The sequence below is a fragment of the Heteronotia binoei genome, unplaced genomic scaffold (genome assembly GCF_032191835.1).
Source record: "Heteronotia binoei isolate CCM8104 ecotype False Entrance Well unplaced genomic scaffold, APGP_CSIRO_Hbin_v1 ptg000294l, whole genome shotgun sequence".
In the NCBI taxonomy this organism is placed as follows: domain Eukaryota; kingdom Metazoa; phylum Chordata; class Lepidosauria; order Squamata; family Gekkonidae; genus Heteronotia; species Heteronotia binoei.
In genome coordinates this window covers 246602-303852 of record NW_026800011.1, presented here as the reverse complement: position 1 = coordinate 303852, position 57251 = coordinate 246602, and the positions used below count along the sequence as shown (strand labels likewise).

General features: G+C 42.1%; 1 protein-coding gene across 1 annotated transcript; it reads left to right on the top strand.

Annotated features, from left to right (window-relative positions):
* The first annotated feature begins 1240 nt into the window (after positions 1–1240).
* On the top strand, positions 1241–42178 carry LOC132590555 (cyclic nucleotide-gated channel cone photoreceptor subunit alpha-like). The gene is given in 9 exon segments (XM_060263487.1): positions 1241–1314; positions 22956–23073; positions 25425–25541; positions 27761–27925; positions 31050–31103; positions 33667–33777; positions 36276–36383; positions 39545–39651; positions 40005–42178. Coding segments are annotated over 8 exon segments (2256 nt in total). The 5' UTR covers positions 1241–1314; positions 22956–22978; the 3' UTR covers positions 41504–42178.
* The last annotated feature ends 15073 nt before the right edge of the window (positions 42179–57251 follow it).

The window sequence follows — 57251 nt, the reverse complement described above, 5'->3', positions numbered from 1 at the left end:
ACACATAAAAGGAAGTACTTCTTCACCCAAAGAGCAATTGACACATGGAATTCACTGCTACAAGAAGTGGTGGTAGCTACAAGTATAGACAGCTTCAAGTGATGACTGGATAAACATATGGAGCAGAGGTCCATCAGTGGCTGGCTATTAGCCACAAGGACAAGGTATAAATGAAACACTGTGTCTGGGGCAGTGATGCACTGATTCTTGGTGCCTGAGGGGCAACAGTGGGAGGGTTTCCGGAGTTCTGACCCCACAGGTGGACCTCCTGATGGCACCTAGGTTTTGACCACTGTGTGACACAGAGTGTTGGACTGGATGGGCCATGCTGACAAGTCAATTTTTTGAAAAACAGGAGGTTTACAGGAACCTGTATAAAGCTATTGCACATATATTGTTCAGATGTATGCATGTGATGTATGCATGTGATGCAAGCCCATGTTTGCAAACCTGACTACCATATAGGTTCCACCTCATCAAGAGTAAAAGCTGCATTTTTCCTTTTGAGTATACATCTGGGGAACAGACTAGTGATTTTTTCTGTGTCATGTGTGACTTGGCCATATAGCAAATGCTTAGTGGAGGGGGTAATTGTAGTCTGCCAAAATTCAGAAGCCAAGCTATCAAAAAGATTGTCAATGCCCCCTTCCGGGGTAGACCAGTTCTACCCTCTCCCCTAGCAATGTCCAGGAGGACGGAATTTTGCTTTTTGAACATGGAAGAAATTGCCACCCTCCAATAATATCGCCGCTCTGCGCTGTCTCTCTGGCCAGCGCCCTGGCCTCCTAAAGCAGATTAAGAGGTCGAGGAAGGAGGAAGGAAGGAGTTTAAAGACTCAGGGACAGAGGAGGCTGCGCGACCTCAGCGAGCGCTTGTCCCTCGCTTTGCCTCCCGCTTGGAGCTGTCCACGGCTGTTGGTGCTGAACAGGGGTGTCCTGCTGACCAAAACTCTTTCTTCAGCGAACAGAGACAGAGGGAAGCCTGACGGAGTTGCCGCTTTTCCCGGCACGACCGCTGGCGAGGCTGCGAGTTTTCCGAGAACCCAACTGAAGTGCTCCTGTCGAACGGGACCGCTGCGGAAAGAGGATCCGGAGCTGCAGTTGTGGGACCAGCGCGTCGCCAGGGAATTGGAAGCTCCGAAAAGCTGATCTTCGGGATGGAGCCAGCGGGAGGCGCTCTTTTGAGCCCAAATTGAGGGCTGCCCTTGGATTATACCACCCGCTTGCTCTCCGCTTTGGCGTCTGCTTCCCCGGCAAAGCTTCAGGAGGCCATGGTCACTCTGTCCCCAAGTCTGCGCACACTCAAGAAAAGCAGGTAGGAAACTTACTATCAACTCTCTTCTCTTGTTAAATGAGCCAGTGAGTTTCAGAGCATTAGGGTTTTGCTTTCTTGTGGACTTGCAAGTAATTACAAGTGCTGGGCAGTCATTTGAAGGTCCACTGGCTGAAAACATGAAGGGTATGTCGCCTTTCTCCTCTCAAAGGGAATCAGAAAGGAGTCTCTTGGGGTTCATATGTAATTTCTTTACATTAGCAGAGAAGGAAAGTAAAACAGCTCCAAAGCTCACTTTCAGTGCTTTGGGCTCAAGTTTAGGATACAGAGAGACATGAGAAATAAGAAAGTGCAAAATGGCTTTCTCTCCTTACTGAACAGACAAATTTCTTAGAATGAGGGCTGAAGGGCTTTCAGGTTAGAGGGCATGGTTTCCAGTCTAGTCTGAGCCTCAGTATCTTTCATTTTAGGCAGCAAGCAAGTTTTCCAAGCCATTCATTTGGTATGGTCAGAAACGTATCCAGAGCAAATCAATTGCTTGACATGTTGATCCCCGTAAAGACCTTAACAGGATAGTAAAACCCTAGCCCTGCTTCTCCTTTTAGCTGTTAGTCTTCCTCTGTAATCTTAATACAGCAGGCACTGGGGGCTGTCATATGGAGCTCAGAGCACCCACTGTCTTCTTCTCGGCATGAGGGAGGGCTGGTTCCATCAAAGCTTTTCTCTTCCTTCTGGTCTTAGCCTGGAGCAAGCCACTTGCAGCCTGCGACTAGGTCCAGCAAATATTTCAGGCTACTGATTGGGGCTCTTCTTGTTAATGGCACAGGTACCCTCTTGCCTAAAAAGTTCCATTGCACCTGCATCAATCTCTGATAAATGGGTTATGAATTCAGGGCCAGTTCTGATATTAATTTGATATTTTTTAAATCCTTCAAGGTACTCAGGGTGATGTACATACCCCCTTCTCGCATGAGAGTCAGTTTGGTGTGGTGATTAATCTAGGAGAACCGGGTTTGATTCCCCACTCCTTCACATGCACCTGCTGAGTGACCTTGGGTTAGTGACAGTTCTTGAAAGAGCTGCTCTCTCAAGAGCAGTTCTCAAAAGAGCTCTTTCAGCCCCACTTATCCCACAGGATGTCTATTGTGAGGAGAGAAAGGAAAAGGAAATTGTAAATTGCTGTGATACTCCGAGTGAAGGGCAGGGTGTAAATCCAATCTCCTCCTTTCCCTTCTCCTCTCCTTATGACAGCTCTCTGTGGTTGGTTGGGTTTACAGAGCTTGAGTGATTCAAGGTCACCCAGTGAGCTTCATTGCAGAAGAGAGTCAGAACCCAGGTCTCTCCATTGTACTCTGACTGTACTGTACTCTAACTGGCAGGGGCTCTTCAGAATCCCAGATAAAAGATCTTTCACATCTACCTAATCCTGTTAACTGAAGATGCTGGGGACTGAACCCAGGACTTTCTATATGCCAGGGAGATACTCCATGTCCCTTCTGTTTCGTTACACTCCAGTGCTCAAGGAGGAAATATGCAGATGAATGCACAGGACTATGCAAATAGGGGTTGACTCAGTTCTCAGTGACCCCTATTGATTTCTATGAGCCAGAGTAAACAAGCTACAGTCTGGGATGGAGTTGAAAGGAAGCAAGATATAGTCTCCCCACCTTTGGGCAGTGCGGTGGATCCAACATCCTCCAAGGAGCTTTCCTCCACCTTAAGTGGCTTTTCCTCTAGTGGAAGGCTCCTTAGGCTGGAGGAAGTCTTCAAACTTTGCTCAATTAAGCAGTAAGATATGAGGAGGAATCACCCCTCTGCTCCCAAGAGTCCCAACAAGGTGTGGCCCTTACTCTAACTCTGCTACGTATAAAAATGACAAACATTTTGCTTCTGTTGGTCTACCTGGTTTTTCATAAAGGTCCAGTGAGTCTGGTTTATCGACAGAACTCTGAAAATGGTCCTACCTTACATGTCTTCCTTCCCCACATGGTGTCTTTGATGAAGCAGAGATGAGGAGATGAGGGAACAACTCTGAACTCCATTATGAAGTTCTTTACTCAACTACTAATATGCAATCAGTCAGGGAAAACTCTTCCCATATCTCCCTGCCCCATAACTCTCATTAAAATTGCTGCTATTGTTGAGGAACACAACTTTTGCAGCCTTCTCCTTGCCCCTTTGCAGTCTTCAATGGAAGCAGCACATTCTCATGCTCCTTCTGCCCCCCTCACCTCCCCCTAATCTGTTTTGGAGAAGAAGTTGCTGCTGGAAGCTGATCACTGGAAGATAAACCTCTGCTTTGAACTGCCTGGGAAGACCTTTGTTCTTCCCTCCCCTCCAGTGCTTGATCTGAAGATGGAATGGTGGGAATATCAAGCTGCTTCTGCAATGGGCAGAGCAGCACCAGAGAAGAGAGGGTATGACTCACCAGTTCACTATGTGGCCTTGTGCAGCACTGAAGATGTCAACGGAGGTGATGGTAGGGAATTTGTCAACTACCTACTTATATCAGACACAGGTTAGATTTCAAAGAGTCATTTGTTTCCTTGAAATGAAAATGAGAAGTAACCCAAAGCAATCTATCTGTGTCTATCTTTCTCCCTCCTTTAGTCTCTCCCCATATGAACCCCATAGGAATATAAGATCAACAACACAACATCTTTTAGAAGTCCCCAGCCCCAGAGATGTCTGACTTGCTTCAACTAGGGGCAGGGCTTTTTTGGCCATGGTCCCTGCCTGGTGAAATGAGCTCTTCTTGGAGATCAGGGCCCCAGGGCACCTGCTGCAGTTTCACAGGGCCTATAAAACAGAGTTCTTCTGCCAGGCCTTCAGTTGAGGTGGCAGACGTCATCCTTTATTAGGCCTGCCCCCTTCTGGTGATCTTGAGATTTGATGGACCTCTGGACCAATGTGTCATAACTGTCAAGACAGAGTTTTTAAGTCTTGAGTTTTAGCTGTTTTATATTGCAATTTTAATCTTGTTTTTAATTGTTTAACTTCTGATGGAACCTGCTCTGAGCCTGCTTTGTGGGAAGTGTGGGATATAAGTCAAACAAAATAAATACATAAATAAATTGGAAATGTACAAAAATGCATCACTGAACTTGGAACAGAACATCCCCAAATGTCTCTGTGTGTCAAAAATTATGCAGTAGTGTTACCTGCTTGACCTGGGGCAATGCCAGTACAATGAATGTGTTTGCCTCAAGCAATATTGACTCTATCACACACTGCCTTTAACTCTGCAGTTCACCCTCAGCTTAAGCAACTAACTTACAATGACCTGAGCAGAGTTATATATTTCCAAGCCCCCTGACATCAGTGGATTTAGAACAGTATGACTCTGCTTAGGATGGCATTGTTGCTACTTCAGGAAGGCTTGCAAATACTTGGAAATCTGTGGACAACCAACATGAAATGTCTGTGTTTTGTTCCATCTGGGTTCTTGGTGAAGAATTCATGTGAACAGCTTGTAATAACTGCAGACTGAATCTTAGTTTTCTGCCACTTGCGCTGCTTAAGAAAGTCTGCAGTAGTGTGGCAAATGGGGGGGGGGGTCTGTACTTGTGTGAGACTGGCCCCATGACTGGCTTGCAAGCAGTACTTTTTGAGCCCAGACTGCAATAATCCAACAGGCTTACTATAAATGCAAGGCTGTGGAAAATGAATCTTACATAGCAGGTTCACATGCACAACCCACTCTGTCCATGTTGCCATAAGTCATCTGTGACTTGACGGCACTTTCCATTGCCAATGAGAGATAAGAACATAAGAGAAGCCATGTTGGATCAGGCCAATGGCTCATTCAGTCCAACACAGTGGCCAAAACCTGGATAAGGGACCCACAACACATACACCTGAAAGTCACACCTCACAACACATACACAACTGGAAGCCTACTGGCAACAACAAACACAGAGTGGTGTGAAGAAATGGCACTGGATACACAATCTGAAAGAATCAAGGTGACCCCCAGAGTAGGAAGGAAATCCTTGGAATAATTTCACCTCAAAGCAAATCTCATCGTTTTCAATGGTTCAAACAAGAAGAAGAAGATTCAGGTGGGTAGCTGTATTGATCTGAAGCAACAGAACCAAGTTGGAGTCCAATGGCTTGTAATAACTGCAACAACAACCAACAAAGTTTAATTCTGGGTACATGCTTTCATGTGCAGAATTAAGCTTTGTTGGCCCTCTGGCTGCCTTTGGTTAACCTACTGTGGAGATGGCAGAACTCCTAGAGAAAGAAAGGTTTGAAGGGCTCAGGAAAGAAAAAAGAAGGGATTTAGGAAGATGGGGGTCATAGTAGAACAATGGGAAGGATGAAAAGAGAAAGACAGTAGGACAGAAGAGGGGCGGGGGTCTGAGATGGGACAGGGAAACTATGATGGCAGATCTGGGAGCTGCAGAGATGGACTGAAGTTCACATTATTGAGCAGAATAATAATCCTGGATCAAGCCTGTAGGAGACTTTTCACTACTGACCCTTTTTTTACTCCCTGCTTTGGGATTCTCAGAGCAAGCTAGCTATTATTATAAGTATAACAAATTCTCAAAAGATCAGGGCCAAAGCATACCTGTTTTGCTTTTTTAATCAAGTTAATAAGGAATAGTATATTCAGAACTGGTCAAGGTTGCTTTCACAAGCTGAATGCAAACCTGTTTTTATGTTTAGACAACATTTGTGTCAACACTCACGACTTCCATCATCCCACTTCTACTGTTGGTGGATTTGGTCATAAATGTCTATTATTTAGCTCCATATAAAGCATAAGGATTGAAATTCCTACTCCTAGTGACATTGTACACATTGTGGTGTGTTAGCAAGCATATCTTAACAAATAGACATTTCAATTCTATGACCATTCCCATCCACAGCACCGAAGAACATTTTCATGCATTTCCCATTTCCCTTCATAAAACCAATGGGAAATCCCCACCCCTTGCAATACTAGGATTATCAGTATGAGCAGTCAGAGATGCTAACCTTGGCAATCTGGTAGAAAACATCATGCTGTCAGTGCTCTCTTATGTCTCTGCCTCCCCATTCTCCCACCAAGTGCCAGCTGTAAGTGGCTTACATCCTTCTCTTTCATTTAATCTCTGTGAAGAAAGTTAGGCTAATATATGTGACTGGTCCAAGGTCACCCACCCAGCAACCTTCCATGAGAGTAAGATTTGAACCTGGATCTCCCAGATCTTAGGCCACCACTACACTACGCTGAATCATGGCCTTCATAGCAGTCTTCTCTTGTTTTGCCTATAGCACGTGGTCCCTCTTGACCTTGAGTATCTTGTGGTTCTATAGTACACTCTCTCACCTGCCCTTTCAGGCCTTAATGCCCTATTTCCTCTGTATTTTCTTTCTGGTCTCACCCTCCAGCTTCTCCTTCTTGATCCGTGGTCAGCTCTGCACATTTCCTTCAGTCTTTTAGCCTTTTGATGCCCTATTTCCTGGGACAAGGCAGGGTTTATTCTATGCCCCAACTGCATGTAGTTCTCTGCTCCTGGATTTTCTGAAATGGAAAGAGAATGAGAAAGAGGGAAACAGAAAGAGATACAGAATGAGACAATCAGGAAGGAAGGAAGGAAGGAAGGAAGGAAGGAAGGAAGGAAGGAAGAAAGAAAGAAAGAAAGAAAGAAAGAAAGAAAGAAAGAAAGGAAGGAAGAAAGGAAGAAAGGAAGAAAGGAAGAAAGGAAGAAAGGAAGAAAGGAAGAAAGGAAGGAAGGAAGGAAGGAAGAAAGGAAGGAAGGAAGGAAGAAAGGAAGAAAGGAAGAAAGGAAGAAAGGAAGGAAGGAAGGAAGGAAGGAAGGAAGGAAGGAAGGAAGGAAGAAAGGAAGAAAGGAAGAAAGGAAGAAAGGAAGAAAGGAAGAAAGGAAGAAAGGAAGGAAGGAAGGAAGGAAGGAAGAAAGGAAGGAAGGAAGGAAGGAAGAAAGGAAGAAAGGAAGAAAGGAAGGAAGGAAGGAAGGAAGGAAGGAAGGAAGGAAGGAAGGAAGGAAGGAAGAAAGAAAGAAAGAAAGAAAGAAAGGAAGGAAGAAAGGAAGGAAGAAAGGAAGGAAGGAAGGAAGGAAGGAAGGAAGGAAGGAAGGAAGGAAGGAAGGAAGGAAGAAAGGAAGAAAGGAAGAAAGGAAGAAAGGAAGAAAGGAAGAAAAGTTTGAGGTGAATGAGAAAAAAGAAGGGAATAAGTGCATTCTGGTCCGAAGTTTTGGGGGCCTGTGGGGAAGACAAGTGCCTGTGGCCCCCTTCTGCCCACATCAGCCCCTTTGTGTTTTCTTCCTTTCCCCCCACCCACCTGTGTTGCAGCCATTTGACTGTGCATCCTTCTCCCTCTCACAAGTCCTCTCATTGTCTTTGCACACAGCCACTTGCATTACGTTTATGCCCAGTCTCCAACAGCACTGGTTAGTGTGTGCAGCTACTGTGGCTTCCAGGAGTGCTGCTGCTGTGCATCACCCACATGTACTTCCCCGTTAGGATCGTCTACATCTGACAGGAGAGCTGTGGGCAGGGATATGGGGTGGCCCATAATACTAGCTGTAACACCACATCACTTCTGGTTTTAAAAAAAGAACAGAAGTGACACAGATAACTCTAGAGATATCTTATGTCACTTCCATTTTTTTCAAACTGGAACTGACATGGCACTACAGCTGGTACTCCCAGCCCAGCAATGGGCAACGGGAGGGATCCCCCACCACACCAGGAAATCTCATGAAACCACCTGACACTGCCTTATACTCAGGGCTTTTTTAGTAGAAAAAACCCAGCAGGAACTCATTTGCAGATTAGGCCACACCCCCTGATGTCACTATAGTTTCACACAGGGCCTTTTTGTAGGAAAAGCCCAGCAGGAACTCATTTGTATATTAGGCCACACTCTCTACTGTCAAGCCAGCTGGAACTGTGTTCCTGTGCGTTCCTGCTCCAAAAAAGCCCTGCTTATACTGAATCAGACCCTTGGTCCATCAAAGCCAGTATTGTCTACTCAGACTGGCAGAGGCTCTCCAGGGTCTCAGGCAGAGGTCTTTCACATCATCTCCTGCCAGATCTTTGAACTGGAGACGGTGTGGATTGAACCTGGGGTCTTCTGCATTCCAAGTAGATGCTCTGCCACTGAGCCACAGACCCTCCCTAAATTGAACAATGCTGGGAACCTGGAAGCATGGCTGGTGGAGTGCTTGCAAGTGAATGGGCGGGGAAAGGCACAGGGACAGGTACTAGGGGAAGTGCCCTGGTGAAGTGTCAGTGACTGTGGGGCCATGCCAGAATCCCTGGGTTCCGACAGCTGCTCCACCTCAGGTAGAAATGCCAACTCTAGTTGGGAAATTCCTGGAAATTTGGGGGGGGGAGGAAGCCTGGTGAGGTTGGGGTTCGGGGAGGGGAGTGTCTTTAGAGGGATATAATGCCATACAGCTCACACTCCAAAGCTCTCATTGCCTCCAGGGGAATTGATCTCTATAGTCTGGGAATCAGTTGTAATTCTGGAAGATTTCCAGGCCCCACCTGGAAGTTGGCTACTGAAGCGTTGTGCCAAAAGAAATTGACTTTTTGCATTTGCATTGTTTAGAGCACTGGTTCCAGGTTGTATTTACTGGTAAGGTGCAGCTTCTGCCGCAATTAGGAGAACCACTTGTGCCCAGTGAATGAAACTGGCTATTGCCTTTGCATTTAGTATATGGAGCACTGGTTCCAGAAAAGTGATTAATTGTCAGATGAAGGATTGACTGAAACACAGCCCATTTTACCTAGGAAATGTGTCACTTTAATTCTGAAGCTTCTTCTATTCTGAAGGAAATTGTCTGCACCTGTTGGGTACTTCTCTACTGAAGAAAAATGGAATTTTTCATCTATTGTGGACTTTATATCCTTAAATGAACTGAGACTGAATTTGTAATATTATTTGATATACTGTTGTGAATAATATCAATATTGGAATTGTTAATGAATTTAGAAATATATTGTTACATGGTATACAATATATGGAAGTGCATTGAATTGTTGTATTTAGTATTTTTGACATGGTTATCTCCACGCTCCCACCTGGAAGTTGGCAACCTAACCTTAGGGTATACTGACACCAGTCCTGAGTAAGTGTACTCTCCCTCCCAAGGATTCAGGGGACAAGATTTCCTAATCTGTATTTGAATACTGAGACTCCCTTCCCCCACCACAAGTGAAACTAGGGTTGCCAACTCTAGGTGAGACAGTACCTGGAGATTTTGTAGCATGGGGAGGTGGGGGTGGAGCCTGTGGTAGGTCTTCAGCAGAGTATAATGCCATAGAGCCCACCTCCCCAAATAGTCATTTTTTCCCAGTTGAGCTGATTTCTGTCATCTTGAGATCAATTGAAATCAATAGTGGGATATCTCCAGGACTCGCCTGGAGGTTGGCATGCCTTTGAAACTGAGGGCTCACCACTGCATCATAATTCTTGTGATCAGAATTTGCCCTCCTTGACAAGAGGATTGTTGACCCTGTAAAAACTGTTGTAGGATTGGCTTCTGTTTGTGTTATGGTATGCTCAGGGTTCATGGAGGTTCTAACACAGAATGGCTGATCCCAAACTGTAATGCTGTATCCAGTGATAAGCTGACCATATAGGTTGGAATGAGGTCCAGAGCAGAAACTTAATAGAGTCAATATATCCAGCTGTCCTTCAATTTGTCTGGAAGCTTTGTACCTCTTGGCCTGCCTAGTTCAATATGAAAAGACTTATCTCCATTTGGGAGTCCTCCTGAATGCTGCCTCCTGCAGAGCTTGTCTTGAATGGACTGTTCTAGAAATCTAGTCATGGCATAGAAGCCTTATTCAAGGGATGGTTCTCTAGGATGGTTAGGACTGCCAAGTGCCTGTTAGAAATGGGAAATCCCCCGTTTCCTGTTTTCCACCACTGCCATTTGCAGCTGGCAGGAGAAAAATGTTTTAAAAAGTGTTGCCAGGTGATGGTGTGGTATCACTTCCTTGTTTTACCACACAGTTTTCAGTGATTCCCATAGAGCTGCAATTCTACTTCTGGATTTTTCCTGGAAGTGATATCATACTGTCACTGACCCCCCTCCACCCCATGTCTCTACAACCTGCTAAGAGTACCCTAAGAGTGGGTGAAAGACAAAATTGATCTGGCAAATAGGACCCAAGCCATGAGAATCCTGGAGATTGTTGTATCATCCAAAAGGGACCAGAAGCTCTGTACAGAAGCTACTGTTATGGATGAGAAAAGACAAAAGAAGATTTGGAAAAGGAATGGGGAAGCCTGCACAAAGAACTAGAGGGAGAACTGAGGACCTGTTCTGTGATTTACCAGGCTGCCTGCTGGGAGACAGTGAACTAACAAATGAGAGACACTTTTGACATGGGCAATTTGGTGTGAGGGGGTTCCATCACAATAATCTTCCTTTTGGTGTTTGTTTTGTAATATTATGGAATGGCTTATACATGTAAACACAGGTATTTATAATACCATGCCACTTAGCAAGGTAGAGTTGGTTGTGCATTTCTACAGTTTTTTCTTCCTCCATGGTCCCAATACCACTGTGACTTAGCAAAGTAGACCTTTCCAGCTGGAAAAAAGATCTTCAGGGTGCAAGTTTTTAAAGTTTGTTGAGCAGTATAGTTCATACCACTATTTTAAATACAGTTCAACATGAGTTAATGTCTTTGACTAGTCAAATAATCAGTGTTGTAATAGAGGATTATAGAAATTGATGGGAAGCAGATGCTCAGACTGGAAGACCCAAGTTCAAATCCATGCTCTACCAAGGAAGCACATTAGGAGACCTCAGGTTTGTCAATCTCTCTCATCCTAAACCACTGTACAAGGTGGGGGCTGTACCTGGATAAAAATGGAGGGAGAAAATGATGTTGTAGACTGCTTTGGATCTCCACTGGGAAGAAAAGGAGGTATAAGGATTGAAATAAATAAAGTGCTAAAGTCATAACTACGAGTAGCATCTTTTTGTGCACCTTTCTTTTCTTCTGGCTGGAGAAACGAGACAGTGGTTTTATTCTGTAGAATCTGTGTTAGAACATCAAGACACTAAGTCCTTTACAGTACTGAATAACTCACCCTGCTGTATCCAGAATAGGCACTGCTATGGGTCTTGCTACTACTCTGAGCAGAGGTCCTTGTGTGGAATTTGTGCCCAAAACGTTGTTCATTTACTTGCCTAATTCATACCTTGGCTTTCTACCTGACAAGCAATCAAAGCAACTTAGATCATTCTCCCCTCCTCTCTTTTATCCTTTGTAGAGAAGAGTTTTTACCACACTGCTTTGATTAATGTTCCTCAGCCCTTTGAACAGGGCTGGAGTCAGTATACCCTGAGGTGGGGCAGGTGCTGGTGCCCAAGGCTTCTGGCATGGCCCACTGTTGTTGGTTTCCCTCTCAGTTATTTGCTAGCACTCACCAGTCTCCCAGGCAATGTTCTCTCTAATCTTTCCCCCCTACTGAGCAGAGTGGTTCACATCCTCAGCAGAATATAACTGCTGTAATTTTAAAATGGGCAATGGGCAGTGCAAGACCCTGCATGGATCCAGATTGCTGCTGAGTGGGGCTTCCTGTGTTATTGAGCAGCCACCACACATACACACTGTTCCCAGGTATACTTACTGCCCAGTGCCACTGGGAAAAGGGCTCCAGGCAGCGGTGAGCTTGGGCAGTGGGAAGGTTCACAAGTGGGCAGAGGAAAGACACACAGGCACACGGGAGGCATATGGGTCTGGTGATAAGTAGAAGAGAGGAAGGGGGTAGGGTTGCCAGCCTCCAGATAGGGCCTGGAGGTCACCTGCTTTTACAAGTGATCTTCTGCTGGTAGAAATCAGTTTGCCTGGAGAAAATGGCTGCTTTGAAGGGTGGGCTCTATGGCATTATACCATGCTGAGGCCCCTCACCTCCCTGAAACCCACCCTCTCCCAGATCCACCCTCAAACAGGGCCTGAAACTAGGTGATTGCCTAGGGCACCAGCCTTCTGGGGGTGCCAAATTGGGTACCCCCATGTGACTTGGTGACATTATCAGTGCGCGAGAGGGGCTGCCAGAAGTTAGCTTTGCCTAGGGTGCCAGACAGTCTAGGGCTGGTCCTGCCCCCAAAGTCTCCAGGTATTTTCTAACACAGACCTGGCAACCCTAGGCAGGGGCCCTGAGAAGTCTCTTGCAGGGTCACCAGAAAAGCTACCTGTGCAAGTGCTCCTCCAGCCTTTGGTTGTTAGTGCTGGTATCACCAGCTGGCTGGTTCAGGTGGTGGAATCAGCAGGTTAATGCAACAGCTGCCATGCTGGGTATGGTTGGAGAATTTGGCTCTGCACTGAATGGCACTTCTGCACTGTTTGCCATGTTATAATAATAATGTTATTAACCTTTTGTTAGTTACTTTAAGAAAAGATTATACTGTAATCTGCACAAGGTCTTTTAAAGTGCTCCAGACCCCTTAGGCACAACTATAAAGAATTAAGTTACAAGTCAAACTTGTCATTTATATATTATAATGTACACCACCCTGACCCCTACTACTACTACTACTACCACTGCAGCAGCAACAACAACAACAACAACTACTACTACTACTTTCTTCCATTGTCTGTTTGTTCTGACACTGAGTCATTGTGTAGTTATTTGGAGCCTGGAACTCTTTTAGCCCTCTTTTAGCCACTCTGTCAAGAGCTGAACTGATCACATGCTTTCTTTCTGCCACATGAAGGGCTGGCTTGCCCACTAGACAAACTAGGTGGTTGCCTAGGGTGCTGGGAGGGTGAGGGTGCCGAATCACTGAGTCATGTAAAGGTGCCCAATTCGGCACCCCCAGAAGGCCAGCGCTCTAAGCAATTGGCAGTTTGCCTAGTGGAAGGGCCAGCCCTGCTCAGATCCTATGCTAACCACTATACCACGCTGGCCTTCCAAAAGACAAATGCCCCTCCTTATGTTTGGCACAGAAGACGAATGTGGCAGGGCAGGTTATCTCTTGGAGACTGAAGTTTGCACTTGCATTACGTGAGCCATGTCTGAAATGACCTGGAGAAAATGCTCAAGAGTTTTCATTGACCTACAATGAAAAGCTATAAAAAGTGTGGTTAAATAAATGTCCAATGGCAATCTCACAAAGTCTTAACATCCCAGGGCTCAAACTGAGCCTGGAGCCAACAGATGAGTTGTGAAGTCTGAGCTGCTACTGTTGACTTTCTGGAGAGAGAGCTTCATCACACATTTAAGTGTTTCAGGGACCTGAATTCATATGTCTTCAGCATGCTTCCACAATATTACTCTTCTATGATTACCCTTGAATAGGGCAAATACTTCACTTTGTGCCGTTATCAGTATCAGTTCTCAATGAGAAGATGATCTGTGCTTCATACCGAATAGCTGAATATCAATAGAACAGGAGTTCATGGATATTTTGGTTCTGGAAATCAGGTAACTCCAGACTAATAAATAATGTTGTTATGCAAAGAGATCAAGTCATGATGATCCATCCTTTTACAAGGCTAAAATCATTGACTTCAAGGCAAGGTAGCTAAAGTTCTGGCCAGCTTTGATTGATGTTATTCCTGACAGTTCCTAGCAATTCTAAGCAGGGTTGACCTCAATGGGCTTAGAAGGATATAATTCTGTTTATGACTCCATTGTAAGTATCCTGTTTGCAATCTGCTTTAATTTCTGCCACAGTTGGAAAGCATGCCAGGCATTTTTTTTTTCTGGCTAAGTGATCAATGCTGTTTCACTTCTGTCTTTTTCCAGTAATGCTTAATGCTTACAATCTATGCAATATGTTCAATGGAAGATTCTTCTAAGGTTGCTAAATAGTACATTTCCTACAAACCACAGAATCATTGGGACTGGGGTGGGATGAAGTGAGATAATTTTCGATACAAGAAGAATAGCATCAAGCATGACAAGGAGCAGAAACAGGGAACTGACCAAAAGTAGGAGAAACTTCTATCCAGTGGCTTAACCTCTCTCAGAACGGGCATGATTTATTACGGAGCAGACGTCTTCAGAGAAATATGTAACCTGTATGGCCACTCTATCATGGTAGATTTCTATTTAAGGTATTAATAAAAAGGCCATTTCTGCTAAACACAAGAGTCCTTTGAAAAATAAGCAACATACTGTCCAAAATAATCTCCCATGAATCTTTCATTTTAAACATCTTGTATCCTTTGTTCATCATAAACTTGTGTAATATTCTGTGGACAAACTGGGGTACCCAGACATACAGGCAGAACCTATCTATTTAGTCTGTCTAGTATTACATGAAACAGAGCTGGCACTGGGAAGGAAGGTTGTTTTGGCAATTGGTTTTCCACCACATATGATTTCCCCCTCTGCCTGCCCTATAGAACTCATCCTTTAAGTTCCGGGAACATGAAAAGAGACTGACAAACTGCAAAAGAGCCCAGCTGCATTCCTAGGGTTCCACTAGTTGCTTGTGTGTTTGTGTCAAGTGCTTCAAGTTGTTTCTGATTTATGGTAATCCTATAAATTAATGACCTCCAAAATGTCCTATCATTAACAGCCTTCCCCAAATCTTGCAGACTGAAGGCTGTGGCTTCCTTCATTTAGTCAATCAATCTCATATTGGGTCTTCCTCGTTTCTTGCTGTCTCCAGTTTTTCCTAACATTATTGTCTTTTCTAGTGACTCTTGTGTTCTCCTAACGCAATCAAAGTATAATAGCCTCATTTGACAGACAGGTTAGGTTCAGCTTCTCCATAAGAGTGCCCAATGGGAGCTGATGGGATGTTGGTGAGGGAGATGGTTGAAAACAGCAGTTAGTTGAGTTGGGGGTAAGTCTGGCTGAGTGAACCTGTGGAGAAGAGCAGCTTAAAACAGAGACTGATTCTGCAGTAGTTGTTGCTCAGCCCCTGGGCTTCTGCTTTCGTCAGATGAAGTGATCAATTTCCCATAAGTTGCTGCACAGCTGCAATTTCCCTCACATCTACTTGATCACTAAAAAACAAGATCAAGTAGATGTGAGGGAAACTGAAGAGAGCTGTGGGTCAAAATGTGCCTGCACAGCAACTGGTGGGGAAATGATTGCTTGATCCAACAAAAGCAGAAGCCCAGGGGTGGAGCAGCAGCGACTGCAGAATCGTCAGACAGTGAAAAGGAATAATTTGTAACGAAGGATCCCAAATGCTGGAATAAGGAAACAGTTCAAAAGTGAAAAGAAACATTATAACCAATGTTCCCTCTAGGCTGATTTAGTGTGAGCAAGCTCACAGTTTAATTAGCCTCCGGCTCACAGATTTTTCCTTATCTCAAGAAGGATGACCCCAGAGCAAACTAATTTATGCAGCAGCCAAATCACTCATTCACAGCTTCAATGCCAGTAGAATTCTTGCTCATAAGATACTAAAAGGTATTGATTATAACCTCTGCATGATCTACTCTAATATTATGTTTAAGCCAGAAATAAAAGTTAATTCATTGTTTGTTTACTCTGTGAGCTGGCTGTCTCTGGAAAAGAAGCATACAGATGTGTAAGCTAAGATCTTACTCTATATTTTAGGAAATGAATAAATAAATGGTGGCACCATGTGAATGAAGCAGTGTTTGAGTCCCCATCCTCAATAGCTCTGTGCAGTGTTTGAGTGAGGGGTGCTTATTTTAAGGGGAACTGGGCTGTGACTGAGAGAGAGGACCTGGGATGTGAAATGATCATGGCTCTCTGAATACTTTAGAAGAGGCAAGACAGGTAATGATGTGTGGCTGCCTGACCTACCTGTAACTCTATGACAGAGAGGTTGTGGGGGGTGGAAGGCACTTTGTGTAAGTGAGAAAGTTGTCACACCTCAATTTGGACATTTTAGCTTCTGGGGAGAGTTTAGACATGAATTGATCTAGAACCCTCTTGTCTTTTTGATGTTGGTCCATGGTATTCATAAAACTCTCCTCCAAAACCACATTTCAAATAAATAAACTTTCTTCCTGTCAGCTTTCTTCATTGCCCAGCTTTCACACACATATATCCAGCTTTCCTTATGCTATGTTCCGCACACCAATTGAATAGATAGGGAAACAAACTTATATTTGGGTAATACTTTTGCCAACTGGAAACCATTCTGTTTCTTCATATTCTGCCCTAAGAGTAGCCACTTGTCCAGAATACAGGTTGTACATCAAAACAATCAGATACTGTGGCGCACCCATTTCTTTTACAACCAATGATAGCTTTTCATGATCCACACAATCAAAAACTTTGCAGTAGTCTATGCAACACAAGTAGATTTTCTTCTGGAATTCTCTTGTATATGCCAATAATCAATGTAAATTTGCAATATGATCTCTAGTGCCTCTTCCTTGAACACCTAGCATTTTTCATTTCAAGTATGTTGTAAAATTTTGAGCATCACTTAGGTGACAGATCAAGATGAGTATCTGTGTTAGTCTGTCTGTAGCAGTAGAAAAGAACAAGAATCCAGTAACACCTTAAAGACTAACAAAATATGTGGCAGGTTAGGAGCTTTGTGGGTCACTGCTCACTTCTTCAGATAAGGTATCTGGTAGTCTTTATGGTGCTACTGGACTCTTGCTCTTTTCCACATTTACTCATGTTAGAAATTATTGCAATGGGTCTGATAATTGTTGCAGTCTTTCTTTTTTTGGAATTGGAATATAGATTGACTGTTTTCAGTCTGGGCCATTATTTTGTTTCCCATATCTGTTGGCATATTCTTGTTCAGATTTTGATGGATTCTGTTTCTGTGGCTTGAAATAGCTTTGCCATTTCTACTCCTTTGCTTTGCTATTTCTACTCCAGTCTACTCCTAGTGACTTGTTTCTCCCAATTGCTTTGAGTTCAAGTTTCACTTCACTTTCTAAAATTGCAGGTTCTTTTTCAAAAGAGTCTTCTTTGAAGGAATCTGTCATACTATCATCTCTTTTGTATAGTTCTTCAGTGTATTGTTCCCATCTTTATTTTGTCTTGTTCAGTTAATGTGCTTACTTGTTGATCTTTCAGCATGCCTAACCTTGCTCCTGGATAGCCCCAGCTAACCTGATGTCATTGGATTTTGGAAGCTAAGCAGGGTCGACCTGGCTAGTATTTGGATGGGTGACCTCCAAGGAATACCAGGAACGTGATGCAGAGGCAGGCAATGGCAAATCACTTCTGAATGTCTCTTGCCTTGAAAACCCTAAAGGGTTGCTACAAGTTAGCTGTGACTTTTAAAAATTTTTTAAGATTTATTTCAGTGTAGTTTAGTTCATAATTTCAAAACAGGACTAGAAAAACAATGAACAATAACATTAATTAAATAACAATGGGAATCACAACAAGGAATATGCAAGATTAAGCTAGAAACAACTGGGGAGGGGGAAAGCCAGGCAATTCAGGGAGGGGAAGAGAGACGAAGACAGGCAGGCCATGGGGAAGGTTCTAGTATGAAATGAACTGAGACTAAAGATGCATTATGACAGTTCCAAAGTTTGTGTGGGAATAACAGAGCCCCAACCTCACTAACTACGAAGCTCTCTTTATCGCGTGGGATTCATGCAGAATCCAGAGTCTCCTGTCCCCTAATTTTCAGCTCCTGCTCACACATCCAGGAGAGCGAACAGAACAATGATTGCCATTCCAGTTAGCTTTGACTTGATTTCATGGATTTCTTGGATCTTATGAGACACATGTCTTGTTCTTTCTTTTTTGTTGTTCTTTTCTTTTTCTTTACAGCAATTATTATAATAGGTCTCTTTGTCTCTGTGTGCCAGTCATGGCAACACTGCATTTTGGCTGGTTCTGTTTCTGTCTCCCTTTACCTTTTCAAAGCAGTTGCTTAATCCTGTCAAATCCCAACACTGGCCCTGATGTGAAATACTGCTGTCACATGTAAATAAACCTTCAACGTTTATGTTCTCCAAATATGAATCCAATGTCCCCAAAGTATATGTCTTCTCACACTTAGAGAGCAAATACTTAAATTGGGTGGCCTCTGAACACAATATTTCTTACTAGGTGACAATAGATATGTGCTTCTATGCATGCTCACTTTATAGAAAATGTACTGGGCAGGACTGGTAAGAGAGGGATCAGATAAGTTATCTGTTAGTCTTTAAGGTGGTACTGGACTCCTGCTCTTTTCTACATTTACTCATGTGAGAAATTAATACAATGGTCTGATAATTGCAGCAATCTTTAACATCTCTCTCCCCCCCCTCCCCCAGAACTGGAATATATATTGTTTTCAGTCAAACTACTAGGACAGCAGAGAAGGGAAATGGAAGAGAACAAGCAAAGATTAAAGGATTAAATTGTATAAATAGTGCCTGATATTCTATAAATAACATCACCCTATACTCTGTTTTGAAGTCTTGCTAGCTTGATCATCAGGCAAATCAAGATGAGTAAACATTTAAACACTTACACATTTATTCTTGAAAAAGCTAGTTGTCTTAAATGCCTCATGTCTATTTAAAATTGCTATATATTTTAATCTGCAATTTGGTGGTGGGACTGGACTACTTCATTGGGGTTTTAAAGGAGGATTCCCACTTCAGATTTATTAAACTTTTTAAAAATTCTCCACCCCCATGGAATTCAAAAGAAGTTAGAACCATATCTGCACACACACGCCAGCTGGCATATTTGAAAAGAGAGGTTGCATTTACTTCCCATCTAGTACTCCATTTTTTTAAAAGGTGTGAGGGCTGAAGTCTGTTCATATCACACCCTTTGTCCTATCAATCTGGGCTGATTGTTATTAGAGACAATTCCCATTTTAGAGTGTGAACTTGGATAGGAAAAGTACCTGAGTTTCAATAGCAATAGCTTTCTTATGGCAGCATTGCCTAGCCACACAGCTGGATTTCCTAGCCGCACAGCAAATGTACCTGCAAAGGTCATGGCTTGGTTGTGATGGGCTACACCATGCAAAATGATCAGCTGACCCATTGCAAGAAAGATGTGGCAGTAGAGTCACATGACACCCTTTTTTTGTACTGTAGATCAACATGTGAATGAATGAGGTCTGAGTTCAAATTCCTCTTTAGCCCACTCAATGACCATGTTTTTTAGCCCCATTGACTTGATATAATTGTTCGCAGGATTTACATGTAGACCTTTCTGTAGCACCACTCTTTTTCAAAGAGACCTTGGCTCTTGTTTTCCAACAAGGGGAGGGACGGTGGCTCAGTGGCAGAGCATCTGCTTGGGAAGCAGAAGGTCCCAGGTTCAATCCCCGGCATCTCCAAAAAAGGGTCCAGGCAAATAGGTGTGAAAAACCTCAGCTTGAGACCCTGGAGAGCCGCTGCCAGTCTGAGAAGACAATACTGACTTTGATGGACCAAAGGTCTGATTCAGTATAAGGCAGCTTCATATGTTCAACAGCTCAGCTGAAGATTTTGGAGAAAGACTGCCCTCAGGCTGGATAGCTGTGATCTCAGTTAGTACCTCTGCTGCCTGTTATTTGCATTTCAGTTGGCTTTCCTTTAATGACTGTGTTCCTTTAAGGAATGTGTGTTCAGATACAACCAAGGCAAATACATATTTGTAAAATACTTCACTGGTATTTTCTGGGTATGTTTGGGTCTCCAGATGGTATCAGGGATTTTCTGGGGTACTGGTAAATAGGTCCTGAAAATTCTGGAAATAATTAGGATTACCTGGAGTATCGGGAGCCTGTGTTTGAAGACTTCTGGGACTGTTTTTCCCCCTCTCTGCCTCCCTCCAAAGTGTATAGTATTCCTAGGCTTGGTATTAGCTTGCCAGGTTGCTTTGTATTAGATTACACCCCTTTAAATTGCTTTTGTTGACTCTGCAGAATTGTGTTTTTTGCTTGAGTTGTTTCATGTTAGATTTGCATTTTAATGGTGTATTCTGGGGTTTGACATTGTTTTAAATTCTCAGTTATATATTGTTTTTATTCTCTAATTTTACATATGCTAGATTTGCAAGAGTGTTTCTATTTGATTTGATGATTCTCTGGTTGTACACCGATGTGGCTTCTTGGGTTTTGTATCCCCCAATAGAAAGCTGGGAATTTAGAAAACTTTCTTAAACTATCATTGCAATACTACATTGATATATTGACATTTTAGGACCTTTTGGGGGGAAATGGTGTGTGTGTGTGCTGTGATGCCAGCAATGACAACACCAATAATGATAGTATCCTCCCTTGAAAATCCTCATAATCTTAGGCATGTTTGGAAGAAAATAAACTGACTCCACAACTAGGAAAATGCACAGGGGTGGCAGAAGTACAGAACAGCCTTGTTTCATATGAACATATGAAGCTGCCTTATACTGAATCAGACCCTTGGTCCATCAAAGTCAGTATTGTCTTCTCAGACTGGCAGCGGCTCTCCAGGGTCTCAAGCTGAGGTTTTTCACACCTATTTGCCTGGACCCTTTTTTGGAGATGCCAGGGATTGAACCTGGGACCTTCTGCTTCCCAAGCAGATGCTCTACCACTGAGCCACCGTCCTTCCCCAATGCCAATGCTTGTCCTCTTCTCCTCTGGAATAATTTTCTTTGGCCTCCTTTTCAAAATTCAGACTCAGTAATGTAAGCTTTTGTCCTTGTCGCGATATACTGTATATCAGGGGTCCCCAACCACCTGGCTGTGGACCAGTACCGGTCCGTGGCCTGCTAGCAACTGGGCCGTGGAGTGAGGCAGAGCAGCCACGGACTAAAGAGGCAGCACGGCCTCACTCTAAGGCTGCCTCCCCTTGCAAGGTTCCGGGTCGGCAGAAGGGGCGGTGCTGCTGTGACCTTAGCCTACCCCTCATTTATAGACCTCCACCGATCAGAAGAAGAAGAAGATATTGGGTTTATATCCCGACCTCCACTCCGAAGAGTCTCAGAGCGGCTCACAATCTCCTTTACCTTCCTCCCCCACAACAGACACCCTGTGAGGTGGGTAGGGCTGGAGATTGCTCTCACAGCAGCTGCTCTTTCAAGGACAACCTCTGCCAGAGCTATGGCTGACCCAAGGCCATGCTAGCAGGTGCAAGTGGAGGAGTGGGGAATCAAACCCGGTTCTCCCAGATAAGAGTCCGCACACTTAACCACTACACCAAACTGGCTGATTGATGGGGGTCTTTAAATGGGAGGGGAGGCAGAAACAGCCCCAGTATTCCCCCCTTTTAAAGACCCCCATGGGGGTCAGGGATGTGGCATAGGCGTGGGGGCAGCCTGGGGTGGCAAAACCCCCAGCATCGCCTTGCCCCCTGGTCCGTGGAAAAATTGTCTTCCACAAAACCGGTCCCTGGTGCCAAAAGGTTGGGGGCCACTGCTGTATATGATACATCTGGGCAGCCTACTTTCAGGCTGGCTGTTTGGTGGTGGGGGAGTGAGGGAAAACATCACTAGGTTGGATGAACCCTGAAGGTTTTACAGTACTTGTTCATGATGTAAAGCATCTCCCTTCCTTGTTCATCAGCAGGCAATTTGTTCCATGTTCTAAAATTACAGTTAACACAGAGTCAGAAGGCTACCATCCTCATGGTGGCACGTTTCATGTGAGGGATGTGGAATGTAATGAAAAAGTTGACAGATCTTCTTTCAGAACAACATACCTGGGGAATAATCTATACATGGGACAGGAAGAGACTAATGGGAAAAGGGGTTTAAACTTCATTGTATGAGAACACTGAATGTGAATGTCTTAGTGGAAGAGTTTACATTTATCATCTATACAGTCTCAGATTTAACCCCTGACGCCTGTGGCTGAGAAAGGTCTCTTTCTAGGACTCGTGGATTGGCATGATCTTGCAGTCCTTATGAACTGGTTCTAGCTTGAGGAATGTTTTGTGAATATAATTTTAGATGTTGTTTTATGCCCCTGAAAAAGTTTGGAAAGGTTTGTTTTAATATTGGTTTCTATATTTTTAATGATTTTATTTTATTGTTTTGACTTTATTTTTTTGTTTTATTGCGCTACTTTTAACGTAAAATTCTTTGTGATGAAAATTCTCTAAACAGACAAATGAACATTAAGGAAACTTTCCCTTCTCATAATTTATAATAGCCTGTTGTCTTCCCAAGCTTAAGGCCTGACATTCACTGTTGGTCAGCATCAGAAACAGGGATAAAATGAGAAATGGCATGACATGTTATATAGGTGTATTTGATGAAGTAACTTTAAAACTGTGTACGTATTAACTGTTCTCAAGAGGCTTTCAGCTTATGGTAACCCTAAGAATTAATATTCCCTAAAAAAATCCTGTTATTAATAGCCTTGCTCAGGTCTTTCAATCTGTGGGCCTTCAGGGCTCCTTTTATTGAGTCAATCCATCTCATGTTGAGTCCTCCTCTTTTCTTTCTGCCTTCAACTTTTCTTAGAATTTTAAGAACATCTTTTAAGAATGAAGGCTGGTGGAACTTGGCATTATTTAGGATTCAGGAAGGTGAACAAGTCCCACCCGTGTTGGTTTCATTTTTTTTCTGTCAGTCTCTTGCAGCTGCCATTTCTCCTGCAGCACAACTGGAGAGCTTTTGAATACTCCATTTAAAAAAATTGGAAATTGCTATTAAAGCATAGAACTCTTAAATTATAATGTTCTTTTGCCACAGTCTACTAGTTCCTCTGAATTCCTAGCTTTTGTTTAAAAAGTCTTTCACCTTTTCAATGGCAAAGAAACTGCCTGCACCTTCCCCCTGTATCTCTGCAACAAAAGAGCCCGGGGATTCTTATTTTTGAATTGTCATTTCTAGCCTGCAGAGATTACTGTATGTTCCCCCTGTGTTACAGGTATCACTTGGATGTAAAGTAAAATGGCTAAAGTTGACACCCATCACTCCTATTCTGCTCGGCACAGACTGTCCATGAAGGTTGCTGACGATGATACATTAGACAATGGAGTCAGCAGGTCAGTGCTTCTGTTTCTTAGTTTGTGTCTTAGCTCAGGATGACAATACATAGTTCTCTTCCTCTGCTAAAACAGCCCACTGAAATAAGTTGGAGTGAGAGACCATGACTGGCCCAAATTTATCCAGTGAACTTCATGGCAGAGAAAGGGTTTGAACCTGAGTCTCCCCAGTCCTGGTCTGAAACTACTAGGTCACTACAGATGAGGCTTACCATGTGCTCACCTATGGCAGGTGAACTGCCAGCCCAGCTCTAAATTGCTCATGTTTGATAAATTGAATAGTAGGAGAAAAATGGGGAAGGGAATGACAGTGTACATACTGCAATGTCACTTCCTGGTAAGTAATGACAGTGTCTGCAGTAGTCAAGGAATTTATCTTAATTTCTATGGTCTTTACATTCCTGTACTATCACTTTTTGGTGGGCACCTGGAAATTGATGTAAGTGTCCACAATGGTCTCTCCTTCTCAGGCTTTCCCCCCCAGAACTACCAATGTTCATGGGCAAAGGGGCTGACAACCCAGCTCCAGCATGAAGCCAACTAATAAACAAGTAATGTTTGTTTTCTTCAGTACAGCAGTACAGTACAGAAGAAAGTGGGGCAAAGAAAGGAGAGTTTCCTCACCTGAAACAGAAAACGTTTATTAGAATAGGGGACACAGGATCAATAAAATAATAAAATTATTGGGAATATAAACTTTGCTTACTTTTCTTCTGGCTTTTCTGTGCACATGTTATACTTGTGGCTTTCCCACACAGTACTGTTTTGTCCCTGCAGGCAATCTTGACTTCCTTAGGTACACACCCTCTTGATCAAAAATAACGGCCTAATCTACATTGTGAGTTCATATTTGTTGGAGACCACTTTAACTGTTAAAGTTTCTTTTGCAGAATTCTGGGAAATCTAATGACCTTAAAATGGTGCCAGTTGGCAAATCCCTCCCCCCTTTGTCTACTAACATATAACCCAAAAAAGAGTGCTAGGAATGTGAAAGCATTCTTCCTAATTTTTGATTTTTTAAAAATTGGTCCTAATAAAAACCATGATAGAACTTGGACTTTGAGGTGTTTAAAAAGGCAGATCAGCAGAACTACTTCAGCTTGCACAACTTGATAAATTGGAGAATGTGTAAGAAAATAAAACATGGCATGATACAAATGCATAAGTAGAATGGCACAAGAGATGTAATAATCCAAGAATAGGATTAATAGCAGTCAATTTGTTGAAGCTTTTCAGACTATGGACAATAAATGGACTGATGGGATGGACAGAAGGCAAAGTTATAAATATAGATAATTAAGAAAAGGAATAGTTTGAGCAATTTGGAGGTCAGGTACCTGTTCAGTCATCTTGGAACTTTACTGGTTTCATCCTTTCAGTCTCCAGTAAAAGGGGAGCATTTGCAAATCAATCTCTTTCTCAATAGCCATTGGGAGAACAAAACAAAGAAAATGTAACACATTTATAGGTTAAAAGTACTGTCTGGTGGATCATTTTGTAGCATTATCTTTTTACTATCTGCTATATAAAAACTTTACAGAGAGGTTCCTGAAAGAATTTATGACCCTGCAACCCATGCAGAGGTACCCCAATCTAAGCCAATCCATCTCAATAGGCTTAGACTGATGTAACTCTGCCTAGGATTGCACTGCCAGTTACTGGGTTTCACAGGGGCCCAGAAGGTTCATTTCCTAGCTGATGTAGACATAACCTACATGAGAGCATTATTTGCTAAAGTGTCTGAGAAATAGCTGAAAGACATTGCTATTCCTTCAGGTGCAGTGACTAGATTATTTTGGTATTATTATAAGTTCTTATATATTGTTCTTTCACTGCTAACTTTCTTTTAAGAGTTTTTGTCACAATCTATGCTTGCTACAGAACACAAATCTGAACTATAAAAGATTATCTATAAAAACAATCTATTAACATACCTCTATAAAATGTGTTCTTTCCCCCACACCTGTAGCTGGTTGTACTCTCAGTGGTGTTCCGAGGATCTTTGGTTCTGATTGCAAATGGATGTATGATTTTTTAATATTGTCCTCTACTCTGGCCATCTGGAATGGCCGTGGCAGAAAATTTAATACATAAATACATAGATAATGCCTCTATTAGTAAGTTCTGTCCAGTAAAAACCCCTCTTGACCTCAAGAGAAGCAGAACATAAGCAGAAGATGATTAATGTACTGCGTTTTTTATAACGTCACTTGTGACAGTAATAGCATTTGTGATTGAGGAAGGAATGCATGTTCTTCCACGGTTCCCTAATTGGAAGGGGCTCAAGGAATAGCAAATGAACATTGGAAGGGACTGAATTTGTTGCTCTTTTTTATGGTTTGCATTCGAAGGACCCACTCACCGTGTGAGGACACGTCTTCTGAATTGCAAGGAGTCATTTCCATGGAGACAGGAGGCCTGTCTGAATCCCGAAGGAGCTCATTCACAGGCAGTGGAGCAATAGCTAGGTAAGCTTCATTTATGACAGGACAGTGACCTTGGAAGAGGTCATTGGTATCTAGTCCTGGAAGAAAAGGGGTGGGATGGACATAGCCAATAATTTTGAACAATGAAAGAAATTTGATTAATGCAAAGCTATAAAAGGAAATTAAACAAAGGGCAAGTTGCTTCTGAACCTTTAGGACAGTCTCGTGTCTAAGTGTGCTGTGGTGGGTAAGCTAGTTAAGAAATGAAAGCATTTTCCCTTTAGCTTCATGAGAGGACATAAAGGTGAAGGTGAAATCCTGACTTCATTGGCAATAATTTTATCAGAGCTATAAGGCTGTATTGTAGTTTTAGCTGGTGAGCATTGTCCAACTCACATTTCAAAAGCTTCTTGGGATGTGGTGAGCCATGACCATGAAGGGTATCAAAAGACGCTTTGGAATTTACCACTTCTCCATCTAAGTTTTCCTCAGTATATTAGAGTTATGGTGGGGAACTAACCTATGTGGAATTCTATCTTGTAAACACTAGCATGTAATAATTCCTTCTGAAAACTACTGTATCAGTTCCCATTTTATACAGCATCGTCATTTGGACAAAAGTAAAAACATTTGCTATTTCTCTTTTTAAAAGAATAGCTGTCATCCTTTTAAAAGCTGCTGAATGTTTTACTACTTTGGTTGAGGAATGAAGAAGTTTTGTTAATAAAATGGTTTTGTCATTGAATTAGCCCTGGAGAGCAGAGATTTTAAAATCTCTTATTGAATTGCTTTTATGAACCCACATGGTTTATTCACACCTTCAGCACAGAGTAAGAAAGGGACCATATTTGTTTCACTAGACTTGTCTCACTTCCTTTTGTGTGACATAATAGCGGCATATGGCAAATGTACTTACTTCCCTAAACGTGCACCCAGATCTCTATAACCAGGTTTTTTTTTAACAGTTAAGATTGTCCATTGATGGTAGAACCAAGGGCTCACCACATGTTCAATTTGCTGAAATTTTGAATAGATGTATGTTCATGCTGCTGTTTCCACAGCTGTTGGCATATTCAATACTAACCTTGGGACAGATTCTGAACTACATCCTGTTTAACTTTTTCCTGGTCAATAGTTCCTTCTGTTGTAAGGAGATATAATTGGGTTGCCAATTTGTATGTTTCCTTCTTTCATAATGAATTTCTGGGACCATACTGAGAGCAGGATTAAGGCAACATCATTCCAATGTCTATCACAATAATTTTATTGATGCATGATATAAAGCTACCAATTTTACATTGATTGATTATGTGATTTAACATTATTTCCTTCCTCTGTTCATGGCTGTTTTCACACTAAAGATTTCCCACATTTCAGCCACCCAGCTGGTGGTCCCCCCCATGTTTTCACATGATCCACTAATTGTGCCTATACCATTAACAGCTTGTTCTTTCAAAAACAACAACCTGCTATATTTTAAAATTGTAAAAAATAGCAATTCCTAGGCAGCGCATGAGCAATTTTTGTGTCTTAAAGGGGAACAGCATAATTGCATAAGTGAAGTCTGTCACTCTTTTAATTTGTTGATTACAAAAGGGGTCAGTCTCTGGCAACTATTAGCATAACAGAAGAGAATCACCTGCATATTTGGAGGCTCTGCAGGTATGAAGTTTTAAAAAGTTGTTATAGATATTGTATTATTCCTGTCTAGAATTATTTATGCTTTGTTTTAATAAATGAAAATAATTCACTGAAATTCAACCTGTCTGGAGGTGTCTACAAATATGTAGGTTTTTTTTAAAAAAAGTTTTAAAAAGAAAATGCTCCTCAAGTTAAAAAAAAAATTAAAACGGGAAGCGTGGAGAATCCTGAGGGTCATGTGAGAGCACAGCAGGGGTGCCTTCAATGCACATCAGGTGTGAAATGGAAATCACTGCCAAAAATAGAGAGAAAACAGCTGCCTGGAATCTCTTTTGCAAGGTTGCTTTCATGCAGAATCAAATCAGCAACTGCACTACAGTGGGAAATCACCTTGGCATGGAAACAGCCAATGTGAGGCACTGGAGAAAACTCAAAGATTCTTTGAGGCCATGTGCACTTTTAGAGAAGTAGGGAAGGGGGGAAAAGAAGTACAGGAGGTCAAAATTGAAGGAGTGTCTGAGCAGAGGCACAATTCTTTAACAGGAAGGTTGTCAGCTAAGCAATTCAGTAGAATATATGTAATGATAAAAGATAAACTAACACACTTGTCTCCATTTCAGATTATCACATTTCATCTTATCACTGACCTCCTGGGCAAGAAGACATTTGCATCGTGAAGATGAAAGGCCTGATTCTTTCCTTGAGCGCATTCGAGGGCCAGAGCTCAAAGAAGTTGCCAGTAGAGAGAGCAATGCCAACTCTGAAGAGGGAGGCCAGCTGAAAAAGTAAGAGACAACAATATTGAGAGAAAATTTGTTCAAGGAAGAATAGCATGGTCTGCAAATGTGTGCAGTGATGAGGGGCAAGAATACCCTTCTGACGCTGTGTGCAATTCAGAGCCATAACATTAAGAGGGAATTTTTCTGTTGCCTAAAATGGGATATGAATTGTAGATGTGATGCAGTGTGGTTTCAAGTGCCTGTGAATAGTCTTCAGTAAGCTTGCCCATTCAGTCGTATCTCTTTGGGGTTCTCAAACAAGTGGTTGACTTGAGCTGTTTCTACACTCAGGGCAGATTGTAATTTTATGAGCATTGAATCTGCCTGCAGAAAACTCCTGTTCAAAAGTAGTAGTAGGAGAAGAAGATATTGGATTTATATCCCACCCTATACTCTGACTCTCAGAGGGGGTGTTCACACACTAAATAATACACTTTGCAACTGGATTTTTACTGCATAAGAATAGCAAAACCACTTGCAAACAGTTGCCGTGTGAAAGCACCTAGAGTCTCAGAGTGGTTCACAATCTCCTTTACCTTCCTCCCCCACAACAAACACCCTGTGAAGTAGGTGGGGCTAAGAGAGCTCTCACAGAAGCTGCCCTTTCAAGGACAACTCCTGTGACAGCTATGGCTGACCCAAGGCCATTCCAGCAGCTGCAAGTGGAGGAGTGGGGAATCAAACCCAGTTCTCCCAGATAAGAATCAGCACACTTAATCACTACACCAAACTGGCTCTCTTGTACTCTTGTAAAGTGAGGAGCAACTCTGGGGTGAAACCGTTTTTGGTGCCAATTCAAGAAAATGAGTGTAAACGATTTAAGATAAGAACATAAGAGAAGCCATGTTGGATCAGGACCATCCAGTCCAACACTCTGTGTCACACAGTGGCCAAAAACTCTGTGTGTGTGTGTATATATATGTGTGTGTGTGTGTGTGTGTGTATATATATACACACACACACACACATATATATATATATACACACACACACATATATACACTGCGGCTAATACCACTGATGGACCTCTGCTCCATATTTTTATCTAACCCCCTCTTGAAGCTGGCTATGCTTGTAGCTGCTACCACCTCCTGTGGCAGTGAATAATGATAATGCAAAGCAAGACAGAAGTGATGGTGTTATGCAATGTAGATGAACATTTTAAATGCGCACTGAGAGAAGATCCTCTGTGAATTGTAGAAACAGCCTTGGTTCTTCTACAATCTCCAGGGCTGGCAGGCAGCCCAGTATGAAACACAGATTACCGAGAACACATAGCAATGAGATTCTACAGGCAGAAGACAATCTTCCATGTTTCACACCAAAGGACAGCTATGCTCTGCAATAGAATAAGAATAAAAATGAAAGAAATATGGACAGATGTGCAATTTTTGCAAACTTTATACAAGAGTCAAGCATCTAAAGCAATTTAGGGGGAGGAAGTTGGGGCTATATGGGTGACAGAACTGAGGGAAAGGGAATAGTAGTCATAGGAAGACTGAGACCAGGACAGGGTTCTAGAGGCTCATCTGCTGACCCTAGAAACCAGCCCAGATTTTTGGGGTCTCTTGAATTTTCCCAGTATGTGGATCCATTTATTCCAGGTTGGTTTTTTTCTATAATACATTTAAAAAGCTAAAGTTCATCTTACTGAATTGTCACTTACATTGGACTAATGCAGAATGCTCCCAGGCTATGCTGTTGCTCATGTAGAATGTTGGAACAATGCTTATTCTCAGACATGTATTCTACCTGCTCGATAGTAACAAGTTGGTTGCCAAAGTTCTGTCACACTGTTGTCTGACCAGGAAACAAAACCCAGAGTTATGCAGATAGGAGCAAGATATCACCAGAGGCAGAAACAGGTTCAGTCCCTACCTTTTACTTTCCCCTGAATTAGTATATGACTGCCATCCATTCTTTCAAAGGGAAAAGGTGAACTTTACCCAGGGTTTCCAACACTGCTTGCATAAATGCTGGGAGATTTGGGAGGCAGTGCCTGGAGAGAGTGGAGTTTGGGGAGGATGTGATGCTACTTCTAGGTGATGCTATAGGGATTTCCCCTACTCTCTGTGGTAAAGAGCATAGAGACTAGGGAAAATTCTTGGAGTGTCATGACAGAGGCCCTATTTTTCCCCACCCTCAATTTGTTGAGGGTAGGAAATTGTGGCTAGGGGCAATGAATTCCCCACTGGGCTTGGGCAATTAGGAAGCACTCTAAAGCTGCTCCTGACCTGGTCTTCACCAGTGGGAATTACACAGGAAGATAAAATTTGTCTCTGTGCCCAGAGAACACAGAGACACACTGCACACCCTGCTTAGAAGGTATTGTAATATTCAACCCCTCCCCCACAGCCTGCTCTAATAATAATATTTTGCTTGTTGAGTTGTCTCATTCAATTTTGAATGAAGAGCATAACTTGACCGAAAGAGTTCAAGGTGCACAGTACCAATAATCAATCCACCACAGATATGGAGATTTGTGTGAGTGGCATATGAACACCCATCAACTCTGGTTTCTTATATTAACCTTCACTTCATGTGTTAAACCAGAAGCAGGGAGCAAGAATATCTGTTACTTGTGCTTCTGCTAAACCTGCTGTCCAAACAGACCCCCAATATACTCAACTTTCCTCTTCACTAAAATGAAATATCTGCAGCATTTACCACCATGTTCCTTACCTACATTGAGGGCGAGTGAATTTTGCAGCAACAGTCCATGTATCTGTTTACCCTCCAGCAGTCTTGGCTGTGCTCCTGTAAAGATTATTGCAATGGTGTGAATAACATTTAGCGTAGCGGCCAATTGGCTACACAGCTATAAATAGCCAGATTCTTGGTCAAGCATTAATGCGCCTGAGAGCAGGCATGCTCTAGACACCTCCTAGGCTTGGTTACAAACGTGTTTGATGCACGTGAACAAGGATGACTGTTGTCCTGGATAGTTACAAAAGAGACTTAGTGTCATGGTCAAAGATGACCTCTTTAATCTTTTCAGCATATAGGATTCAATCTATAGCAAGGTGCAAGCCAAGGTTTACGCATGCAAGGCCAAGTATTTAATTTACGTCTAGAGTTTTTGTGTCGTCACTTTATTTATACCTTTGTTCATTTAATCAATCTGCTCTAGTCATTGGGCTCTGGCCAGATTTAATATCAACTACTCCAACAACACGAATGAAGAGTAAGTACACCACTATCTGCTGATTGTGTCTTGCTTAGTCTATCTCCCCTTAGCAAAACACACTGCTGCCCCCCATAAGCTAGTTTCCCTGCTTTTCTCCTCTTGCAGCTTGATGGCCTTTTGCTAAAGCAAAAGTTCTTTCTTATAGATAATGAGCTACCCTTTTTCTTCTTAGCAGGCTACTAGTAATGCTGACTTGGAATTTCCCTGCCATAGTGTTGGAACGCTTGCACGTAATGACTTCCTTTTTAACCCTATTTGTTTGGCCAGGTGGCTGAGTTTGTGGAGTTTCTTCCAGATTTGTACATAGGTATGTTTACAGATAAAATCCATGCATGTTTTGAAGCCCATCAGTCTATATCTTGTGTAGCAAACCACTTCAGGATACATTTACCACCTACCTTTACAAACAGCAGTAGCTGACTCCCATATTAGCTTCAGTGGGTTCTCACTCTGGTGCTGTTTGTTTTGCCTCTTCGATTGAGCATGAACTGCTGCTTTAATAAGAGTACCTCAGACACCCTTGATTGGGCCAAACTAGATGTTACATGAGAAAAGAGTCAGGCTGGGATGCTCAGCCCAACTCAGATCACATGTATATACTGGAAAATTCATCTTAAAAGTGCTCCATCATTCTGGAGCTCTGTGAGGGTGGGGAGGAGGGGCTTCAAGTTTCCCTTCTATGACACATTTGCCAGTGAAAATGACCGCAGTGGGCCCTGTTTACACCTTTGTCAGGTTCTCTGTATCCTAGGAACTCATGTCACACAAAGCATGTAGAGAAATATAACTTTTGAAAAGCCCCACAACTAGCCAGAATTACATACAGCCTATTCCTGAACTGTTCAGAGTTTCTCTTTTAAGTAGCTTGGTGGAAAGCAGTAATCAATTTCTGGATCTTCCAGCAATAATTTAGCATATAATTGCTGCTGGCTGTGTCAGAACTGCAAAGTAGTTTCACTAGTAAACCAGTGAGAAAGTGTCTGTGTACCCATAAAAATTTAAACATGACATCTGGACTGAAAACCTGCTGTAAAGAATGCATGGGTACAGCAATGGTTCTGCAGAGCTACTTAGGTTTAGGGCTTAAGCTGGGCTTTTTTAGTAGAAAAGACCCAGCAGGAACTCATTTGCATATTAGGCCACACCCCTGACATCACCATTGTTTCACAAAGGACTTTTTTGTAAAAAAAAGCCTAGCCCAGCAGGAACTAATTTGCATATTAGGCCACATCCCTGACATCACAATTGTTTCACAAAGGACTTTTTTGTAGGAAAAACCTAGCCCAGCAGGAACTCATTTGCATATTAGGCCACACCCCTGTTGCCAAGCCAGTAGGAACTGTGTTCCTGTGTGTTCTTGCTTAAAAAAAAAAAGCCCTGGGCTTAAGTACATATTACTCAGCATTTTGTGTAACTAAAGGCCAACAGCCACTTTGCAAGAGAAAAAAAGCAACTTTAGGAAAGGGGTTCAAAACAAATATGCTGTTGGAGGGGGCGGGGGAGATATTTAACCCCTTTTATGCCTACTGCATTTTCATGCAAATAAATGCTTGCCTCTGATATATTGTAATAATTCTTTTTGTTCCCACCTGGCTGGATAACTGAAGGAGACTAGGAAGAAATGGGATAAAAATATAGCATGCTGCTGAGGGAATGTTTGCACCAGGAGGGGGAAAAGGTGCTTTGTCACCCAAAAGGGCTAAAGTTCTGGGAAAAGAGTGTGAGAGAAAGCAGGAGGGGAGGATAGAAGGCCTGAGGGAAGGAAAGGGAACAAGGCAAAGCTGGGTTGAAGGTATGAGATAGCTGGGCTGAAAGAGAAAGGGGTAGGGGAGGAGGAGGAGGAGGAGGAAGATTTGTATGTGGCCTGATCCTGACACTTCCTTTCTTCCTATCTGTGCTCATACTGGTATTGATGGGGTGATGGGAGAAAACAAGGTTCTGGGGATTCCTCCAAGCATACGTACTTCTTCTGCATTTTGTACTTCACTCACAAACTATATAATGACTTGGACATAATATATTTGGATCCAAGGTGTAGGGAAGTGCCAAAATGAGAGAATAAAACTTCAGCTCATCTTGAAAAAATAACTTTGCATTAGAAAACCATATAGAAGCTGTCTCTTTATTTGTATTCTGCACTTTTTGGTTCTCAGAGTTCCTTTTGGGCTGCTGAATCAAAATGCTGTGATGAATGCCACTGGGTGGTATCCTTCCTTAGGCTCATGAAGATGCCTATTAATTTATTTTGTTTAAACAATTTTGTTTACCCCCCCCAAACCCCTCCCCCACAAAAACAACAACAGTGAATCAAGCAGTTTGGAATAATTTTATTTAAAATCCTCACAACTGTTGTTAGCAGATCATAAAGCATGGGCAAAACTCTTGAAAAATCAGCCATCTGTCTCTATGGCACAGTCCGTCTGCTATTGGTGATCTCAATTATTGTAGAATCCTTTGTATTCAGCCTGTGAGTAGCCTCCTCTAGTCTACCTATTCTTGGGCCTGGTGTTGTAGAGCCAGCCACTGATAAGGCAGTAACAATGCTGAGTTTGTTACACAGAAAAAAAGAGGAAAAGAATGAGGTTAAAGAGGAAAAAAAGGAGGAAGAAAAGAAAGAGGAGAAAAAAGTGGAAAAGAAGGAGGAGAAAAAAGATGATAAAAAGGAACCAGAGTAAGTATAAATTGGAATGATTTTATCTTTGCAACACACTTCCTCTTCCCTAGAATGCCTATTACAGGAGCAGTGAAAGGTGCCTGCTCACTGACAAAGCCAGAGTTTCTGTACACTCAGGGGACTCTCCAGGTATGCTGAAATTAGAAATACATAAATTGCAAATTAGAAATAAACGACTCCACCTTGCAATGAGACTGAACATGCTCATTTCCCTTGAAATGTTGACAGCAGTTGAGTTTCAATTAAAGAAAGGAGGGGTGTGTGAAAGAGAGAAAACTGGCCTTCAGAAGCCTGTAAGTGCTTACAGGATCCTGGAGGGGGAGATCTGGGTTCAAGGCAGGATTGCCCGGTTCCCCTGGGTCACCGGTGGGAGATGTGTGGAAGGGCTTCCAAATCCAGGTTGGGAAACTCCTAGAGATTTGGGGATGAAACCTGAGGAGCACAGGGACCTCGGGGTACAATGCCATAGAGTCAGGAGTTTTTTTCTGGAAAAAGAGTTTCCAGAACTCTCAAGAGGGAAATGAAGGAGAAACACATGGGTGCCTCTCATGAACTTGTAAGCATTTTTGAGAATTGTGTTTCCACAAAGAGGTTCCGGAACTTTGTTCCACCACATTCCCCCCAGAAAAAAAGCCTTGCATAGAGTTCATCCTCCAAAGCATCCATTTTCTCCAGGGAAACTGATGTCTGTAGTCTGGAGATGAGCTGTAATTTCAGGGGATCCTCAGGTCTCACCAGGATGCTGGCATCCCCAGTTCAAGGTGTGACAAATTCAAAATGGTTTATCCTCTCCAGTGAGTTACTACATGGGTAGCTCAATGTCAATCACAAACAGAGCAAAACAGGCAATCCATAGACAAGGCAGGGGACTCTCCAAGTAAAATGCTGATTTGTAAATTATCCAGAAGCAAAGAAGGAAAGCTCATCAAAACATCACACAGAGGACAGAGAGTGTTCCAAAGTCCTGGAACTCTGAGAGTCAGTTTAAAAAAGCAAAGGAGGGACAGGGGGAAATGGGCCTTCCCAAGATCCTGGGAGGCTATAGAATCCAGGAAGGGAAGATCTGGATGTGTACACTGGGGGAAAATTTCTGCCTAATGATTTCTCATAGTCCTGCAGCTTGTTCTCTCTGGTAGTAAACTATCCCACCGCCTTCCTTTGCTGACCTAATTGGCCACAGTGACTGGAGGATTTGTACAGCATGCCAACCAGTTCCTCATCAGCCAGCTTTAAAGTCTGCTGGGGCTGATAGCTGCTCTTTCTCCACTCAGCCTTAAAAGTTTATGGTGATCTTGGCCAGTCTCTGATCTTACTGACAGGCAGGGATTTTTTTTTGTAGCAGGGTTCTTAGTACAGGGCCTACTGTAAGCTCCAAGAGGATTGGCTATATTAGGGGGATGGAACCTAATTTGCAAAGGAGTTCCTGCTACAAAAAAGCCCTGTGGGTGGTTTTGAAGATTCTGTGAAAGAGTGGGACAAAGGACACTATTCTGAGCTACTAGGAAGAAGGGCTGCAGTGGGTTATAGATTTTCTATCTATAAGTGTTTTTCTATCTATAATAAATAGAAGGAATGAAAAAAGCACTCAAAAGTCAGCTGAACATTGATTCCAGGGAGTATGTTGCAAAGATTACATCCCAAGTGTGTGTTTTGGCCTACAAATGCTAAAGTGTTAAGCAATAGAAGTAGTACCAGTAATAAACTTGTAGTAGCAGTAGTTCTACCATAACCCTGTAAATGTGGTTAAGAGGATGTCAGGATATTTTCCACCTGATTTTCAATTGACTATTAAGCAGGGGTTTAAAAAGCAACTGATGACATAGTGTTGTGCTCTTTGTGGGAAGGGGAGAAATGTGCTATTCATGTGGATCTCTACTTGTTTTAGCTCTGGGTATCTCCTCTGTTTTTTATAGGCCTGTGATAACTAATGCTGGCACAGATTAATAGAGCATGTTCTGAAGTCGGCTTTGTTGGGACTGCTAATTTGTTGAAAAGAGGGTATTGTCCAAACAGATTGTAATTCATTGTGATGCCTTGATCAGTTCCAGCTTCAATGTGCTGTGGAGTACACTAGATTTAAACACATTATTAAAACACTTGTTACCCTGCTGACTGATGATGAAGTCAACCTGCCAGCTTCAATTTTGAGAGCATCAGGAGGTGCTGTATTCAGGGCTGAACCTAGACTGTCTGGCACCCTAGGCAAGGCTAACTTCTGGTGCCCCCCCCCCCCACACTGATAACATCACTGAGTCACATGCACAATTGGGTGGCCCCAGAAAGTCAGCGCCCTAGCCAGTCACCTAGTTTGCCTAATGGCAGGGCTGGCCCTGGCTTTATTGGACCAGACTAGGTACTGGCCCACACAGAAGTTATTCCCTTAATCAACGGCCCATGCTGCAGTCTGCTGAGGAAAATATGATCAATTTGGAAGATGTAGAATTTCTGTGACTAGTGGTCTTTCATTTGTGTTCACCTTTTGCTTTCCTTTTTAGGAAGAAGAGAGATATCTTTGTGATGGATCCTTCAAGCAACCTGTATTACCAGTGGCTGTCTGTCATTGCAATGCCAGTATTCTATAATTGGTATATGTTAATATGTAGGTAAGGATTATTCCTTAATTGTCTCTTGCTATAATTGTTGGTTTCAATTGTTTACTTTTATCTCTTTATGGGTACTCAGACGGTTGAGTATAACAGATTAAAAATATAATGAAGTATTTATTACACAGTGTGACAATTATTAAAAACAAGATAGGTATAAAAGCAGTGATAATCCAACCTATTGAATTTGCACATTAACTGAATCATATAACTGAGTATCTCATAAAAAGCCACAAGACCAGATATGTTTCGGCTCTGAGAACTTTCTTCAGTGGCCTAAAACCAAATAGCACACACTTAAAACCATTTACAACGATTGAGGGCCAAGCAGGTTTGTAGTGTTTCAACTGTGAAGGGAGACTTCAATTAAAAATTAAGTCCATATATAATTTTGAGCCAACCTGCAAAGATGGCAGTGTCTCTCACCAATTATTCTGTCTCTGGCCAAGTATCCATCATCTTTCTATGTGCTAGCACACATGGAGCCTTCCCTCACATTAAAACACTACAAACCTGTTGCCCCTCAATTGTTATAAATGGTCAAATGTGTCTTATCTAGTGGCTTTTTATGATATATTCAGTTATATTCAATAGGTTGGATTTTCACATTGCTTTCATATCTATGTTGTTTTTAATAGCAAATTGTTACACTTGTTTACGTATCTATCTTGTTTTTAATAGTTATTTGTTACCCTGTGTAATGAATACTTTGTTATATATTTAAGTCTGTTATACTCAACCTTCTGAGTACGCACCTTGTTGTTGTGGTTTCTTTCCCCTTTGTTTTTCTTTCTGACTTTTATATCTCTTTAACTATAGCTACTGGATATGAACAAAATTCAATAGTTCTAATGTTCTAATTTGCAATTTTTCATTATGGTTTTTACAGTTTTAAAAACTGCACTGTCTTCTTTTAAATCTTGGGTAGATAGATGTTCACTATTGCATAATCATTCTAGCCCAATACTGTCCACCTCAACTGGAGCTGCTATGCAGTATTTTAGACAGAGATCTTTCTTAGCCCTGGTGTGGGTCATGCTTTTGGGAAAACCCCTCACCTCAGATGCTCAAACTAACCTTTATCCTAACCCCAAATCTATCACTAAGTACCAAATCCTCTCACTGCAGGTAATCCCTCCAACTCTATCCAAAATTCTAAACCAGTCACTGATCAAATTCTATTCCTAAATGTAACCAAGCACTAACTGCAAGAATATCTCCAAAACTGAATCCTGACACCACTAATCCTTATCTATATTCACAATAAAAGTAGTCCTTTCCTGATTGCTCCACTTAGGAACAGAGTCTTTCTTCAGATTTCATCATGTTCCTGCTACTAATCCCAGATTCATTCCCAACTTCAACCTTAATACATGTAAATTTTTCAAATGGACCATATGGACCAAACAGTGGTTCCTGGGGCCATTTTAAACTGGGAAAATTGGGTGGAGGCTTAGCTTTTCTTTCATGTCGTAGCCCAGATCTGAATTGTGCCCCCAAGTACAAGGTAATTGACTTCAAAAAACTCCAGGTGTGCCTCAGCTGGAACTACCTGCTCATTGTCTGCTTAGCTTCCTTCTACCTCCCTTTCACATGAAATCTCAGAGATCTTGGTCACCCATTCATGCAAAGTGCTATAACCTTTCCCCTCAAGATATCAGTTGAGGCTAGCAAAACCTCACATTCTTGTTTTACTTTTCCTTTATTAATAGAATTTGTGATTTTTCTCAGAAATTTAGAATGCCAGCCCTTTTTTCCCCTCACACTTGGGTATTTCTGTCCTCAATGAAGCAATCCAAAATAGACAATATTAATAACGGTAATTTTAAAAAGTATTTTAAGAAAGAAACATTTGCAATGTTATGCTTGTAATTCTTAAATCCATATGTTTGTCTTTATGAAGCAGGAGTTGCATTGTTTTTTCTACTCTGATTTGCAGCAAGCTCCATGTGCACAGCGAACTGCAGGGGCCCTCTGGTGGCTTCAGTGCAGCAGCAGCTTACAGGCTGTGAAAAGACCAAACATATTGTGCTTAAACACCTCGCGCTGGAGCACACAGGGATTCAAAATTCTTAATACTGACTAGATTATGCTCTACTATCACCAAAGTATGTTTTTTCTTTCTGAATATATAATTCCCAATGAAGGATACCTTCAGTGCTTAATGTTGTTAGGCAGGGCTTCTAGGAAGTGAAAGCGGAACACTCGGCACAGAGAGAATATGGTGGACATGGCATCTTACATGGCTTGAGCACAAGTCAGTGGGGCCAGAACTGAATGAATGAAATGGGATCCACAGAGAAGCAGTCTCCTGCACACAGCAGAGGCAGGTGGGACCTGATTATTATATAGGGTTGCCAAAGTCAGGTTGGGAAATTCCTGCAGGTGGAGAAGGTGGGGTTTGGGGAGGGACTTCAGAAGGGTAGTAATAGAGTAATCCTTCTAAAACATCCATTTTCTCTAGGGTAACTGATCTCTGCAGCCTGGAGATCAGTTGTGATTCTGGGAGATCTCCAGGCCCCATCTGGAGACTGGCAACCCTATTTACAGGCTAAAAAAAGATGGAACTCCCTACTTCCTTGCAATACCCTTTCTCACACAAGTTTTTTTTTTCTGCTTTCCTTTTTTCACCCACTCAGTACCTTTTCCTTTGAAGCTTCCTAGTGCTTGCAAAGGCATCTTCACCCATTAGATAAAAACATCCTTTAAACTCCTTGTGAAGATCCACCTATGTAATACTTTCCTGAACAACTCCCTCCTCTGTTTCCCAGTTGATTTTCTGCCACCTCTGCTAATCATCCCGATTGTTATTTGTTGGTCTTCGTAATCAAAGCAGGGGTATGTCATACTGTGGACACTAGACTGATATTTGGTTGCCTTTCATTCTTTCAGTCTAAGCTTTCTTCTATATCCAGTGTCATAATATCTAAGCAAAATTTTACTTACTACATGTTCTGATTCTTCATCTGAAGATGTTAAGAGTTTTATACAAGGTTCCTACTTTATTTTCACAATAATCCGGTAAAATCAGCTTGATGGACACACACACACACAATGCTGTGGATATGACTGTTCAAAAACCATGGAACCAGAATACGGTCTTCTGCATATTTTTAGCATTCAAATGTAATCCAGTCTTCTTTTCTTTTTGTGTTTTTTAGAGCCTGTTTTGATGAACTTCAGATGGACCACATGTGGCTTTGGTTCATCTTCGACTATTCCTCTGATGCTGTCTACATCTTGGACACTTTTGTCAGGTTTAGAACAGGTGGGTTCAACTACTATTAAATTACACCAATGAATCTACTGTTCATCAACCACCATACTAGATCAAAAGAGAAGAATTACTGAATGTGATGGAGTGTACTGAAATAATCCCTAGTCTAAAACAAGATATATATCTAGAGAAGTGCTGTGGAGACACAACTCAGACATTCACACCATGGCCTTGACTGTATTTTTTGAACACCTGGTAAGGATTTACAAATCCTCAGTAGAAGGGGTTGTGCCACAGAGGTTAAAATGCACATTTCTGAGGCAGTAATGTTTATATTCACAAGCATATAATCCATTTTCTGATGTTAGCGTTCCACTTAAATGATCTATTTTAATTTGTTAAAGGTTTCCTTGAACAAGGACTACTAGTTCGAGATGAAGAGAAGTTAAGAGAAAATTATAAAAAAACTTCACAATTCAAATTGGACCTACTGTCACTTGTCCCGACAGACATACTGTATTTAAAATTTGGGCTGAACTATCCTGAAATTCGGTTTAACCGCCTTCTGAGGCTTTCTAGGCTATTTGAGTTTTTTGACCGTACAGAAACGAGAACAAACTATCCAAATATATTTCGAATTGGGAACCTTGTCTTGTATATTCTAATCATTATCCACTGGAATGCATGTATATACTATGCCATTTCAAAGCAAATTGGATTTGGAACAGACAGTTGGGTCTATCCCAATGTGTCCATTCCAGAACATGGACATCTGGCTAGAAAGTATATTTATAGCTTGTATTGGTCAACGTTGACATTGACAACCATTGGGGAAACTCCCCCTCCAGTGAAAGATGAAGAGTTTCTGTTTGTGGTCATTGACTTTCTAGTGGGAGTGCTCATCTTTGCTACCATTGTCGGTAATGTAGGTTCTATGATTTCTAACATGAATGCTTCAAGGACAGAGTTCCAGTCCAAGGTTGATGCTATCAAACAATACATGCATTTCCGGAAGGTCTCTAAAGAATTGGAAGCCAGGGTTATTAAATGGTTTGATTACCTGTGGACCAACAAGAAAACAGTGGAAGAGAGGGAAGTTCTTAAGTACCTTCCTGACAAACTGAGAGCTGAAATTGCTATAAATGTCCACTTGGATACACTAAGAAAAGTGCGTATCTTCCAGGATTGTGAAGCAGGCCTCCTGGTTGAACTGGTGTTGAAGCTAAGACCCACAGTCTTCAGTCCTGGAGATTACATCTGTAAGAAAGGTGATATTGGGAGAGAAATGTATATTATCAAAGAAGGAAAATTAGCTGTTGTGGCTGATGATGGGGTGACACAATTTGTAGTCCTAAGTGATGGCAGCTATTTTGGGGAAATTAGCATCTTAAACATCAAAGGCAGCAAATCTGGTAACAGGAGAACAGCCAACATCAGGAGCATAGGCTATTCAGATCTGTTTTGCTTGTCTAAAGATGACTTGATGGAAGCGCTCACAGAGTATCCTGATGCTAAACAGGCACTGGAAGAAAAAGGACGGCAAATTTTGATGAAAGACAACTTAATTGATGAAGAAGCAGCCAAAGCAGGAGCTGACCCCAAAGATTTGGAGGAGAAAGTAGAGAGACTTGAAGTATCTCTAGACAGTCTCCAAACCAGGTTTGCTAGACTCCTAGCAGAGTTCACTGCTGGTCAATCCAAAGTCAAGCAGAGACTTATAAAAGTGGAGAACAAAGTAAAGAAATATGGAAGTGGTACCTTGTCAGAGGATGAGACTGAAAAGACTTAGGAGAAAAAGAATTGTGCACTCTTTTATCTTCATTCAGCACATGAGAGAGATGAACACACATGCAAATATGTAAACATGGTTATTTTTATATGGATCAAAACAATGCGCTTATAGAGTTTTTAACAGAAGCAATTGAGTTGTATATAGGAAATTCGTAAATTTTATGTTTTTAGAAAGAGATCTTCACATACACCCCCCACCTTTTCTACTGGTAAAATCATGAGGCATGATCAAACCTCCTTGAAGGTAACTTCTGTGGGTCTGACCACATGTATTATATTGTTACTTCTGTATTTGCTGCCGAGAGACTCTTGTGTAAATTAATAGTCTGATGAAACAGATCATACACATAACTATTCTAGTTTTACATTTTTCTACCTTGAAATCATAGCTGCCTCTCAGTGAATATAATGTCTGGGCTTTTATAGTAACTCATCATGTTCACTTAAAAATAGATTTGTAAAGACTGGTATTATATTTTGCAGTCTTTTGCACCGTAACTGAATTGTTTCTGTACTGCCATGCTGCAGATTTCAAGATCTGTATTTGGGTTTCAGTGTTCTCTTGCCATTGGAAAGTCCAGATGATTTACTCTCAGGGTATATGCATAACTCACACAGACAGGTTGCTGTAGAAGTGCCCTCATCACATTTGGTTCAGTCCTTTTTTCAGGACTCATTTCATAACATGAAGAGCATGGTCACAATCTAGCCAGTGTTAAGAGTTTATTAATCCTCTAAATTTCTATTGGAAGACTGGCACATGCTTAAAACATTTCCAGGATGGACCTCGTGGGAAAGCGGTTCTTTCCATGTCCTGCAGGACTTGGTTGAGCAGTGTTGACTGGCTAATATCTATATAACATCAAGAATGTTGCTCCTTTTCTTCTCAGAAGCCAGGTTTTCAACTTAAAAAATGAATTATGGATTTGTAAAAAGATAAATGCTGAATAAACTTTTAATTACACCAATACAGGGCTTTTTTTTTTAGCTGGAACACACAGGAACGCAGTTCTGACTGGATTGGCATTAGGGGTGTGACCTAATATGCAAATGAGTTCCTGCTGGGCTTTTTAAATACACCCCTCCTGCACCAATAGATGTCGACATCTTAAACAATGAAATGCTTGAAGCATGGGGGAAGAGGCAAAATGAATCTGGGCTCAAACTGGTTGCAAATATGTCTGTTGTTTGTAGTGTAAGGATAATGATGGTGGTGGGGAGAAGTAGGCTGCCTTCATAAAAAGCCCCAATGTCAAATCCTTAGGTATATCTGTGTATGCCCTCAGAGAGTAGTGTGTGCATCTTTCATGCTTTTAAAAAATTATATTGTACATCCTTCCTCCAAGAAGCACAGGGACACATCCTTCTTCTCTCCTCCAAGTTATCTTTGCAACAACAAGTTGCTGTGGGAGTGACTGGCCCGAAGTCACCCAGCAACTTTCCATTGTTGAGTAGGGGCTGGAACCCAGCTCTCTCAGATCACAGTTCAGCACTCCCATCTCTATGCTATGCTATCGTTCTCTGTTTGCTCTCACCACTCATTACTAGACAATGAAGACTCTCTCTTCATCTTGTAGGCCCTGAATACAGATCTTGCAATGTTTGCATATATGTCCTGGAGATAATCAGTTCTAAAATAGATATGGTTATTTTGAGAAGATTCTTGGAAAGAAAAAAAAAGGAGTAGAACTGTGGAATCCATCAGTATGGTTCCAATCCCATGAGTAAGCTCTGCTAATCATAGAAGGACTTACATCTGAGTATACATGTTTAGGACTGGGTTGTATGTGCCCATTTTATGGTTCTGCTAAAATAAATCTTGCTTAAAGGTACACAAAGGACTCCTCTTTTTGTATCTTATTAGCACTGAACTTGTCATCCACTCTCACAGATTTTTCTGGCTTTATAACTGAGTAATAGTGTTTAGTGTGAGGAGCATAAATCTTATTAAAACAAGAAAACACTCTGCAAGGAGATTTCCATGAACTTCAATTTCTTGCTTCAGATCACCAGTTCCTAGTGAAAGATAACCCAGGCTATATATTATGAGGGTGCTATCAATCTTTCTTTCTTACTGGACTCTTAGGCAGGTGATAGACACACTGGACACAGTTGTTTTAGAACTTTATATGTCCCTCCCTCCCTCCCAGCAACTGGCATTGTATGCTGAAGACAGCAGAATGCCAGTGCAGATATTATAATATACCTTCCCAGAGCTTTTGTTTTTGTAGTAGGAACTCCTTTGCATATTAGACCACACACTCCTAATGTAGCCAATCCTCCAAGAGCTTACAGGGCCTGCTGTAAGCTCCAGGAGGATTGGCCACATCAGGGGTGTGTGGCCTAATATGCAAAGGAGTTCCTACTACAAAAAAAGCCTTGTACCTTCCATAAACTCACCTCCAAAGAAGATTCAGAAAAGTGGTTAAGCTCACAGACCCATCATGGTCTGTGAGCTTGGCCCATCATAGGTATGGGCCAAGAACATACCAAGGCTTCTGTAGAAAAGGAAAGCCAAAAGGCTTACTGGAGTACAGCACTGCAAACCAGTGACTAATGCCCCCTTTACTTGCTTCCTGCTTCTCACTTGACTTTTCAGCCTTTCTTAGTAAAGCTGCAAACATCCAAATATTTAAAGTTTAACCTTTCCAGGCAGAAAGATCACTCAGAAAACGTCTCCCCACTAAGAAACAGAAGTGATAGTGAAGAGCAGGGATGAGATCAGGCCTCAGTTTCAGCAGGCGCTCATAGGAACGCAGCTTCTGAATCTTTCTGAGGGTTCCCCCTCCTCCTCCTCATCTACCTTGTCCATTGAATAGTAGGCGCAGCTGCATAACAATCCCTGGATTAGGAGAGTGGGCAACCAGCCAGTCACCAGGGGCTTTGCCATGCCCCCAGCAGCCCTCATTAACCCTTGGAGAAGCCCACACCACCCTTTCTCCGCTTCTTATGTGATTTTGGGTGGCGGGTGGCTTGCTGGCCTTTTGACTTGGGTGGTGGTGGTGGCCCAGGAGAGCCCCAGGCAAGCAAGGCCTGCTTGGCCTGGCTGGATCTCTAACCAGCCCAAACAAACCTCACTCACCTGGGGCTCTCCTTTCTTGCATCAAGTTGTTTTTGGCTGGGGGGATATGCTAATTAGTTATGCTAATGAACTCTGCTACCTATTTTTCTACAAAATGACCCCTGGATGAGATGTGTCACTCCTACACAGGAACTGGTTTCAGACAGAAGCCTGCACAAGATTGGTTTTGTTAAGATTCACGATAGAGAAAAACAAAAAATATGAAATAAAAAGCACTGCAGTCAAGGCACTTGTAACAACAAAAAAAAATGGATAGATTGTGAAAGGATCGTACAAAAGGATGTCACAGAAATTAAAAGCAAGAAAGGAAAAGAAATGCTGAAAGCTTTTACATGTCTTTCAAGATGGTCCCTAGAGTCTGAACTTAAAGTCTACCAGTCCTGCTGCCCACAAGCGCTGTGGGTGGGCACATCCCATAAGCACCATTTGTGCAGACCCCAAAGGAAATGTGCCAGGATTTTTTTTGGTCCCAAGTTCATACAGTTTGGCACAGAGCTCACTGACTGGGTGGAAAGAGCTGGTACCCTTATTACAATTTTTTCCCCTACAAAAAAGCCCCGTGTGAAACAATGATGACATAAGGATGTGTGTGGCCTAATGTGCAAATGAGTTAATGGGCTCTTTCTACAAAAAAGCCCTGCCCCCTCCTAATGCAATATTCTGTGCTCATTTATGCTCCTGGGGAGGAGGTCAATGGACCCAGTAGAACCATGTGGGATGTGCACTGAATATCTTCAAGAGGAGGAATAACCCCTCCCCTGCAGTGTAGGAGCCTTTTCTGTTGGGCAGCTGATCTTATGTCATCCTAAGATCCAAGCCAGATGAAAATGAAAGAAAGAGCAAGGCATCCTTAGCATCTCATGCCAGACCTCTGATGGAATTTGCCCTGTGGCCTCATCCAGAGTAAATCCAAGTGTGCAAGCTCTTAATGTAGTGCATGTCAAAAATAATTGTGTGGCAAACTTTCATATGAGGAAGAGGGTCAAAAGAAATCTCTATGGGAGGAAACTGGCCAAGAGGTATCTGAAATGGTACAGTTATATGAGATGACTGTACCACAGTTATCCTTTTTCATATTGCAATGAAATTGGGGCTGGATGAAACCTGGTGCATCCTGCAGAAGATGAACTGAGCTGATGATGCACATCCAAACTACTACCCCTCTCTGGGACAGTCTAGGAATGAGCAGAATCAATCAGCTATGTCCATATACTAGTTTTCTGCCTATACAGATGTATATTGCTCCTCAACTTAATATTCACCTTGATTTTAACAAAATGCAGATTACATGCTTTTAAAAACCTCCCTCACACTATTTTTGAGTCTTTTGTAGTGTTCTCATCATTTGCTTCATCTGCATAATTTCAGCATTCCAAATAAAGATGCCTGATGTGATCAATGGCTCTTAAAAAATTATCTCCCTTATAAGTCTCTGCTGCCACAGAAGTCCCACTCTTTGTACTATCTCTGTAGCACAAGGAACATTGCTCTACTATCTTCTATGTCAATGCAGGGTATCTTTTTTCAGAAGTTATTAAGCACCAGTAATTATTGGGAGAGATCCAATCAAGGCTGCAATCACACACAGTAAATTATGGACTTTCCAACTGGATTTTGCCAGTTCACGCAGTAAAATTCAGTTGGAAAGTGCATTGAAAGTGTGTTATTTAGTGTATGTGATCACAGCTCAACTTTTCTTTTGGTGAGAAAATCATCTTTGACCAGCCAACCGAAGGCTATGCTAGTGGGCCACGGGACCTGCGTGGGACAAAAGCCATAGGGGATGGATGTGTGTGTAGTCAGTAGAATATTTGGGAAAGATTAAGGTGTGGGGGGAACTGTCTGGATCTAATCCATTATTTAATCAAACTGTGCACTGTTATCTAGTTTTCAAGACCATTGCATAAAATTGCTTTCAGTTCCAACTCTTTCGGAACTTCTATCTAGGCTGTTTATGTTTTGCTCCTATTACAAGCCTTCACTGCTGTGAACCAATCAAAAGTGAAGTGGCACTAAAACAGAACACAGTCATGGTGGGAAAAGGTGAATTTCGGGGATTCCAATGGGCTGCAGTGGAAGGGAGAAACAGGTAGGAATTACCCCTCCCATCCACTGGCTAAAGTGACTTAGGGATCCAACCGTGTGTGAACAGAGCTGTCCCATGTTGAAATTCCTGTTTCATCACTATAGAGATTGCTAGTTCAGGCTAAAGTGGGATATAACATTTGATGCATTGGCTGTATGTTCTCACCGACACCAGAAGTGCAGGGAAAAAAACACAGTCAACATGATTCATGTTGACATATTGGCATCTCACTGATGTCCATAGAAAGGTTAAGGACAAGCTTCTCATTGAAACTATTGGAATTTCAAGTGCTTAACACTGGCTGAGCTTTGTTTATGGAATCTGAGATCTGGCACAGAATTCAATATCATCCCACTGCCCCCCCCCCCCAAAAGGCTGGGTTTGAAATTGTATGACTGCTAAAATCCCAGATGGCTAGATGATGAAAACTAAGATTGCCACTGGACAAGCAGCAGTAGTTTGCTGCTCTTCATGCCTGCCTGCAATGACCAGCAGATGCAGAGTGAACTGAGTACATGAACATGCACATGACGCTGCCTTGTACTGAATCAGACCCTTGGTCTCTCAAGGGCAGTATTGTCTACTCAGACTTACAGCAGCTCTCTAGGGTCTCAGGCAGAGGTCTTTCACATCACATATGACCTGGTCCTTTCAACTGGAGATTGAACCTGAAACCTTCTGCATGCAGAGCAGACACTTTTCCGAGTCACACCCCTCCCAGTACATTATATACAGTGGCTTACAGAATTACACTTTTCTTGGTGCAAAATTATTTTTTGCTAGTGCAGAGTGCTCCCAGCCCTACACCCATACAGACTAACTTTGTGAAGATGTGAAAGTCCCCGTCCCCGCAAAAATGGACAAAACTCTCATCCATGTAGAATAAATAGTAATTCTGAGCAAATAAAGAACAGGTTTATTAATGCCATCAAACTGGTTAATCTCCAAAGACTTTTTGTTATCTAACATCTCAAGATTTTTACTACAGTGGCTGCTTATAACCTAGTAACCAAGCATGGGATGCAGGATGTAATTAAATCCAGGCCTTGGTTCTTATCACTGTATGTTTACTTAATTTACTGATACACTTGTAACACTCCCTTTTAACTCAAGACTGATGTAGAAGTCCTGATGTAAGACAGAGAGCTGGCCTGTACATCCCAATCACCAGAGAGAGGTTATTAAGGCAATCTCTGTGTAGTGAGGTCATGATAATTCTGCTACTGTGAAGTGCTGAATGGCCAACCACATGATTGTGTTGATCAAGCAGAGTTTCCTTGGCTGCAGCATCAAGTACCATTATGAACTGCCAACAGTGCAACCAAAATTTAGCAGGGGGTCAAATCAGGTGACTCTCTGCCATCTCTGCCTTGGCACAGAGCAGTAAAGTTGCAGTACTGCTGTCCAACCTCTGCTCATGACCGGAGTTCGATCCCGGCAGAAGCTGGGTTCAGAAAGCCAGCTTAAGGTTGACTCAGCCTTCCAAGATCAGTAAATGAGTACCCAGCTAGATGCGGGCAAAGTGTAAATGACTGGGGAAGGCAATGGCAAACCACCCCATTAAGAACTCTGCCATGAAAACGTTGTGAAAGCAACGTCACTCCAGAGTTGGAAACCACTGGTGCTTTCACAGGGGATTATCTTTACTTGCCATCTTATGTCTTTCAGGCCCCAATTCGGATCTTTTTCTTATGTTTTTCTTTCGAAGCCTAATAAAAGCATAAAGGAAAGGATTATGACACATGAAGCCATGTAAGGATGGGAAGATTCTCCCTGAGGCTGGAAGATCCTGCCACAAATCTTCCTGTTTCCTCTGTTTTGATCCTATGCGATATGATCCAGATAGCAAAATGCGTTAGAGCTTCTAAAAGGTAAAGTTAAAGCACCGAGTCATTACCGACCCAAGGGGTGATGTCACATCATGACATTTTCTTGACAGACTTTTTAGGGGGAGGTTTGCCATTGCTTTCCCAGTCATCAACACTTTACCCCCCTTCTCCACAGTATCAAATGAAGGGATCTTTGTCTCTTAAAAGCTTATATCCTGAAAATATTGTTGATCCTTCAGGACTCTAATCCAGCTGGTTCACTGAGAACCAATATGGCTACTCTCTGAAGTGATCTCTGTGGTACAGATAAAACACAACATAGTTTGAAGCCCCCTTCATCTACTACTGTTATGTATCTAGTCATCAATGAAATATGTAGATAATCTCAAAACAAGTAATATCTTGCTTTTAGTTCTTCAATTTAGTAATCCAAGATCATTAATTTATTTGGAATCTCAACAATATCCATGGACTATTTCATCCTGGATTTAGTGTTGTTTAGGCATATTTTGAAACTTTATTGGTGACAGCCAGTGCAGTAAGAAGTAAGAATGGAAACCCTAGATTACAAATCCCATTCTTCGAAGTTTGGCAGGTGACCTTGAATCAGCCATTCTGTCATGGGCTCAACTACTTCACAGACTTTTTGTAAATGAAGGAATTATATGTCACTTTTGAGCTTGTTGGAAGGGAGAGGGGTAGGAAAAAATACAACAGATTCTTTGCTGCAATGGTTGCATGACATTGGCAAAACCAACCATCTGTTCAGTACAACAGGGCTATTTTCCAACTTTGGCACATCAAATTCAATACGTTTTATGAAAATCATAACTCCTAAAGCTTTTGCAAATATGAGAATAGGGCACAAGCTAAGGTTCATTAACTGAAAATTTTCTAAAGGCAACAGTACTTTGCAATTTGTGCTTACTTGTATGTTATGATTCCATATAAAACATGTGGGGAAATGACATCTATTCCATCTGTGACAAACAAACATGGTTTAAACCAATGAGGGAGGAGAGAGAGAGAAAACTAAATACACCCCCATTCCATTTTCATGCAGGCACATCCAATGCCATAGCAAATAGTAGGCAGGTTGTACACTCCTGGAGGCACTTATCTTGGTTTTTGTGCATCTGGTTGATGATTTTGATTTACCTGGATATTTCTGTATTCCAAAAATCAATTCATGAATGCAGCCATTATCTAGCCATGAGTTAAGAATTTAGTTGGACCAGATTGCTATAACATTACTGCTTTCATTCAAAATTTTAGTATGGAAGTCATGTTGATGCCAATGGAAGAGCATGAAAAATATTGCATATGGGGGAAAAAAGAGGGGGCACAGAAATGCAGGTGACTTTTGAATTACGCCATTCCCAGAATAAAATTATCTCTCCCAACTGTGCTTGACTGTCCCATAGATCTTGAGCCTTAGCAATTCTATTTATGATACAGAAGCCTGGAACATATCTTCCTTGGCATGTTGTCATATATTGAGGCAATGGATGTTTCCCTGATTTCGTTGGGAATGGAGATACCATCACATATGGGAGTGACACCAAAGATTCAGAAAACCGTAGTGAGGGGTCACGATCCTGTCTCCTAGAGCATGTAGATGTTAACATTAGCAGTTTAAATTGACTGCAGTGGACCATTCTTCTGCATCACCTGTCCTTTGTGGGCCATCACTGCTTCTTCAGTTCCACTGCCACACTGGGGGAGGAGGGGGGCTGGAGACTTCAGATAAGCTTTGCCAAGCTTATGCATTCATCCTGCCATTATAACATGATAGTCAAAGACACTATTAAGCCATGAAAGTTGCTAGAAACACTCACCTTGTGGCTCACTGGCACAGGGACTTCCTTTCAGGAACGGGGGAGGTGGGGAAAACAAAACTCAAAGGCAATCTAGATAGATTCAATTGCCAACAAACAAAGTCTTGTAACAACCTTTCCTGTAGTTAACTTTAAACTGCTGTAATATAGGTGTTCCTGAAGAGGAATCCCTCGCAGCCTGAAAGAGATGGGGAGAGTCAGACTGCCCCTTTCTATCCTCCCAAAATGGTAGGAGTGGACTGGAATTCTAATGTGGTCCTAGAGGTAGCTCTGCCACGCTGCAGCTGAGGTACAGGCATTGTGGCAGGGGGCACTCAGCTTGGACCCAGTCTGGGGTTACCACAGCAACAAGCATTTACTTACCAGCCAAGCTGAGACTTATTCTCACAAACGGCCTCTGCTGCTTTGCCTGCACCACAGCCCCACCCCCCCCGCAGCAGTTCCGTTAAGTTAAAGGGTCAATCTAACTCTGCCAAATTGCATATTGTATCAAAAGTGGCAGTGCATCATCATAGCAGACTTATATAGCTTGAAACCCTTTACAGACTGTAATACAAGAATCAGTAGTGAGGTGTAATATTAACTGACAAAGCTCTCAAAATTCTGCTGAAATATACTTTTTGCTGACTTTTTTTCCTGAAACAAGTTCTCAGAAACAGTGGTCATATCTTCCATGGAATTAGCTCCATTAATACTAATTTCCTCACGGCAGATTTGTAGGTGGTTTTGAACTTTTTGTCTGTTCCACTTTAGAACCCACAGAGACTTGTAGGTGGTATCTCATTGCTCTGTATCTCCCTCTTGCCATTATTTCCTATGCCCCCGGCAGCTACACACACTCTTCCCCTTTTCCCTTCCCACCCAATTTACCTTTATGTCACCCCCCCCCCCCAAAAAAAAACCCCTTCAGCTTTCCTTCTGCCTGGCAACCTCTTAATGGGAAGTAACTCTGATGAGTTGTGCACTGGTAACCTCCAAGCCAGACCAAGCTGTACAACTGCACTGTAGCGATACCCAGGTGAGTCACACGACGATTGCTGCCAAGCACAAGAGTTGCACAAGAAATTCATCTGCTGGACTTGGGTTAGTCAAGTGGCAGATGCTGGGCCTGCACAAGCTGTGGAAGGTGCATGGTAATGACTCATCTAGCTGACTCACATGGTGGTTGCTGAAGGCCCAGCTGAGTTAGGCAAGTTGTATAGTAACAAGTTGTCCAGTGGTTGCTTCCAGGTCTAGCCCCAGCAAGCCCTCCTTCCATCAAGGGTTGTGACTGGTGTGTGTGAGGTGGCTTTCCAGGGCTGTTCTGGCCTCCTAGTTCACTCCGGCTCCTACCCAACTTTGATTTACAGTAACCAAGGCTTAGAAGGCTAGTCAACACTGTTGTAAGTGCCTAAAAAGGTAAAAGTCCCCCGTGTAAGCACCAGTTGTTTTTGACTCTAGGGTGATGTTGCTTTCACATTTTCACGGCAGACTTTTTACGGGGTGGTTTGCCATTGCCTTCCCCAGTCATCTACACTTTCCCCCCAGCAAGCTGGGTACTCATTTTACTGACCTCAGGAGGATGGAAGGCTGAGTCAACCTGGAGCCAGCTACCTAAACCAGCTTCTGCTGGGATCGAACTCAGGTTGTGAGCAGAGGGCTCCGACTGCTTCTGCAGCTTTACCACTCTGCACCATGGGGCTCTCAACCTAACAACCCTCAAAATGGCCATTAAGATCTCAGAACATGTGTCTCATAAAAGCTCAATGGGCATCAATTTCTTAGAGCTAGAGCTGTATTTGCTATTATCTGGAGGAATGTTAATTCTCAAGTATATTTTTGTCTGCAAACTTTGCAGACCTTTTTAGATTTGAAAAGAAATTCTTCCCTGCTTCAATTGCGTGGATTTTTTAAAATCCATACTCTACCGCCTGGTTGGGAATTAGCTATATGATATGCAAAATCATTGAGAGAGACTCCCCCAGGTTGAAAACAAGTAGTTATGATTTCTCTCAGACAAGCTAGTTCAGCTCTAGAACTGAATTCTGGATACTGTAAACAACTGTACAGGAGGCGTTTACACAGAACAGGAAACAACTGCATACATCTGCTACTTCACTGCCCCAAGTGCTTCTTTTACTTGAAATATAAAAAGCCAGTCTGTTGGGATTCTATTACAACTTTGTCATATGTAGCTGGACTCTGATGCCTTCATGAAAATGAACTTTAGCAAACCTTTTCCCAGAGCAGCATGCCCTTACCTTGCCAGCTGTTCCTGTTCCACCACACCCAGCCAATCTTTTACCTTCTTGAGCAACCTTTAAACATGCATATTGTTTGCAGTCATAGTACTCATAGCAGCACCTGATGATGATCATCATTAGAATATTTGTTTGTAAATTATATAGACAAATGCACACTACATAATTTGCAACCAAATATTTTTCTTCCATATGAGGCATAATATTCCTTTAATACATTTAGTTACCTAACAGATGCATAACAATTATGCAGCTGTCCCATATGATCTTAGTTCATATGTCCTTTCACTCCATAACCGAAGGGCTGGAACACTTTATATCATGTTACTTCCTCACACAGCGGGAGTCGGTGTATGTACCTTGGGAAGATGCCAACTCTTGTTTCTGGCAAAATGCTGCAGACACACTACCAACATTTTTCATTTCTGACATAAATGCTATCAAATGCACAGAATGCTGGCATAGAGAAACTGGGGGGGGGGGGGGTGCACCATAGCAACTTCAAACCACGTACACTGTGATCCTCGTGCACTAACTGTGCAAACATCAGCCAGATTGCCAATAAAATGGTTCATGCCCACAAGGCACATTTCATTTCCCTCCTATGATCTATTTACCTCCTCTGTTTATAGAAACTGTAGCATTCTCCTTCAAAATATATTTATTCAGCTTACTAAGGACATTCATGGGGAAACCAATAAACCTATCACTCTCTGAGATTATCCCCACCTTTGAACAGGAGGCTTTAGATTTGTTTCCCTAACGACATGGATGAGGAACTTGAGCTCACCAACGTACCCCGCCCCCCCCCCCCCCCCCCGATGACTGGTGTACAGTTTCAAGGCTTCTAAAGACTTAACACCGCTGGAGTAAATCCAGAGACTTCTTGCACACTCCAGCAGCAGACTTCTGAATGCTGAACATGATCCACTGAGGAAAACAGTGCAGTGCAAGCAAGATGAACTCAAAGCACTTGCTTTGCATCAGCTATAACTAGACATTTTGTGATGGGTGAGAAAATAAAATTCAAAGATGGAGAGAAATCCCAACTGGCTTTGTTTTGCAATGCAAAAGAAGAAATCCTCTTGAACAAAAAGCTTAGAACCCTGGAGACCCTGAAGAAGCAGGCAGAAAATACTCTCAGTCTCGATCAAAGGATCTTGTGTAAGAGGTTCACCATCAAGCTCAGGAGGTCCGAACTGGCTCATGCCAGGCTGCTCGGCAATAAAGATCTTGTGAAACTGCTTTCCCAGAGCCTGTTTCCAAATCTGCATTCTGTAGTGACTGATGGCAGTGAGAAAGTTGTCAGGGTTATTTTACAGAATGCAGAAACCTCAAGAGCTCTTTCTGCTCCATCTAGAATCCAACGCAATCTGGCTACAGATTCATTTGCCAAGAAGTGCATTTGTGAAGGCTTGCAAGGTAAGGAAGCAGAGCAAGTCAAAGATGCACAGAATTGCCTTGGGCACACCGAGGAAACGAAGATACAAACTGGGGAACAAAGGAGGAATAGCTCAAGTGGTAAAAATGCTTTAGCTAGGGAGAAAGAGACAGACTTTAGTAAATCTGTCCTCTTTCTTGAACACAGAAGGCCATACACCACCAATTATGAAAAAGACAACAGGCAGTCTAATATAAATGGCAGATATCAAGAGATGTTTGTGAAAAAAAAAACAGAACAGCAGGTTGAAGCACTGCCTGTGAAGCCTTTCCCCCCTCAAGGATTTGTAGACAAAGACTTTCTGGAACCAGAACATCTGAGCGGCAAAACCAAAAGAAGTTACAAGCAGAGACCCAAATCTAGGAATCTTTTTTTGGGGTTGAACAACATGCTACTTGGAAGACACTCAAGCATGAATTATCACACAATACTAAAGAATGATGTCCTTTTTAATAATAAAGTCAAGCTCTTCCTCCAGAAAATCACAGATCTACAACACGAACAAAGCTGTCCTTTGCAAGATTATTATTTTGAACGACTCCAGGAAAAGTTAGGGAAAAAATATTATCACGTAAATCAGGATTGTCTACTTGATACTGAGGAGGAAAGCAAATGGAATCCAGTAGGTCCAGAAACCAACTACCGAAGCATTACTATAAAGAAATTGGACAGAGATTTCATGGGAAAAGATAGTCCCGTCAAGATCCTGACATGGGAGTATTACAATGAGATAGTTACTAAAGAGAATCTCATGGAAAGAAACTGGTCAAACAATAACCCTTACCAGCTGATTAAAAATTAAGATTTGGGGAGTCCTGGGGTTTGATTCAGCAACCTAGTAAGCACTGGAAATGTACTTTGGGAAGTGTACTTTGCACAGTTCTGCTTGCGCAAGCAGGAGCTGAACCCCTGAAGCAACTCATAACATGGAAATATAATTTTTTTTACAAAACAGTGTGCATATGGAGCAATTGAATGTACAACAGATGGTTCACAATTTAATTTAGTTTTGAAATTGTATCAGATAAAATATATTGCACTATGTCTTGGCCATGTGAAAAAGGCAGCAGATGCAATCGCTTTCACTTAGCATAAGCAACCAGTGACAACGAAGTTTCTTGCGCCTGCATGTGCGATGAGGTGAGCCTGTGAAAATTTTCCTTGGTTTCTCATCTGCTGTTTCTAAAGACTGGGCTAAATTTTACATGTGCTGCAGGAATTGGCATCCCTGCAGCAAACTTTCCAACCCCAGTTGTACTGTTTAGTGGAACATGTTGCATGGGTTTGGGCCATCACCTAGGGCTTCATCATTTTCCAAGGTGACTGCCAATTACATTGAGCAGTGGAAAATGGAAAAACCTTCTTATATGATGTCGCTTACTTGAATGGCATGTTCTTTTAAAGAAACCTGCCAAAGCTACAGTCATATGACAACGTATGATCTAACTGCAAGGCAGTTCTAAGACTTCCAAAGCTTCAGTGATTTTTTTTTTTTTGGGGGGGGGGGCGGTAATCAGTGTTAACTTTCAAATTGTACCGCAGCATATTATGATGAAGCTTCCTTTTATAATAAATCTTTTTATTCTATACAAAGAATTTCTACTAGATTTCAGCTTCACATTTTTGCCATTTGTTGTTAGTGACTAAAATTCAACACATTTCAGGAACTATGAGGAAAAATGTTAAACCTTTTGATTCTTGCTGTAGCTTTAAAATGAGCAGAGAGGTGAATGAGTGGTTTTCTTGATTTTGTTGCTTATATCCCACTTTACACAAGAAACCAGGTCCCATTATGAAACAAGAAACCCACTTTTCTGAAAAAAAGGGCATTTATATGTTCAGTGGCATTCTCATACTATAGTTATCATTTATGGTAAATTTTAAGGACAATCACAGTGGATAATCCTTGGCAGGTCAGGTTGGCAAGAAGCAGCCCATTAAAGATACCTGCTGGTAGGCATAAGGAAGGAGGAGTGGGAGATTAGCAGAAACAGAAAATGTCAAGGTTGCTGCTCACAGGCAAAAAGGTCAGATGGATAATCTGTGGTGAGTAGGATTAGCAGGACATGGCATGTCACGCAGGTGAACATAAAGAAGCAAGGACAGCAAGTTCCTAGTAATGGTTCTAAAAGCCCTGCATCCCATTTGGACTAATTCTGCATATACCACTAGATTAGACCATCTCCCAGTCAAGAGAACTCTAGACGTCTGCATAATTGCAATGGAGCCACAAATAATGGAAAATGGTATCTAATGCAGAATCCTGGTCCCCCTCCCCACCCCCAAATCAGGACACTCAGCCACCATTTCCCCCTGAGATTTTACTGAGAAAAGCCTGTGTTGAAGGTTTTGGCTTAAAACAGAAAAGACGGTCACTCTACATATTAGGAAGTGCCCATGCAACCCATACTTTTGCCATAAGTCCCAACTATTTTCTTTCTCTCAAAACAACAACAACAAATCCAGCCAAACTTCCCGAAAGTCTGTAGACTGATAATGGCAAATCATGCATTTTGAAAGGCTTAATGGCAAGAAGATACAGGTACCATGGAAAACATGCTGTGTATGACATTTACACAGATCAGTGTAATATGATTCAGCAAAAGAATGCTTTTTGTTGAATGATGGAAATACACAAAGCTTAGATAAAAATATTTCTTGCTCTAACACTGAAACCTTCTGCCTAGCAGCAACCATGAACAATTCTATTTAGAATCCCATCAAGCAGAATATATTTCAAAATTAAAAGGAAATTTGGCACATGGGCATTGTAATGTACAGAAATCTCATTCCCATTTTGCCATTATTCACCATGAGATAACCCACCAGAGTCTTCCCTTTCAGTTTTTCTCTTGACTTTTTACCAAACTGAATCAATTGCCCAGTGTTTCCCATTGTCTTCAGCTTCTGCATCAACAACCAGACTATCTTTGGGCACAAAACTGAGCAATCCAAGTGCAGCACAGTTTCCTGTTACCATTTGCTGCAATGTGACATATCCAGGTCCTGAGGTCTCCTCCTGTAGTTGGTGCCATTCAGTGCCATTAGAGGTGCAAGAGCACAAGAGCAGCTGGGTAAGAGTGGGGAAGGCAGATGGTTACAACATGTCTCCAGCTGCTCTTGGGGGAGGGGGTGTACAAAAGTGTTTTTCATACACTTCCCTTAATCTAAGGACCTTGTCTATGAGCACAATTTCTTTTTTTATTCTACCCCTGCAGGTTGCCTGGCATTACAGGATAGTGTATTAAGTATGTTCACTCCCATATCTGAGCTCTCTGTACATAAAAACTGCCCCTACTGAGTTCATGCGGGATAGCTTCATGATCTTTAATTCCTGACAAATG